Below are 72,089 nucleotides of genomic sequence, written 5' to 3'. Positions count from 1 at the left end.
TGCATGCGCGTACACACACACACAAACAGGATAAGACATATAGGAAGGGAATTATTGGAGAGCAGGAGAGGAATAAGAGACTGTAATGGGGGTGAATGTGATCTCCAAAATATATACATAAATGAAGTTGTCAGGGAATAACTAAATAGAAGAAAAACAAAAAGGAGGAAATTTCAGTTAAAACAAACAACAAAAATCGAATGAAGAATGTCCAGGAAAGAGATTTTCTTTTATCGGTGTGTCTGCATACTTCCTCTCTAACTACCTAGTGCTCTTTCTCCCCCACACCCCTTGCTTCACTTGCTACTCCCCCAACCCAGTAGAAAGGTTCTAGGTCCTGCTTCTCTTATGAAAAAGCCTTTCAGAGCAATCCGTTCCTCATCTAGCTCACAAGCTATTGGCTTCTCCTGATTCTGCAGGTCTGTAATGCACGACCATGGGTGGTCTCAGTCATAGGTCCAGTGCTTAGTTTATTGTCAGACTGTCTGATAGGAGGGGTGTAGTTGGCCAAGTCTCCCACAAGCCAGGAGGCCAACCAGTAACCGGTCTAGACCTTGAATACATACCCCATCACACCTGCAACACACAAGCTTCTATTTGCTTTGTTCAAACTATTGTTCCCACTCCAGGTAGCCAGCTCAGAAGCACTGTGAGAGGACAACTACTAACAAAGGCTATATTGAAAGTAAGGAAATCAAGGGCAGACATTTTTACTCATGTGTCTCATTGGCCATCTAAACAAACACCGTTGACCCTCATCATTCACAGAGCCCACACATTTTTATCCACTTGCTGATGTATTTGTAATTCTAAAACTGACACTCTAGAAGTCTGGTGGTCATGCACAGACAGGCACAAAACTGGGGAAACTGAGTTGTCCAACAGGCATGTCCCCCACTAAAGTGACACCAAGCAGCATCAGCCATCTGGTTCAGTTGCCAAGGATTAACTCTTCCTTGCAATTTACTTACTGCCAGAGCTGGTTTAAAATGCCCCAAGTGGACTGCTGAGTTGCTATCCTGAGTTCCTAAGCATGGAAAGTCATGATGCATGGAAGCTTTGTTCCAGTGTGAGTGATAGTGCTGTTGGCTACGAGTTCAGTGTTAATGAATCAACAATATTGTTCAAGAAGGAGGGAGGGCACTACAGCTACAGAGGGACAGGGAGGGAAGAGGAATAAATAACACCAAGGATGTTGGAAAAAGCCATAAAGAATCACATTACTTTACATTTACTTAAAATGACATATTATATATGTGTGTATACAAGTTACATAAATATATACAATATCTATGAATGTGTATACATATAAGTAATATGTATATTTAATTGAAGTTATAACAGGGTGACACTGTCTAACACAAACCATCAACTTTCTAACAAAATCACTAGTGCCAAGAATGGGAGCCTTTCCAAGTTGCTGGTCAAGGGAATCCAAGAGAGACCAAAATTTGTACAAGATACTTCAGTTGCCCTTGGTTGCCTACCACAAAAAGGATAAGACCCTGTCACTGAAGACATTACATATTTTGGACATAGGACTTGGAGGAATCCAGAGGAAACTGACTTAGAAGCCTCCTCCCTTAGTACTGGCTCTCACAGGAGCAGAAGGAGCTATCCAAGCTGCCAATGGAAAAAAGCAATCAATAGTCCTACCCAGACGTAATATCTATGAACCACAACAATAACCAGAATGACAATACATTACAAAAGATGTAATACTGGCACTTATATCCTGGATGTAACTAACAGCCACCTAATTAAACTTAAGGCCCGTCTCAATGGGAGGGCATTCATTTCTGATATTGTAAAACCAGCCAACTAGCCATGGCTGGTGAGGCTATGAAACCTGGAGGAAAAGCTACTACTGCCGTTTTTTTTTTTTCTAAATCAGTATAATCTGTGACTACACTCTAAGCACTTATCTGCATACTCACAGATAAACATAGCTCTCACCCTTTATCAAAGAAGCTTCTCTTAGTAACAGATAGAGACCATTTCAGAATGTATTATAAACTGGTCAAAATGCAGAGAGCAACTGACCATGGGGTACATGCCCAACTGATAACATACACCACCCAACCGCTCTGCCTAAGGCACAGTTAGCAACACGGAAGAGGGGGAAGGAGGATTGTGAGACCCAGTGAATGAGGAAGTCTGTGAATAGGACACAAAATGGAAGTGTGGAGGGAAGGGGATAAGAGATTGTATCTGGGAGGAGGTGGGAGGACAAATATGATCAAAATACAATGCATGAAATTCTCAAAACTTTAATACAAGTTTTATGTCTTTAAAAACAGTGTGGCTCACTTAGGGCATCCTTCATAAAAATAGGAAATGGGGTTTATGTGCTGATCTGCTGACAAATGTCTTAAGAACAGGGGCCCATGGGAGCAGAGCACCAAATCACTGTCCCCTCCCACCCCAAGAGGAATGGTTCCATGTTATCTGAGTCAGTGTTTGTGGTGATATTATGGGATGTGGCTGCCATGAGTAACCAGAGTGACTCTTTTCTATGTGTGTGCATGCATATGGGTGAATGTTCCTCTGGAAGCCAAAGGGCAAAGGTATCATTCTTCAGGGACCATTCATGCTGTTTTTGAGACAAGGTCTCATTTACTGAACTTTGAACTTGTCAGGTAGACTAGGGTAGCAGGCCAGTGAACTTCAGGGCTCCACCTGCCTCATCCTCAGTGCTGGGATGACGGGTGTGTGTGATCATGATTGACCTTTCACATGGCTGCCAAGGATCAAACTCCAGTCCTCAGATTGGAAAGGCAAGCGCCTTGCAAATGCCATTCCCCCAGTCCCAAGACTGGCTATGGTTTACAAGTACCTTCCTCATGCTAAGTGGACAGCCTGGAGTGGAGTAACTTCCTGCCCTTTAGGAGCCTAAGGTTTAAGCTGGTGTTTGGTGGGTAAGCTGGTGTGACTTTGATACACTCACAACTAACACAATGAGCTGCTGATTCAGGAAAGTCAGAGGAGGTTCCCTGGGAGTATGAAACTTGTCTACATGCCTCTGGCTCAGGTCCCAGAAAGAAACCCAAACAGGTAAATCTGAGAGCAAGGCTACCTTTGGATGAAGGTACTTCCACAGCAACACACAAGGAGAGAGAGAAAAGTGGTAACATGTGGCTCAAGGAGACCAAGAAGGCTCTTCAGAATAAGGCTTAGGCAAAGTATCACCAGTTGAGACAAGAACCTGGGACTTGCTAGCTCTACATTAAGCATCATAAGCCAGAGTGACACCTCCCTTCACTTGAAGACATCTACAGTGAAAGACAGCTGTAGGCAGGGGGCAGTCTCGGGTACTAAGGGAGTGAATGCTTTCATTGGAATAGAGTAAGAAGTCATCACAAGTATCAGAAAAGACAGAGCAAAGGGAAGGTGAGTGATGCTGAACAGGGGACAGCAGGTGCAAGTCCTAAAGGACAGGTGTGAGATACACGAGCAATATAAGGAAGGCCCTGCAGGATTCAGTGCAGTAAGTAGGATGGCAGTAAATGGGGTTGAAGCTAGAGAACAGGCCAGGATGAAGTCATCTGGGACCTCCTCCAGTGTCCACCCTAAGAGTCACAAAAAATCTTGATGGCTTTGGAGCCAAGAATGTGGTATGCTCCAGTGTTAAGAACAGAACTGGGGAGAATACAGGAAAGGAGAGTAAGTCAATAGGAGAATCCCAGCTGCATCTTTAGCTAATATGATGGCTAAGCAGAGAAGGGCTGGGAGGTCTTTAGGAGACAATACCAACAGGACCTGATGCTGGCACAGATTTAGAGTGCCCTGGGGGATTTTTCAGTTCATGTTGGCCTGGATGGGTGGATGCATGGGTGAATACATAGATGGATGTATAAAGGATGGATTGAAGGATGATGGATGAGTGGCTGGCTGGATTGGTGGATAGGTGGATGAGGACAGATGGATCTGCCCTGTGTTGAGATAGAGACAACCAGAGATGAGCAGGTTAAGAAGGAGGTTATGAAGATGGCCAGCACATTTGGATTTTTCAAATTGTACACAAAGCAGTAAAATGGCATCTGTGTGTCTGTCCCACAGAAGTTTGTGACAAAGACCTAAATTCTGGACGCAGTAGAAATGGTAGTGGGAGAGTGGAAGTTTCCGGTGGGGAGCCAAGAAGAAAAGAAGAGGTTGCAGCATCGAGAGCCAGGAGCACCTCCCACACAGCAACAAAAAGAAGAGACACACAACGTAAGACCTGGAAGAATGATCGAATAAGTGGGAGAGAAGAGGGGAGAGGAAGTCAGAGACCCCCAAACGATGGCACTGTATCCAGAGAAAGGGGTTCAAGGTCAGGTGCTGTGGGAGCCTCACCATGAAAAATATCGGGAATTTTCCACTGATAAATAGCAGACAGCAGAGCTGAGGTCCAGTGAGAAGAAAGGAATCATTAACATAATATTTTCTTTACCTGTTTAGCTTTGGGTTTTCCAGAGACAGACAGCATAGCTTTTTTGGATAGCAAATCCCTTTCTGGTTTGTGTTTGGCTCATGGGAGAAAAACCTACAGGAAAACTTAGCACTTACAGAAATGACTGTGCAAATGTCCAGGCCAGAGAGTCACTCCACCTTTGATTAGCTTGGGAACAGCCAGGTCTCTGTTGCTAGAAAGATGAAAAGCTTGGAGGGAAACCAAATACATAGAACTCAGACAAGAGTGAAATATTCTCTGAAACCTAAATCTTGCAACATGCTGAACTTTCAGTGAGTCCTTTGATCATCCAATCATTTGTCCACTCATAGTAAATAAATGCACTCACGTTGGAAACAATGACAAATGTTGTGTCAAGATCTGTGAAACACTCCCATATGATGAGGTCATTATTTTACTTTTATAAATGGTATCCATAGGTGTGATTCAGAAGAAACAGGACATTAAATTGTACATATTAAATGTGTATTCAAATCAGATCATCTCTAAAGCTAGCCTCTGGAAGCAATGTGGAGGTTCAATTAATGGGGATGCTTTTAATAGTCTCAAAGTGACAGGAAGCAGTACTGAGGAATCATTAAAATGACTCCAGTAGCACAGTGGGGGAGAATGGAAAAGTACAAGTCAAACTCAAAGGGAGCCCATTTGGTAATAGTTATCCATGTATGGTACTTTTAAATGTGGCCTAAGCAATAAGATCATTGAGCACGCAGCCATGTCCTAGATCTTCAATATGTGTGTGATCCAAACTCAGGTCCTCCTGCTTGCACATAAACCCTTTACCATCTGAGCCATCTCTACAACTCCGGTTTTCGATTTTTAAAGTCATTAATGCTTTCTGGCTTGTTTGTTCAGTTAAAGTATAAAGGGTTAATATCTGGTGAGAAGTGGTAAGGACCAAGCAGTGGTAAGGACTTTAAAATGAAGCTGAGTGGAAATCCACAACTGCTCTGAATGTGCTCATGTCTTGGCTGGACACCATAGCACTTGGGATAAATGACATGGTAATGACATTTTCCTTTGTTCTCTTGAGCACTTACTTACTGATGAACAACAGAGACGTCTCTCATTGGCCTCGGAGTTCTGAGTCTTAGAAATTTTGATCTTTCAAATTGCCTCTGCAGAAAACAGTCACTTGGTGCTAGCCAAGAATCCTACGTAATTAAGCAGGCAGAGGACACTTCTCATTTACTAGACCTGAAAGAATTTGAGCATCTACTTCAGCAGACCCTGAGCAAGACTACAACTTGTACACTGGTGAATGAACCAGGCAACAGAGCTGAAAGAATGTAGCATCTCCCGGAGCACTTGGTCATACTGGAGTATGGATAAGAGATGTATGTGTAGGGATGGACCTGCACTGGAGGGGCCTTCTGTCATTTCTGAAGCTACTTGATCTTTTCTGGGGAAGAAGGGGTGACTTTTCCACCTCCTGACAGGAGGGTCTGGTTCTCATGTGTATCAGAACTGGAGAAAAGAACCCATGCTTGTTTTACCAGTAGTGGTGAACTTGCATGTCAAAAAGGCACATACTTCCCTACAAAAATTGCAGTGTCTTTCCCTGCCTGCTATAGCCTCACTGAATCACACACCATCGTAGCCCTGGGTTTCTGTTTCCAAATATTAGATATGCAATGTCTTTTTTAAAAAGTTTCTAAAATTTTTCTGTGTATGTGTGTGTGCCTGCATGAATTCATGTATACCACAGGAATGCAGGAGTCTACAGAGACCAGAGAATTTGTCTTACCATATGAAATTGAAATTATATAGGCAGCTATGAGCAGCCATGTGGGCACTTGGAACTAAACTTGGTTCTCTGCAAAAGCAGTAAGCATTCTTAGCAGCTGAGTGATCTCCCCAACCCTTCAATTGTTCCTTTGTTTTTTCTGCTTAAGATTGAATGTAGGACACTATAGAAAACAGCTCTACCAATGACCTACTTCTCCAGTCCTGATCTAGAATGCCGGAAAGAAAAACATCCTATAGATTGAAAACAGCATTTTCTTTTCTTTCGTTTCTTGTTGTTATTGTCATTTCTTTTTTGTTGTTTATGTCTTTTTGTTTGTTTGTTTTTTGATGTATGGAGTTGTGAATAGAGACCCGCTTCTAAATGATGACCCTTGGTCCCAGGTACCTTGCTCCTGATGTACATACAGGCTGACAGGTCATGCTTGAAACAAACAATGTCTATGGAAGAAAACATGAGAACACTTGCAATTCCCAGAATGTGTCCTGCCCCTCCCAGAGTGTTGATCTGAGTTGACTGTGCAGATAGGGAGGCCATTGAACTATCAAGAAGATACTTCACTTGGTGGACCCAGTGCATCATTCAAGGCTCCTGCCATTGTACCATAGTTTTATTTCTGATGCTGGAATAAAATATCCTGGCAAAAGGTACCTTAGGGGAGGAAAGGGTTTATTTGGCTTAAACTTCATAGTTTATGGTACATCATTGAGGGGAAGCCTAGGTGGAAATTCAAGCAGCTAGTCATATCACATCCACAGAACAGAGAGAAGAAACCAATGCTTGCAAGCCGATCAGTGTCAACTTGCTCTCAGTTAGCTTTCTCCCTTCTTAAACTGTAAAGAAGCCCCATTTTAGGGAATGGTGCTGCCCACGATGGGCTGGGTCTTCCTACATCAGTTAACAAAGAAGGCAAATCTCCTACAGACATGTCCACAGGCCAATCTAACATCAGTAACTCCTCATTGAGACCCTCTTCCCAGATAACTCTAGGTTGTGTGAAGCTGACAGCTGAGCTGATATCATAGCTACCAGGAGCATTTAGGAAGATCAGAGTATAAGCCAAATACTTCTCAGAGCTTCTTAAAACTCTCTCTTCCCCTATCATTTAGGCCATGCACCCTCACCTGACCAAGAACCCAATTCCCAACCCTAGGTGGCAAATATCAGCATCTTAAATCATGACCACAGACTAGCCAAGAGAAGCAAAGGCTGTTGCCAAAGCCTAGGTCTTGATAAATAAATTCTTCCTTGACAGCAGAGAAAGCCTTGGCCCAGCCACTTGCTCCTTAAACATTTTAATTTAATTCAACTGGGATTTATTATGCACCTACAATCAGGAGCCAAATTCAAGGGCTGAAACTTGGAAGATGGGGGTAGCTGCATTTTTATGTGGTTTGCTAGGAAAGGGATGCCTCTTTCTGGAATGAGTGTACATTAGTATCATGCAGACAGTTTTCTGTTGCTCCTGAAACTCATCTCTTTTATTCTTTTGGTCACAGATTTCTGTCTCCTTCCTTATGTAAATCCCTCACTCTCCCTCTTCCTGACATGGGTCCCACCCATAATGAGGTATGGAAGTTACCTCCCAGAGTCTGATATGCTTCCAGTCCTCTATTCTTTTTCCACTATGAATGTCTGCCTCACCCCAGAAAGTTCACATCTGCCCACCTCCCAAAACCCATAAGACAGGCACATCCCATAGATGGAGAAAGACTCTGAATCTATGGAACTATCCCAAGCAGGGAAGACTTCACTCATCACATGCTTTACTATATACAGAAAAACATATCACAAATAAAAATAACAACAATAATCATAATAATATAAGCAGGAAGAGCCAAATGGAGGCGGTAGGACAGAGGGGTGGCTCAATGGTTAGCAGGAAGAAAAGGGAGGCTGCAGGAGCAGAAGGATGGGCTCAGTAATTAGCAGCTCTTCCACAGGACCAGAGTTTAGTTTTCAAAATCCAGACTGGGTGGTTCACAACTGCCTGTAAGTTCAGTTCCAAAAGAACCATCTTCTTCTTTTGGCCCATGAGCATACATAGACATACACATGCACATAAAATTTAAGCAATCTTTTAAATGGCCATACAGACAACACATGTAACTACTATAGCATAAAGGAAAGGAGGAAAGAAATAAATTCATACAATGTTAAGTTTCATATATTCAATTTGCAGCGGCTAATATTGACTCTAAGGCAAGTGTGTAGAGTTACGACTATATATCCAAGTACCTACAAACACCAAAAAAATGAATTTAGTTGAAAAGGCAGTTGATAAATTAGTACAGAATTCTCATGCATGTTCCAATTTAACACATAGTCTAATATCCCAAAATAAAGTAGACAAGAGGGAAAATAGAAAACCAAAAAATATAAGGAACTAATGAAATGCCATTAGTAAACCAAAATATTCAAATGCAATTGCATCAATAATTACATTTAAAAATGAGTAGAAAAATACTTAATGCAAAAGGAAAAGACTGCCAGAATGAACTTTTTTAAATCAAGAGATATGTCTTTTCTATTAAGTTAAAGATAACATGAAATTCAATAAAGGTTAAAATGCAAATCAAATAATGGCAGAATAAACCAAGAATATTTACAAAGATAGAAATGGGCATATCTTAGTGGAGTGAAAGGAACAAACTTTTCAAGAACACATTACATAGTGGTGTGTGTGTGTGTGTGTTTGTGTGTGTCTGACTGCCTCCCCCCCCTCTCTCTGTCTCTCTTTCTCTCTCCTCCACACACACACCTAATAACAAATTCAAAATACATGGAATGGGAAGGTACTGGTAGCTCTTTGCTTCCAAAAAGAAATATTGGTCACATTATGTGACATAATGTGCCAGTGATAAATCTACACTCTCTATGTAGTTGGGTCTGATCAGTGCTGGTCTCTGTAGACTCAGGCCTTGTCCACAACAGATTTGATGAGAATCAGACTATGTCTTTAAACTCTTTTTGAACCATAAAAAAAATAATGCAGTGTTCTTTGGCATAGCTGAGAAACTGAAATGATGCCAATGGCAGCTATCCTGCTTTGTGAGAAAGTGGCTAATATAAAGGAAAGAAAAGCCAAGAAAAGGGCCTATCATCATTGTTGGAGTCCCTGGATCCAGCCATGCCTGAAGTCATAACTCTGGGGCTGTCTGCCCCACTTACTAACAAACCTCCTCCATGGATTAAGTTGATCGAAATAGGGAATATTTGCTATATCCAGGCAGAGGGAGCCCATAAATACATTGTACTAACTCCGCTGCAGACACACAGGAGACAATAATCTTTGTCCTTAGGCATGGATCCACAGCTGAGGAATAAAGCAAATGTATTTGGTAGGTGAGAAGAGAGGCAATCCTCTTGGATGGGATAAGGCATGACCCCAAGAATCACTGTCCCCATGTGAAATATCTGTTTTGGACGTGTCCTAAGGTGTCCTTGCTTACTGCACCCATTCTTATCAGATGGCAATACAGTGAAGCAAATAGGGATAGGTCCTGAATGGGTCACCTGAGGCTACTTAGTTCCTGTTCTAGGAAGCTTGAGGACAGTCAACAAGGTGAGAGACTGGAATAGAGAAGAAGGGTGATAAAGGAGAGGGGATAAAGACAGTCACATTGTCACAGGACAGGATAGAGTAAGGCCAGTAGGTGACTCTGAGTCTGCAGCTGCCAGTAAAGCAATGAGGAGCATTTTCAGAAAGACAATTCGACACTTAGCCTTGCTGGAGCAGCCTGGCAGCATCCAGGTCAACAGAGTCCATGGGATGGTAGAGTTGCTATGTAAACACTGCTTGTGGGATCTAGTTCTCTCCTAGTATGGCAGGGCTGAGAAGAAAAATTACCTGGTCTGGATGGAGTGAATTGGAGTGGAAAACAGAAATAATCAGGACAGAGAACACACTCACAAACAGGCAGTGACCTCCTCTGTGTTTTGATAGCAAAGAAGCCTCTGTTGGTGGTGGAGAAACCACAATGTAGAAGATAAATGGGGAAACTATTATCCAATACCCTCCAGCAAGCACTTGTCTATGTTCTGAACTTTGAGTTCATTGTTTGCCTCCATTCAGCCTCAGAGAACATTGCCAGTGAGATTCCCTGGAACTAGGGTTACAGGCAGTGGTAAATGCCTGACATAGGCGCTGGGAACTGAACTGGGGTCCTCTGGAAGAACAAGTGACATGCTTAGCCATTGAGTCAGCTCTCCAAAACCTCCTTACATGTCTTTATGACTTACTTCAGCTCAAAAATATCTAAAAAACATACTGGTCCAAACTTAAAATCCTGTCCAAAGTCAAATGTCAACAGAAGGCAAAGCCTTCCTCACATCCTAAGCCTGGGTTTCAGGTGCTGTGGAGGTCTCTCTCAGCCTTGACCAGTTCTGCTGCAGCCTCTTGCCCTGCATGGCAGGCAGGTATCCAACTTGAGAATGGGCCAGAGAGAAAGTATCCTCACGATATGCCACCAAGATCTTTTTCCCCATTACAACATTTGTATCAGGGCATGTGCATATATGTATATGTGTACGCATGTGCATGTGCACATAGCTGTGTGCTTATATTTGTATGTGCATGCCAAAGGGGATATTTTAGAGTCTGAACATAAGTAAGTAAGTAAATTTCCCTGTGAGAACCTTCAGAGGTCACAAATGTCACAATGCAAAGTCAAAATCAAACCAACTACTTTATTGAAGATCTTATCTTTGCCTTTCACAGCTCAGTCCCAGAGCCTGTACATCTTTTTCCAATCTCTCCCTACCCCTGTGTATTTACTTCCTTCATTCCTTATATACTTACTTATTTGTGTATGTGCCTGGGTATTTGTCAGTGTGTGGCGGTCATAGGACAACTTGGAAATATCTGTTCTCTCCTTCCACCATGTGTGTCCTGGGATCAAACTCAGGCCATCAAGATTGGTGGCCTGGCCATCTCAGGGTTCCCTTTCCTGTCATTTTAAATAAACTAAGTCTTAAACTCCATGCACAACTACACAAGTGTCAAACACCACAGGTTCATCATCATTGGCCCTGTCAATGCTAGATGCTACCAGAAGGAACCACATACCGGTCTCCTCCGGACCATTTACCAGCATCCTGCAATACTTTGAATATTAACTGTCCCTGCACTGGGTCATGTGTTTGAACACTTGGGCGCCAGCAGGTGGCATTGTTTGGGGAGGCTGTGGAACCTGTAGGAAGTAGAACCCAGCTGAAGGAAGTAGGTTATTGGGGTGGGTCTTGATGTTTTATAGACTGACCATACTTCCTGTTTCTCCCTATCTGGTGAATGGCAACAGAAAGTAGACGCTTGCCATGTGCTTCAACTACTGTGGAGCCTCTTGTAGCCATGTCTTCCCCACCATGATAGATTGTAGTCCCTGACCTGTGTGCCAGAAAACGTCTCTCTTCCTGAAGTTGTTTTGTTAGGTATTTGATCACAGTGATGAGAAAAAAATACCTGATATATACCTCATGCCATTTCAGGACTTCAGGCAGACACCACATCACTCTTTTCACATATGAGTCAAATATTTTTCTTCTTTTGTGGACCAGGCAACAGTAGTTCATAGAGGCTAAATGTCTTGCCCCAAAATCACACAGCTCTTCAAGAGCCAAGGTCAAAACCCTTCTGGGTCCAGATGCTCAACTCAGGTTCTTAACCCTCTAAGAACAAGAGAGCTGAGCCTGTGTGGCTGTACTTCATCATCCAAAGACACAAAGAACCTCAGAGAATACACAGCACCTTCAGCCTTCCAGACAGGGACCCAACTGGTTAAAGAACTCTGATTTTCCTTTGGGAAGAAATAATTCTAATACCAGGGTTCCTCAATTACTCTGTGCAATTAAGTCCTGAGTGCTTGTTTGAACAATTAACCAAAATAATTATAAACGTATCTCTGTTACTACAATTGCATATTAACAAAGGCTCAGGGCCAATTAATCATTACTCCATCAATATCTAATTTGCATAAACCTATCGTCTTTAAAGACTCCATGTTTGGGGTGACAGGGCTCCTTCATCGATTATGGAAATGTCCCCATCAAACTTCCCTGAGGCCGTCAGAAGGAATAAAAGGGGTTGTCTGTTGTGGGCTGCTTAGCAACCTGCCCACCCTCCCCAGGACAGGCAGCGATTGAGAACAAAGGGGAGAGACAATTAATTTGCAGGGAGACGAGACAGAGGGGTTTCAGCTTGTGAGGGTAATGGACAGAGAGGAGACATCACTGCTGAGCTCTGGGAGATGAGACATAGTAGCTGAGATACATATGGGGTCATCCAAATTCATTCATTCATTCATTCATTCAATTGGTCTATCCACAAATTTCTCTCTGGTGTATGATTAGGGTTAAAAAGTAATAGTAAATGAGATTCTTCCGGGTCCATGAAGAGTACGGTAGACAAGATGTCATTAATAGAGGTGGGTTTTCCAAAATGAGTGCTGAGAGCTTGCTGTGTGAAATGGTTAGTGTTCAAGTCCTATGGAAGGGAGGACAGGAACAGCGCTTAGCAGGGAAATGTTGGACTTTGATCAGGACTGATAGAGCCTCAAGTCCACCTGATGTGCTGGTCTGAGGCAAGCCTGACATCAGAGCTGTTTTGAGCTGGATGTTCATAGCCTCACATGCCTGGTCACTGGAAGTAGGCTGCCCAGGCTGAGCTGACTCTGCTGCAATTAAGGGAGATGGAGAGAGAAGAAGCAGGCCCTGTACTGACTCATCTTCATGCAACTGGGATGGGAGTCCTTTCTGTATGTGTATGTGCATGTGCACACAAGCGTGTGTACATGTGTGTGTAGGTGTGGTTGCAACTGTGTGCATATATATGCAGGCCAGAGGTTGACTTTGGATGTCTTCCTTGATTGTTGATTGTCCTCCACTCTATGGCTTGAAACAAGATCCCTCACTGAACATGTGGCTTATCAATTTGGCTAGACTGGATGGTCAATAAGCTTCATGGGTCCATCTGCCCCCTCCTCTAAACTGGTTTTAAGTTCAACTTTTATGTCAATACTGGGGATTTGAACTTGGCTCTTCAAACTTGCTAGGCAGGCACCTTCCTGACTGAGCCACATCCCCAGCCCTCAAGTCTGTTTTTGAAGAGTGATTTGGATAGGTTTAGCACATCGAAATGTGTAAGGACACTGCAGAGAGAAACAGAGGAAGACACAGAAGCGCAGAGAAGGCACAACTATGCTGAGTCAAGAGCTGAGTATCAGGATAGACTTCTTGGGGGAGGTAGCATTGAAGTAAGATCTGAAATATGCACAGACTCCATCAGGAGAAGAGTGGGCGTGTCTCAGATGGGAGGAAGTGCTGAGGCTCAGTAGGGAGGGAAGAGGACCATTGGAACAGAACTCAGAGGGACAGTAGGCACAGAAATGGGAGACTACACTGTGTGGATCTTACCTGACTCTCTCCCCTGTGACCAGGCTGTTTTTCCAATGTGCTTCTCTATTTCGCAAGAGCAGAGCAGGTGAGATGGCATCACCATGGAGCTGGTAGCCAGCCATTCACTTCTGGGCTTCCAAGCATCCCACACCCTCTCCTCTGCATGTGGGAACAAGATGGCTGCTTCGATTATGCATCAACTGTGAGCAGGGCACAAGGAAGGATGGGGTGCATTTTGCTGTTGTTGTTTTGTCACAGTCCAAGTTTCTGTGATTAGAAGGGCATGCCACTACGCTCATGTGGCAGCCAGAGGACAGTTTTCAGAAGTCAGTTCTCTACCTTGCAGTCCTAGGGATCAAACTCAGCTCATTAGATTTGGTGGCAACTTATCCATTGAGCCATTTGATTAGAAAAATGCTAGTGTGCATTAAGTGATAAGTTTTAGAATGAAATTGTCATTGAGATATCTATATTGCATACATATATTGCACCTCCCATTATTCAGCCCCACAGCCTTCCTCTTTAATGCTTCCCATGATCTTTTTCCTCTTCACAAATAATCCGTCTGTCTGCCTTCATTCACTTGACTCTCTCTCTGTCTCTCTCTCTCTGTCTCTCTCTCTCCCTCTCCCTCCCTCTCTCTCTCTCACTCTCTCTCTCTCTCTCTCTCTCTCTCTCTCTCACACACACACACACACACACACACACACACACACACACACACACACTGTGTAGAGCAAGATAGGGACACAGAAAGATACAGAGAGAAAGTCAGACAGGAAAGAAACAGAGACAAACTTGGGGAAACAAGGCATTGCGCAAGTGCTGTTTTAGTTCATTTTCTAAGATGCTAAGTGCAGATAAACCCATCTTTAGACATCTGTGGATGACATTTCAATCATCAGCCACTGGGCCTTCCAGGAGCCAGGTATTCTGCATGGCTCGATGAGATCATGGCACAGACTCCTGGGCCTTGTTGCAGGGACAGAATATGACAGGAATCAAAGTCAAAGTTTAGGCAGAAAAGAGATACAGATGAGAAAGAGAAGCAGAAAAGCAGACAGACAGCTTCAGAAATCCAGAGACTGACTCTCTTCCTGGTGATCTGCCAGACAACAGTTTGGCATGGATTGCCATGTGTGACCTGAAGAGAGGGCAAAAGGAAAAGGAATTCACCTGTGTGTTTTCAGGCAAATGTTAAAATGCAACAAGATAGTCGCATCAGGACAGCAATTTCTGTCCCTACAATGATAGCTACCAACACAGCAAAGAGTTTATCTCAAACCACCTGGACAGCTCAAACACGGGGTATAGCTTCAGCAGGGTTTAGTGAAAGTAAAACTAAAGGTGAGAGCCCCTGAGGCAAGCAGAACTTGCTGGAGAGGCAAAGCCCAGCCTGGTCTGAAAGGCAGGGAGCTTTATTGGAGTTGAGAGCTTGGAAAGGGGCAGCTTGACCTGGCCCCAGGGAAGACAAAGGAATATGAGACCAGCTGATGGTAGTAATTATAGTCTGGGCTCACAGTTGCTTCCAGACATTGTTAATCTTGCAAAACCACTAAACATGCCCCACACAAGACAAGGGAAAACTTGCACCCAAGATGTTAACATAGATTTCCCCACCAAAAAGTACCTTCAGCATTGTGAAGGGGAGAGCAGGGAGACACTCTTGTCATCTCTGCAGTCGGATGCCTGAGGCAGGAGGCTAATGAATTTGAGACTAGCCTGGGCAATATAGTGACTTTCAAGGAAGCCTAGGCTATATGTACGGAGACACTGTCAAGAAGAAGAAGAGGAAGAGGAAGAGGAAAGGAAAGACAAGATCCTCTGAGATGACTTAGCAAGTAAAGGTGTTGGCTACCAAATTCGATTCCCACATCCCATATAGTTGAAAGAAAGAGCCAAATTCATGTAAATTATCCTCTCACCCACCCCATACATGCTGTGGCACATACACCACTTCCTCAATGCAGATACACAAATAAATGTAGTTTTTAAATAGAAAGAAGGAATAATTAAATAGCCCTTAGGTGGCTGGCCTGCAAGGTCAGTCTGGGTTTACAAACCCTTCCTCTCCATTACATAAGTAAACTTCCTACATGAAACATGGGTGAGCCAGCTGGAGGATTCCATAACCACGTAACCACACTGGGTTTGGTGGGAAAGGTGTTATTTTCCCCCTAGGAGAAACAGACTCCAGTTAGCATTTCTCTAACAGAATCCTATTGGTGTTTAATATGCAAACTCTACACACGTTCCTCCATATAGTATCCATCCATCATTGTTTACAAAAGAAAATACATTTCCATTCCCAATAGCAGTACACTGTATTACCAAGAAAATGTACAAAGGAAGATTTGAGCTACCTTGTAAATAGTCAATAGGCTACCAGACTGACAGGCAGATATTTTTAATTACATTTATTTATTGTGCTTTGGGATGGGGTGCAGGGTGTACTCTTTGTCACATGTGTGAGGAAGTCAGAGTCAGTTCTCTCCTTCCACATCTTCCACATAGGTGGGTTCAAGGGATTAAATTCAGGTCATCAGCATTGGCAGCAAGGATCTATACCTGCTGAACTATCTCACTGCCTTAACAGGAAGATGTAAATCTGAGCATTAGCATAAGGACCCAAGTCCCTGATATAGATGATGATAAGACTTAGTGAGCAGAAACAATGGGCTGATGGACAGCATCCCTGATAACTGCCTGGGCTTCTGTGAGCAAACACAGAAGCATTCTACATTCTAGCAAGGCAGCTCCCTACATTAATATGTCTTTTACTTCTTCTTAGTGATGAGAAATTGATTAAAGATATCAGGTCGAAAGGTAAGTTCACCCAGTTCCATTCTATTGGAAATAGCAGAATTGAGGAAACCAGTTAACCCTTGGAGTAGAGTGTCAGAGGCTTGGAAATGGATTGCTTATGAGCAGTGGGAAAGGCTGTCAGAAGAGATGAGACCAGACAGAGGTTAAGCTTTTAAGCACTCAATACATGCTCTTCCTTGAAGCCACCATAAGCCACTATGGCTCTGGGCTTTGGTGGGTAAGGAGGTGTTTTCAAGGCTGAGGAGTGAAGGGAGAAGGAGATGCAATTCCAGGAGTACACCTCATAAAAAGGCAAGGACTCCAGAAGGCACTATGTATGGTTCAGAGCAGTAGAACTCTCTGCTCTGGGGGGGGGGGGTTAGGAGGGACCTGGGGGCGGTGGGGGGAATGGGGGTGGGGACGGTCCTCTAAGCACACAGGCCAGTGCACATCTAATGAGCAGCTCCTGTGCTCAGGTCCTGGTGTAAGGCACTGAAAATACAGAGGGAAGAAAAAAGTGACCCAATAGTAATAGCCACAATAATAATTTCTTTCTGTAAACACTTTGTAGTCCAGTGAATGAGAAATAAAGTCAACAAATAAATACACAAGTACTTTAGAGGCACCTGATGAAGATAACTGAAAATGTTTGAGAGGTTCATCTATTATAATTTTTCCTGAGGCCCATGAATGGAATTTCTTGAAAATAACCCACCTACTGCCACTGATTGACTGGAACTTCAAAGGTGTAGAGAGGTAGGAATGTTGCAAGTCCAGAGCCAATTTATCATGGGGCACATTTACCCCTTCATGCCCTTTATGGCTGCCTGTGACCCTCCTCTGAGTGCAACCAAACATCTTTATGAACATCATGTGATTCCTGTGGGGTGTGCAGACACTCAACTTCCACCAACCACAGGAGTAAGACAGCATCTGAGGCCTATAGAGACCCCCACACTTTGCATTTCCTTCGGTATAGCCAAGGAGGCTTTGACTTGTGACTTCCTTTGTTCTGTTACTAGAAAACCCTCATCCAATTGCTTCCATATTGTAACTTGATTATTGGGGAAACCTGACAGGCCATAGCCACTCATCATTGACTCCAAAATAAATGTCCATCCCTTTATGGGACGAGCATTGATTTTGTACCAAGAGGCTGGTGGACTATCCCCATGAACCATGAGGGCTTCAGAGAACAGCGGTGATCAATTCAATGAGCTTTGCTTTCAAAGATGATCCTAGCTGAACATGAAAGTCCTCAAGAGTGAACTGAATGATAGGATGTAGCCAGAGCTAAGGCACTGAAGAAGTTTAAGTTGGCTGCTCACAACCCATAAATCAAAGCAGCAGCAGCAGCAGCAGACATGCCCTGCATGCCCCAGAGGTTTAGAAATATCCACTCTAGCCTGGCGCTGTAGTGGAGGCAGAGGTGGGCAGTAGAGTGCTCACCTATGGTACACAAAGTTCTGGCCTTGCTTTCCAGCTCAGCATAAGCCAGGTATGGTGACTCCTGCCAGGAATCCCAGTGCTCTGGGACTAAAGAAAGGGGGATCACAAATCCAAGGTCATCCTCAGCTACACAGTGAGTTCATTCAAGCAAACCCGGGATTCAGGAGACTCAAAAAAGAAAAGGAAAGGAAAGGAGAAGAGTTAGTTCCCAGGTTTGCATGAGGATTCCTGAGAGAAGAGTTCCAGGATATGAGTTGTAATGGGACCTCCCAGGATTCTTAGAACTATCAGGAGGAATGGGAGATGCTGGCCCTTGTAGTGACAGGAGAGACAGCAGGTTGCAGTGAGACAGGTTTTGAAAAAGCAGATGAGTGGATCAATAAAGAATGGTGGCTATGTTTTGATAAATCTATATTTCAGAGTCTTATGGAACTATTAAGAATTAGATAATGCACACAACACAACAGGCACTTCTGATGTACTATTCAATAAAAAGGCAAAATGCTGAGTACACATTAAAAACATGCAGATGTCTCTCTACATGGACGCACATTTGCATGCTTACATAAGAGCAAAAGAGCTATAGGATACAGTGTACCAAAATCATGAATGCTGGCTCCCTCACACAGAGAGAAGATGGGGTAAAGCAATTTACTTACATTTTAATATATTTTTATAATTTATTTGAACAATCACTTTTACAAATGCTACTTTCACTTAAGACTGAAACAGTTTTGCAATGCACAAGAATATATGGCAAGCAGGTTGCACTGTGAGCTCCACCCTGCTCTGGAGCACTGGGAAAGGCATCTGGAGAGACTCCTGTGCCCCTCCCTCAGGCTGTCCCATTAACACCTTTTTGTTGACATGTGAAAAATGAGTGTTTTAATTAACATGGGAGTGGGGGGGGCACAGGCAGGGTTAGAGAGGGGGGAGCTGGAGGGAAGAAAGGGAAACAAAAAGAAGAATTGGAGTGAGTGCTGGCCACCAAAGAGGAGACAGGAGTGCCTCACTCTCCACCTGTGAAGGAATGGACTTACAAACACATACCACCAGCCTGGGAAGAGCCGCCATCTTGACTTCCCGCAAAATCCAACTCCTTACTCATTCAAAGAATGGAAGATCTTTAGGACCTCATTTTCCCCACTCGGATCTGAATAGAAAACTATTTCTGAAGCAGAGCACAGAGACAATGACAACCTGTGCCCTGTGTCTCTTCCCACAGGCCCAGGTCGACTGGCTTACAGGTAAATTTACACCTACCATACAGGGCATCAGACTGTGGCTTCCTAGGAACCCCAAAATAGTCATGGATACTATGTGAAGGATGTTACCCTCTACTTTAGTCAAACTGTAAATAACTTCACTTTCTGTTGCTGGTCTCTATTTCCTGGTTTGCATGGAATATGGGGAAGCTGAGAACTCAGGTGGTTACTAAAACATAAGTGTACAAAGTACAGAGAAAGAACTCACCACTAGGCCTCATTCTCAAGGTCAGGGGCTCATAAGGCTTCTCTCCCATGCCCAACAGCTCACCAGGCCTCTTTCTCATGTCCCAGGGCTTACCAGGCCTCTCTCTCATGCCCAAGAGCTCACAAGGCCTCACCTCACTCTCACAGCCAAGAGCTCACCTTTCATGTGGCTAAGGAACCACCCAAGGAAGAAGCTTACACCCCATCTTCCACCCTGCTGTATTCAGATTCCTATGTGTTTTCCCTTTCTGGGCCTCTGGAGGAGACAGCTGAACCTCTCAACTGTCCCTTGTCACCTTCTGCTTTTGTTCTGTCCTTACGATGGGTCTCAATTTGAAGAGATGATGACAGAACACAGCTCCCATCTTGGCTTGGGCACTGCTCATGTCATTCAGCAAAAAAAAAAAAAACCCTACTAGACAAATTAAATTCACCCAAAACCTGCTTTGGGGAATCATGTAACAAGAGGCTATCTAGGTTCCTTTTCCATCAACCACATGGCCACTCTGGGTGCAGTGATTTTTCTTAAGATTCCCCCACCCTCCTCAAGGGGTCAGCCACTGGTCATGGGGAATCTGAGCCATTGCCAGGTTCAAGATTTGTGCTCAGGAGAAGATGACCAACACCACAAAGGTCCTTAGCATCCCCAAAGCATCAGTGCCAGGGCCTGTGATGGGGGAGGGAAGAAGGGGCCTTTGGGTAGAAGCGACCTCAGCTCAAAAGAACCAACTGTGCTGATTCAAAAAAATTTTTTCAAAAGCGCCTGTGGGTAAATTTGAGCTGCCCACAGCTCCCCAGGGGCATTGCGAACTTGCTGCCGAGCCATTTCTGTGGATTTCAGTCAAATCCTAATTTTAGTGTTCATTAAACATGGGTAATTCCCCAGACTGTCCCCGCCTCACCTTATACACAGGGAACATAGGCAATATAGGTCAGCGAGGCTCCAAAAACACTCCACATCAAAGGGAAACCTTTTCATTATGAGTATTAACTTTATAAATAATGATGAACTTTAAAAGTTTTTCAAAACTGTGGGGTCTCTGTGAGGAGAGTTGGTGCTGCCCCTGGTCTCTGTGAATATTTTCAAGAGTGTGGCTCCTTGGGGAGGAGGCAGTGAGAGGTCTGTGTTACAGGAGGTGACATGATGCAACCCCGTCTGCAGACACACTCCTATCTGGACTGATATTTGTTAGACTGATACAGTAGAACGCAGCTGATGTGTGCAATGTCGGAAGGCAGAAGCACACACAAACTCACGTGCAAATGCGCACGCGTGCACACACACAAATACATCCATATGTTCGTAATGACAACAAGTGAGTTAAACACTATCTGAGCTCATATCTTAAAGGAACAAGAGGAGACATGGATACTAAGGTTATTTACCACTTCACTGAACATCTAAAAGGCATCCATTATAATCCTTGTAGCTTCATGATCACAAGGTGGCTGCAGACGCGCCACACATCACTTTTCCCATCAGAATGCCTACTTGATTTGACAAGCCTTAATCTTACCATGATTAAGTGTCACATTGGACAATACTCAGCATGATTTTTCCTCTTATCCATGTCTTTGTGTAGTCTGTTCTCATTGCCTTGGACTCTATGTCCTTGTTCTACACAGAAAAAACCTGTGCATCTCTCACTGCATGGGCACCAGCTGCTGGAAATCCTCTCTGATGATTCTACTGTCACCTGAGTAAACCAATCTTGTCACTCAAAAAGGGACTTCATGTAGCCCAGGCTGGCCTCAAACTCATCATGTAGCTGAGGATTTCTGAACTTTCGAACCTGCTGTCTCCACACCAAAGTACCGGACCACTGCAATGTCTCACCATGCCCCACTTATGCAGTGCTAAGGATCAAAGCCAGGGCCTCCTGCATCCTAGGCAGTCACTCTACCCACTCCAACTTCCACTTCCTTTACTACTATGAAAGTAGTTCTAAATCATTTATGTAACTTCTTGTTTATCTGTTCCCCGCCCCCAGGATGAAATAGGGTGGGCGAGCAGAGACTTGGTGAATTGTCCCTAAAATCCCCAGGCTTCCAAGAGGCCTGGCTCATCTCTGTCATCATCACTGAAAAAAAAACAAGAAACAGGAGAGTGACCTAAGTGCCACCTTGAACTTAACAACTACCACTCTTTGTGGAACACAGACTTCACAGGCAAGATCTGCCATCACCAGGACACAGTCAGAGACCTTCCCAGGCTGTTATGGAGACCTCATAACTAGAGGTCCACCTCTCCCTGCAAAGCCCCATGGGACTCACACACTCCAGAGGCTCCAGAGGCTAGGAGAGCCTTCAAAGAGCTTGCTTTCAAATCGTGCATCTGCCTATAATCCCAGCACTGCTGATGAAGACTGATCCAGAGTTCAAGGCCAGCCTGAGCCACATGAAGCGTTCCAGATCAGTCTCAGCAACAGAAAGAGACCCTGGCCCACAACAACAAACCAGTCATCTTGGTGCAGGCTTATAATCCAAGTACCTGTGAGGTGGGAGCAATATGACAAACATTTTAATGTTATCCTTGACTACATTGCAAGTTTGAGATCAAGCTGTGTACTCCATGAGATTCCATCTCAACATGTCAAACACCAGGGGCTGGGAGAAGAGGCCACAGCAAGCAGGAGGACCCGAACTCAGATCTCTGGCATTCATGTGCAGCAGTAGCAAACTCAGCATCAGGGAAACCATGCAGGTAGAGTCCTGGAGTTTGTTAGTCTGTCAATCTAGCCAAAATGAAGCCAGGTTCGGTGATGGACCCTGTCTCAGAAAATAAGGTGGAGTGAGCTCAAGGGAAACAACCAAATTAGATCTCTGGCCTCAGTGGGCACACATGCAAGTACACACACACACATACACACACAGGAGGGAGGGAGGGAGAGAGGGAGGGAGGGAGGGAGGGAGGGAGGGAGGGAGGGAGGGAGGATGACAAAGTAAAACAGGAGGCTCTGTTTGGAGGTCATGGGTATCTATCTTAGTTATAAAACTACAGGATAATGGGTGTTAAGGGCACAAAAGTGGGCACAACCTGAGAAAGGGTCTGGCTCTACTACTGGGATTAGGGATATCTGTGGGTGACATCAGGCCCAGGGCTTCGGAGCTTTCTCCACCCTAGAGCTGGCAGAGGCCTTGTGGTTCTCGGCAAGTAAAGAGAAAGAAGCAGGGTTCCCTTTCTCCTCCGCATTCTCATCCTCACAAGGCTGTGAGAGCCAAGACCAAGGGATCAGAAACAAGTCAATCCCTGAGCAAGGAAGCAGGCTAACCTAGGTCTGTGGATAGTTTCAGCTCAGACAAAACATTCCGTGTCCACTGGATTTGAATAAAAATGGGGCGGGCACTGCAGAAGGACCAGATCTGCCCACAGCCCAGGAGGCAGTCGTGTGTGTTTGAATCCCAGCTCTGCAGCTTCCTGGCTCAGACATCATAGGGGTGCTGGTAAATCTCTGAGCCATGGTGTCCCATAACCGTACCTGGCACACTGGATTGTTGGGAAGATTAAATCAGCTAATATCTTTAAGTGCTTGAAAGAATGCCTGGAACCCAGGATGTGCTACATAAATATGATATAAATAATGCAGTCATTTCTTTTGCCAATGCCAGGGTAGAGACCAGTGTCTCCTGCCTGTGAACGGTAGACTGCCTGCACAATCCAGAAGTCGCTACTAGTTAGTCAGAAGTCACTAATAGTTAACCAGAAGCCGTTACTAGCTAACCTAGATAAGCTAGGCAAGGAACACAGATATGAAAATATGGAAGCCTGTGTCTGAATGTTGCTGACTTCTTGCTGTATTGACAGCAGTTGGATCTCATATTAGTTTGTCTCCTACAGGATTCTGGATCCTGTCAAGCAGACAGTTAACGTTAAACATCACTAGGGTGCAGTTCCAGATGAGCCAATCATCTTCCTAGTTGGGCTGTTTTTCTTATTGTCAAGGGCAGCCTGGAAAGCATCTGGATTCCCTCGTCAGTGAGTCACTGGAGTCAATACACAGAGGTTATGTGCACTGCAGAGTCAAGGCAGAGGTGGCCTCTAGTGCTTGCCTGGAAAATACTCCAGTCCTCTCTGGGGAGAAGATGTCACCTAAGTTCAATGCATCAATGGGGGAAGAACAGGACCTTCCCCGCAGAATAAAAGATCGAACGCCACTTCCCTCTTTCCGTATCAGTCACAGTTCTGGTTTCTTTTTTGTTGCTGTCATAAAACACCCTGGCACAAAACTCCTAGGGAGGAGAGATGTGTTAAACTTCAATTCTATGTTCCAGTCCAGGACTGTGGAGAAGTGAGGTAGGAGCTTGAAACAGCTAGTCACATCTATAGTCAAGAGCACAGGGAGAACAAATGCAAATCCAGCACTCAGCAGGATCTCTATACTCAGCCATGGTCCCAAACCATGGAATGGTACTGAGCATTCTAATTAATGTAATCAAGGCCACACACCCACAGACATGCCCAAAGGTCAACCTGATCTAGACGATCCCTCACTGAGACTCTCTGTCACCAAAACCAACCATCACAGCTACCCATCCAGAAAAGAGCACCCTGCACATCATGATATCAAGTACTCAATTGCATCCCTCAGGGGCCTCCAACCCAGCATCCTCCTACTTCAGTGTTTACGGTTCAGTGGAGAAAGACACTTGCTGTCAAGTCCCAAATGATCTCCTGTAGTATTTTTCACAAGGCAGACCCACACTGTAGCAAGACAGAACTAACTCCTCAGAGTTTTAACCCTAACCCCCACATGCATGTTATGTCCCCCTACTTCACACAAATTTGTGAGAGAGCACACATGTGCACACCAGCAAAAACAGTTATAATGCTGCTGCAATAGTGCTGAATAACTGATTGAGAAGGCAGGCAAACTGATACATCAGAAGTAACCCCTAAACATGAGAGACTTTACTGCTTTTGACCCTTTTGCTTTTTATTCATAAGCTAAAAGATGGAAGACTAGTGTTTTTTTTAAAGACGTTGAACGTGTGTTGACATTGTCACTTGAACAGACCAGTGATTACAAGTAACTCATTGGTTGAGGAAAGAGGAGGATCTGCACAGCTACCTGCTAAAAGTTAACTTTTGAGTCTTGCAACTATATGCAATTTGGCAAAGTTTTGTCTGTATTAGGGGTTCAACCCAGAACTTCAAGCACTTCTGCATAGCTGTTCTCACTCTGGTAAATATATATGTACATATATATATATATTTAAGAGACATTGTTGGTGTCTAGGGTTTTGAGGTCCCTGTACTGTGGTGTAAAAGTAATTATTTAGGATGTGTAAGTCCCAGATCCTTTCCCCAGAACCATATAAACCACTGGAAGATCACACTAGAGGTTCAAGACCAGACTGGGCTACAGAACTTGTTTCTATTCTATAAATGTGATATGCATGACAAAACTAATATTAACATTTTGTGAATTGAAGGAAAACTTTTGACTAAAAACTAGGATGGAAGACTAGTAAGTGTATTTGAGCAGAAAATTCTGACTACATGTGAAGGAAGAACAACGATGCTGACTTCACCTGGAAAATGTGCTAGGAAAAACTGAAGCATGTCCATATGAATAGTGTTTTGAAGGGGAAATGGGTAAACAGAAAATATTATACCCAGCTAAATAGACAGGGGCATGAAAAATTAAAATACAATTTAACATTACTTTATGATTTTTGGAAAGAAGAATTAGAATATGATAAAATGTACAGCTATAAACCTTGAATTTTCAATTATTAAAATCATTTAAGGCCCACTTTGTACAGAACCTCAAGGAACCATAAAGCTTTGATTATTGGTATGAAGCTGCAAAAACTCAATACCATGAGAAAGTACTACCTCCCTCAACATAAACAAGGCTGAGAACTCGAGAGAAATCAGATTCCTTAGCTGTAAGAAAAGAAATAATAGCCAATATGGGCTGGATCTGTGTCTCATTGCCTAACATGGACAAACCCTGAGTCTGATCTATAGCACTGATAAACCAAGCATGATAGTGTGTGTGCATAATCCCAGCACTCAAGAGGCAGAGGCAAGAGAATCAGGAGCTCAAGGTAATCCTCTCATAGCAAGTTCAAAGCCAACCTGTGATACAAGAGACCCTGTCTGAAAAAATGGAAGGAAAGAAAAAGAAAGCTAATGTGGAATAAAGCCCTTGGCTGTTGGAAATATGCTTGCTAGAAAGAGGCAGACTTTGGGTTAGTTTGTTTATTAAAGTTCTGGTGTGACATTTCACTTTAACCTTAGTTGTTGCTGTCGACTGAAAAGTTAGGTGATTATGACATGTTTATAATAGGAAATATTTATTTACCCATCGTGTTTTTGTTCCCAGGAACTGAAATTTATTTACCACATAACTACCATGAATGCACTGAAGTTAGTATAATTATATCTACAATGAAACAGCCAGCATTCTCCTGGGAGTTATGAAACAAATGCAAAGAACCAACAAAAAACATTTCTCTCCCACCTTGTACAAATTACAGTGCAAGTAAAAATAAATGGCAGCTATAAAAGTAACACTTGAGAAATAGCATTGCCTTGTTGCTTTTGCTCATTCATGCACCGAAAACAGTAAGAAATGGATTGAAAACAAACTCAGACATTGTGCCTTTTACACAGTGAGGGGTGGTGGGTGTGGAAACTTTCCATTTGGTTCTAAGTTACAAATACAGAGGCTGAGGATACAGCTTAGTGAGTAGAGTACTTGTCTAACATTCAGGAAGCCAGGGGTTTCATCCTCAGTACCTTATAAGGGGGACACAGTAGTAAACCCCAAACCTGGGATAGCTAGAAAGTTTGAAGCTGGCCTGTAATACATGAAACTCTGTTTCAAAAAAAAGTACAACATAAAAGTGTCCACTGAAAGATGTACTATACAGAAATCACAATCACCTACAAAGGAAGAGATAAAGCAGTTTGTATTAGTTCACTTCCCTAGGTACCCACTGTGACACCACAAACCACCCCTAGTTTAGTGGTTCAAAGTCATTGGCTATACATCCTGACAACTTCCTCAGGTGGTGAATAACATTCATCTGGGCAGAGCCTGATCTCAGCATGACAGATGACCTGGGAGATCACCTGAGCTTGTTTTTCAAGGACATCTTCACCATCTGCTAGCTGACTTGTCATCTGTGACCTCAACCGGGTGAGGACCTCAACCAAATGTCTTCATCAGGCAACAGACTAGACCAGGTAGGTTCATACAACAGTGACAACAACTTCTCTTCCAAGACAGAGAAGAGTTCATTAGATCCTCACATGGCACATCATCCCTTCCCCCTATTGGCAAAGCAACTCTAGGAGCCTGCAACTCTAGGACTCCATCTGCTAAGGAAGGGGCTGCAGAGCCATACTGCAAAGAGTGGGAGGGGAGGTGCAGAGCTGGGAGATCCTTGATTGATGCTTGCAGCCAATCACAGTTAAGGAAAGATAATGAGATGAAGTAAAGTAGAATCATCATCTTGTTGAGAATAGGAAGCTCTGTAACAGGAAGGAAATTCTATTAACCACATATCTCAACTGAGAAGTGCATATGACTAAAGAACATTGTCTTCCATAAGTAAAGTAAAAATAAAGAGGAAAAAATGTGACCAGTACTCTAAACTAGGCAGGAGGCCTGATGGTACAATTGATAGCAGAAGAAAGATAACTGCTGAACCTGTTGTTGATCAAATAATAACCACTTAATCTGTATACATGTATATCTGTACAAACATGCAAATAGATGACATGTACAGACATCCATATACATGAATATGTATCACTATACTCTATTAAAATATATAAATGTATTAAAAATTCTAAATAATTGGAAAGGTACAGTTTTGCCTCCCAGATGTGAAAACGATCTCTTAAAATGATAATCTGCTCTACTTTAGAGAAAAGTGTCTTTTACATGCTACCAGGGAGGATGGAAAATAGAAAAAGTGTCTTAGAGGTCAACTCATCTACCCATATCAAAAGCATCAGAAATAAATTTGCTCCCTGGAAAAGCACCCTGGGGAGAAATAAGACACCCATAATGACCTAAATACAGGTTTACTCTTCAGCATGTTACACACCATCATTACTACTACCATGACAGTCATCATCACCATTACAATCACCACCATCTCCATACCACCAGGACACCAGAACCATCATCACCGTGACGATCATCTCCACCATCACAGCCATCACTATCTTCAGCACCATACCACAATTGTCACCCATTCCTGCTCCCCTGGCAGCCAAGTTGACAGACATTTTGCCCACACTATGTAGGCTTGAAGACTCACACTTCTCTCCCACAATAAAGGGGTAAAATGACATTATCACTGAAAATGGCAATCCAGGAGGCAGAGAACTCAAACATGTCTACCTGTCTGAGGTTATGTCTTGTTCAGGGCAGTGCATTCCTCAGCCAAGATTGCACATATGCAGGGTGGAGGCTAGAGAAAACACACATAAGCGACAGCCATGCAGTCAAATACTCTTTAGCAATAAAAAGCAACAAAACCCTACGCCTGCTGCAACACCACATGCAAGTGAGAGAAGAAAGCAAGGACTGCAGTCAGCATGCCTCCATTTGATGGGAAATTTTCAGATAGTACAAACCTTCCGAAAGCAGATCCCTGGTGGCCTATGGCTTGGGATGGGCATGGGACTAAAGCACAGCAAGTGAAAGGAGCTTTTGGGATTGGTGGAGAAGTCTAAAACCAGCTTATGGTGCTATCAGGTTGCACAACTTTATGTTACTCCATAATCACTGCATATTTACAGGAGCAGAATTTCATGGTATGAGAATAACCAACACTTCAATATTTTGCAAAAAGCAAGATACAAATCTGGACATGTATCTGACTAAAAGATCAATTTACGGATACACCAGTCAGGGTCTTAAAAGCAGACTTCACTAAGCAGACAGGCAGCCCGTTCCCAACAGAGGAGTCAAATGCAGCCTACCACATACGTGATGGTCAAAGGGCACCTCATGCTCCCAGAAAGCAGTGAAATGCGAGTTATAGCAATGAGAGCCTGTGTTCTTATTTGCTCTTCTCAGTAGCCATATAAAAGAGCATGGCTGTTCCCATTTTGCTGAGAAGTTGCCAGTGGGTATTGGCAACCTGCCCAGGCTCACTCACTCAATTTCATGATAAAGAAGTACTTCCTCATGACCGAATCTCGTGCCACCACCTGGATCTTCAATGATGCTAGGATTCTAGTCTTTTTATTTTTTATTTTTTTGGTTTTTCAAGACAGGGTTTCTCTGTGGCTTTGGAGGCTGTCCTGGAACTAGCTCTTGTAGACCAGGCTGGTCTCTAACTCACCTCTGCCTCCCGAATGCTGGGACTAAAGGCATGCACCACCAACGTCTGGCCAATTCTAGTCTTAATCCAACATTTGCATGGAGTGCAGCAAGTAACTGAGGTGTTACAGACAGTGATGGGCCGCATTGGCTCACTTAGTTCACTGATGTGCTCCATGGGACATTTGTATTACTCTTATTAATACCTAACAGCACATCAGGGTCTGCAATGGATTTTTTGGTTCTTCTCTTCATGGGTAGATATTGAGATTTCATTAATGCCAATTTGTCACCAGAAACCTGTCTAGTGAGTACAGACATCATCATTAAAGAAGCTGAAGAGGAAGACTGTTCAGTATAGTTCTTAGAAGTTTGGTTCAAACGTTTCAGCTCTGCCTACCCAAACACCACCTGGGAATGAAAAGTCCTCAGCTGTTGCCCCAGTCACATGACACACATACGTTAAGGCCCTAGTTGGTCACTCCAGCTCTCTTGGGCTTCTGTTATCTTATGTAAGGTGACACTTTCTAATCTTGTTGAACTGAACAAATCATAGAAGTTAGGCATAGATGGATTGAGATAGAAAAGCACTATGACGGCGGACTTCTCTAGAAGCAATGACTCCCATGACCTGAACTCCCCAATCTCTAATCTTGCTGCCACAGACACAGAGATGTCTAATGTTGGGCTTTGATGGTGCACTCCAGACATTAAAAAGAAGCAACCAAACTTAAGTCAGTCAGAACAAAAGAACACTGCACTTGGTGTGAATAAAAGAGACCTTGGCTCTGTGAAAACCTCCAAACTAGGCTTCTTTCCCAGCAGTCCTCTAAGGCTTCCCACAGCCAATTGCAGGGCACAGGAGAGAAAGGACAGATGGGGTGTTCAGGGAAGTGTCCATCCTACTGTGGTCTGTGATTCTGTCAAGGCAGGTATTGAGAATGAAGTTCAACCTATCTCGATCTTCAACTCACAACCTCGTTAAGGTGACTTTTATGTGTTCATTAATGTGTGAGAACCCTGAGTACAGAGGGAAGGCAGTGAGGTGTCAAGAAGCAGCACCCAGGGAGTTATTAAAGTACAAAGACCCAGGGTCCTAGACACAGGACCCTTGAGAGGCTAGAGGTGTGACTCAGCATGTACGAGGCCCTCAGGGTTTCCATTCACAATGCTGCTATCCAGGTTTTCCAAATGGTCTTAGTGTGAGCAGAGCTTGAAGTATTTGATGCATGGAGCAGCCCACCCTTGTAGGAAAAGTATCCCCCTCACTCGTGTGTCACCCTGACATGTCTGGCACACAGTTCCTTAAATTTAACTGGAATCATGTGCATGTGTCCGTATAACAAAGAGTGAGGGACACCCTGAGACCTGATCAGACTGTCATTTGCATCTTAGAGGTCATCATCTCCAATCACAGTGGAGCCAGAGCCCAACCCTTAGTTTCTTCTTCTGTATGTTTTTCCTTCAAAGGTACCTGAAAGACAATGACTAACTGTGGGTGGTTGTTCCTTTGGCATCTCCCCTATGTAGCACTACCTCCAAGAGCAGGGACCTCACCTGCTTCTTCATCCCTGGGTCAACAGCACTTCCAAAAGTAAGACAAGAGTTGCATAGTGAACTAATTGTGCTGTCAAATGTCATTCAAGTGAATACTCCAAAAATTCATGTGTTGAAACATAGTCTGCAAATTCCTCTACTAAGGTATATGTGGAGGTGGGGCCTTTGGAAAATGGTTAGTACCAGATGAAGCCATGAGCATCCCTGGCTCATGAGAAGATGAAGAGAGATCTCGTTCACAAGGTTGTTCTGTGTCTATGTGTGGTAGGTATCCTGCTCCATGCTGTGATGCAGCAACAAGGTCCTTGCCAATGCCAAGCACATGTGGCATCACACTGACGCAGAATCAGTGCAATGGGGAAAGAAGGAGTCTAGGATACTTGGGCTTTTCAGCTTCTAGAAACAAGAGCAAAGGGAATTTCATTTTTTTAAAAAAAATCAATTACTTAGTCTCAAGGATTTTGTTATAGCAACAGGAAACAGAGGAAGACACTGTAAATCGTTGGGTGTGGTCAGTTCAAATACACTCAAGTATGTTTCACTAAAGTCACATTCTTCTGCTTTCAAGTAATTCATAAACCCAGACAGGTCTCATATGGTGTGGCTCCTTTTCAGCTTTCATTTCTGTTTTTGTGGCAAATGCCATGACCAAAAGCAACAAAATTTGGAAAAGGTTTGTCTGGCTTACACTTCCAGGTCACAGTCCATCACTGAGGGAACCCAAGCAGGAACTCAAGAAGGAGCTTGAACAGAAACCGCAGAGGAAGGCTGCTTGTTGACTTACTCACAGGTCTATGACTTGCTAGTGTTCCTATGCAGTTCAGAACCACTTGTCTAGGGAATGGTGCTGCCCAAAGTGGACTGTGCTCTCCTATACCAATTGACAATCAAGACTCTCTCCCATAGTCATATTCACAGAACAATCTGCCTAGGCAATCAATCAGTCTGAGACTCCTTCCTCAGATGATTCTAAGCTGTGTCAAGTTGATAATTAAAAACTAACCAGAACACCTCCTTAAATATTTTTAACATTCTTCATTCTCCTGATTCTAGCATTTCTTCCAAAAAAATTCCTGGTATGTCTGCTCATGACTCACCATAAACCATGCCACTGTTGAGAAATTTCTGAGATGGTATGTGACGTGGAGTTCAAATCTAAATTTAGTTGGTGGTTCCACCAGATACATTTAACACAATCTAGAAAAGAGGGGGTGTGCAGTCCTTTTATCAACTAATTTCATTTTCAGATCATCAGAAATATGGACTTTACATGAAGGAGGGAAATATTAAAACATGTATTGATTGATATAGGACCTCAGAATTTGAGGTCCTTCAAAAAACCCAAACAGTCAGTATTTCATTTAGGCCGTGAGCAATCCCAGGAATGCATTCAATAATGCCATGAACTACACGGCCTGGGAAGAGAATTGGGACATGAGAATGTGTACTTCATTCACTCCAGCAACTGTGAACCCACTTTTAGTGTGGCCTGTCTGAAATAGGAAGTGCTGGTTTAAAAAAACCAATAGACCAAGTGGTTAAGTCAGACACCAGCTCTCCCCTGCCCCCCCTCATGGAGCCACTCAACAAAAACATCAAAGAGTGGGGATGCTTCAAACTTATAAGAGTCCCCCATGTAGGAAACTTAGACTCTCATGGAGGAGATGGATAATAACCAAGTAACTGTGTAATGTGTTAGGTGTTGGAAAGTACTGTGGAAATAAAATAGGGCAGAGCTGGAACAGAGGGAATACCAGAGATGGGGAGTTATCTGAAATGGTGGGTAAGGAAGGCAGTGGGAAGTACAGATGAGAAGGTGAGGATCTCTGGAACCTCAGAGCTTTGCTGTCTCTGGAGAACACTCTACAACTCAAAGCAGGAAGCACGCGGTTTCCCAGGTGGGAGCACGTTTGCCTGTGCCGCTTATAAAGCACAAGGGCCACTGTATGTGGCAGAGAGAATGGAACAGAGAGGAGTAGAGAATGGTGGGTGTGGGGAGACAGAGACTAGGGCAGCACAAATGAACCCCCTGGATGAACAAGAGTGTGAGGGGCATTAGTGAAAGACATTTGACCAAAAGCTTAGTGTCCATGTGGTATAATCAGAAAGGTAGCAGACATGTAATGAATGGGCAAAGCAGCAGCCGATACTCTGCGTGTGTGTGGGGGGGGGGGACATGTGCATGCATGCGTATCTGTGTGTATAGGGACATGCCTGTTTTGGTTGCACTTGGGGTAACTTTAAGTATCATTCCACTACCACCCCTCTTTGAAACTGTACCAGAACTCAACAAGTAGGCTAAGCTGGCTGTTGTGAGTCCCACAGGTCTGCCTCTGTCTGCCGCCTCCACTACTGCACATACGACCAAGTCTGGCTGTTTTGCAAGGGTTCTTGGAACCCAAACTCAGGTCCTTGTATTTTTCAAACCTGGTACTTCATTGACTGAACTATTTCCCTAGCCCTTCTGTCACCTACAGTAATTGGCATGCCAGCCGGAGAACCTCACATGAACTTGGGGAATACAGTCTGATGTGCTAACTGCACCCCATGTTTTCTTCTGAAGTAGGGACAGAGACAGATCTACCCGAGAGTATCCTTCTCTTACCAGAAATGAGAGAAATATCCAACTCCAGGCAGCAAATAGGTTCCTTGGTATTTTTTAAGACTCTAGCAGTTGATCTCCCTGAACTTAAAAGTGCACTCTTGATCAAAGAGACCTAAAGGGATTCTTCAGTCCAGAGAGCTGTGTCTCTAATAGGATTAGAGGGGGTAGGGGGAAGTGGAGAACAGAGATATTTCTAACTCCAGATGTTCTGAGTTTGAAGTTAGCCTCAACAATCTGTTTTTATGCACGCAGCATGTGCATGCAGCGCGTGTGTGTGTGTGTGTGTGTGTGTGTGTGTGTGTGTATAAGCACACACACATTTCATTGTTCAATACAAACTCCCATATGATATCTAAACAGCATGTCAGGGTTGGGTGGATACAAATGAATGTAACATAATTTTGCCTTCAAACCATTCACAGAGAGAACAGGAGAAAGAAGAGAAACTAGAATGGAGGCTGAAGAGGAAGAAGGAGGAAGAGGAGCCACAGGGAGGTGGGGATAAACGTTGGGAGAGTCTGCTCATCCCCTCCCCTCCCATGGACAATGAAACAATGAAAAGGTCCACAGTGATTGAATCGCTGACTGGACGTTTCTGCTCTTTCCCTCCTTGCTCCTTGTCAAGCCACAACCCAGTCATCTCTTTATATTTGCCCAACAATCCCTCCCTCAGGAGAGCCTGCCCCTCTGTAACAAAGCATCATTTTCTCTCTGCACCTCAGCACCCCACTCTATGGGTCCCCATTGCTGAGATAACTAGTCACCTCAGGTTTGCTGTCTAGTAGACAACACAAAGGGATTCTCCTATCAATATGGATTTCAAATATTTGAACTGAGCCTTAGACAATCAGTCAAGCTACTGTCTGGGCTTGTTTCTTCTAGAAACTTCCATTGAGGAATCCTTTCCTTGCCCCTTCCCGTTTTCAGGGATCACCCGCATTCCTGGACTTGTGGCCACCACTCCAGGCTCTTCCATCACTTCCCGTCTTCTTCTGGTCCTGTCTTCTCTCTGTAGAAACATTTATGACCATTTTCAGTGCCCATCCACATGCTCCCCTTCATCAAGATTCATAGTTTAATCACATCAGCAAAGGTGCTTTGCTCTACAAGGAAGGTTCTAGATGTTACCACAGATGTATTTTGGAGTACAATTATATAACCCACTCTATTCACAATCTCTTTTTGCTATGAATGTCTTTACATATAAGTGACAAAAATTAAATAACCCTGGTCATTTCCCACATCTAAGATAAATATGGAGGTAGCAAACTGATGTTCAAGAACAAAGTCAACACAAGCAGCACTGAAATCGGTCTGGCCAATCTTTCCTAGACACAAGATGGTACCTGTAGCTTGGGGCTGCATTTCCAGAAAATATCCATGCCAGCATCACCCACATCTTTCACAAATACACTGGGGAAAGCAACACTCTCCAGAAACCTTCATGCTGTCTTAACCAGGCCCACATCTTAGATACACAGAGCAGTCTCCAGTGTTACACACAGTCACTTTCATTTTTTCCCTATCAGCTCCTACAGTGAGCCATTAAATTCAACACTCAGTCCAAAGGAAGAAAATTTGACACCGCTCCTTGAGTGGAAAAGAATAAAAAACCTGCCACACACTATAACTGTTCTTACACTTTGGCCAGAGCCTCTCCACTAGAAGTCATTAATAAGGGCCTTAAATGGGAGGAGATATGTGCCTGGATACAGTTGTTAATGACAGATGGAGTTAACAGCTGCATGGTTTGGGCATTTAGAAGATTCTAGGACCTATGAGAATATTTTATGTACCAGGATATGCTATTTTATTTTTTGATTATGTGTATAAGGATGGTGAATTTGTACACATGAGTACAAATAGTCCTGGAGCCCAGAAGAGATCCCTGGATTCCCCTGGAGTTATAGGTCATTGGGAGATGCATGGTGTCAGTTCTGGGAACAGAACTCAGGTCCTCTACATAAGCATTGCATCCTCTTGTCTCTAGCCTCTATTTCACTGCATCTCAACGACATCCCATGAACCAGGCCTTACAGTAGAACAGATTGGTCATTGTTCAGAAGTATTCTGCCAGACCACCGGCACCCAAAAGAGAAACATTCCTGCTTGCCTCACATTGAGCTGGGTCATGTGAATCGATTTGGCCAATGAGATGTTAATAGAAGTGTCAAAGGTTTAACTGTCAATGTATGTATGATTAGACCTGCACTCTGACCCTTCTACCATCATCAAGACAAAAGCATGTTTCGGCCAGGCTTCTGCCACATAGAAGATGTGTGGATCAGAGCCTCCCCAGTGTGAAACCCAGCCAACCTGGAAGTCACATGAGTGAGTCCAACCCAGATGGGAAGAGCTGATAATCACAGAGGACTCCATTCCTCTGTTCCCCCACTGGGACACTTAAGGAATACAAAGAGATATATGCTTCTAGCAGTGCATTTTGGGGCATTTTGTGTAAATTTTAAAGTTTAAGTTAGAAGTATCACCTCTACTTTATGAAAGTGGAAACAGACCCAAAGTTACACAGCTGTAAAAAACACATCAGGGCCAGGCTGAGCACCCAAACCTGCCTGCAGTTCAAACTTAATTCTCTTAACTATTATGAAAGTCTGTCAGTTGTTGAATCAATTCTTTTTTTATGTCATCATCATTTTATTTCCCCATACTGTCATGTTTCTCTACCTTTGACTATGTTTCAGAAGTCATAAGACTCTTTAAATAACTCAAAGGTGAAGCAACCTTAGGCTTAATAGACAACTAAATAAGGTGTCCTTTTTTGAATCCTAAGCTATTGTTGCCTGTGTATCAATTTTTTATGATTTTTGTTACTTTAATTTTAAATAGTTTGCTTCACATGTCAATCCCAGTTCCTTCTTCCTCCCCTCCTCCCGCACCCCCTCACCATCCCCCCCAGCCTCCCACACTATCGCCACTTCCCTCCACATAGGGGATATCCAGAGTCTGTCATTTCACTCAGGGCAAGGTCCAGGCACTCCCCTAAGAGTCCAGGCACTCCCCTAAGAGTCCAGGCTGAGAGAGCATCCCTCTTTGTGTTATGAACACATGAAGTCCGTTTGTATGCCAGGGGTAAACACTGATCTACTGCCCAGAGTCCCATAGGTTGCCCAGGCCTCCTCATGGATTCTCACACTCAGGGGGTCTGGATCAGTCCCCTGCTGGCCTCCCAGCTGTCAGTCTGGGGTCCAAGAGCTCACTCTTGTTCAGATCAGCTGTCTCTACTGGTTTTGCCAGCCCATTCTTTGCCAATTTGCTCACCGCTCCTCTCTCTACTGGGTTCCATGGGTTCAGTTCAGTGTTTAACTGTGGGTGTTTGCCTCTGTAACTGTGGGTGTTTGCCTCTGGAATCAATTCTTAAATGTTAAATCATAAAATTCCGGATGTGGTTGCACATGCTTGTAATTCCAGCACTGGGGAAGTGGAGGCAGAAGGATTCCCCAGGTTCAATGCTGATCACCCTAGCAGGATCAATGATGTCCACGTCCCATGGAGACACCTGCGTGCGCGCACACACACACACAAAGGCACACACAGGCACACATGGACATACTTATGCACTGGCACACATAAGGAATAAAAATGACAAGAAACAAAAGCATTCTGGTACCACAAGTCACTGAAAACCAGTATGCATCTTTGTGACAGAAGAATTAAGCAGAGTCACTTCTGACAGAGTCATATCTATGGGTCAGACAGCAAACAGAATGGATCTGCATTTTAATTTAACTATAAGGGTTTCTTTGGCTCAATAACAACTCACTTCCCTTTAATTTATCAGAAGATCCAGTAATAAAATCAGACAAAACATCTTCCAAGGTGTAAAACACATCTATTCTCAGAATGTCTCCAAATTGTCTATTAGTTCATATTGAATTTATTCTCCTGATGAGATTGCTTGCACTACAGCAGAGCTCATAGGTGCCAGGGCAGCTGGAAAGACAGCCATCAGTCCAAAAGAAAGGGCTGCCCCACTTGTTCAGGCTTCTAGAACTCTCTGAGGAGGTTCTAGACAGACACAAAACAGATTCAGCTTGGACGTCCTCAGTGGGGTCAGAGAAGCAGAAAATCTGATGCATTGTGGGGGCTGTATCTCTTGAGCGTCTCCCATGAGCCCCTATGTTCAGTGTTAAATTCATGAATTACTTAGTCCATCCTCACTAGAATTCTGCAAGACATATATGGTCCCAGTTTACAATTCAAGGACAAGTTTTAGGAAACTTTAAGAAAAGTTAGGCCAGGCCCAATAGTAGAAGCCTATATTAAAACTTGCTTGGAAAATGTAGTGAAATAATGTCTCAAAATGTTTTAAGAAAAAAAAGAGGACTGGAGATGTGACTCTGGGATAGAGCATGACCTAACATGCAGGAGGCCTTGAGTTCAACTCTGTGTATGAAGAGGAAGCCCACACCTGACACAGCCTACAGGGCCAGGACCCAGAGACTGGACAGCCCAGGGAACTAGGATAGAACCAAACATGACTGCCCCCACCACAAAAAATATCAGTGTGAAATGATTCCTAATGAAATCATAGATGGGGTTGCCTCCAATTGTCATCAGAAAGCCTTCACCTAGAAACTGATGGTAACAGATGCAGAGACCCACAACCAAACATTAGGTGGACCTTGGGGAATCCTGTCAAAGAGAAGATGGAAGGCTTATGGGTGTCAGAGGGCCAAAAGCACCATAAGAAAACTCACAGAATCAAAAAAACTGGGCTCATAGGAGTTCTTAGAGACTGAACTGCCATCAAGAGAGCTTGCATGGGACTGACCTTGGCCCTCTGCATATATCTGACAGTTGTGTAGCTTGGTCTTCTTGTAGGACTCCTAACAGTGGGAGCAGAAACCATCTCTAACTGTTACTTGCTTTGAAGAACCTTTCCTACTCCTGGTTTGCCTCATCCAGCTGTAATATGAAAGGAGGTGCCTAGTCTCACTGCAACGTTTTGTATGCCATGGCTGTCAGATATACATAGAAGGACTGTACTTTGTTTTCATGCTATTGGATACAATAGTTTATTTCGATAATTTTCTTTTTTCCATCTTTTATTTCATTTTACATTGCAACCACAGTTCTCCCTCCCATCCCCTTGCCTCCTCCTACCCCCTTCACCTTCTCCCACCCCTGAAGGACTGTGCTTTCTAAAGAGAAAGAAGGAATAGATGAGAGAGGGGCAGGGAGGAGAGGACAGAGGGAGAGGAAACTGATTGGGCTGGGTTTAAATTGCTTAATTACTTGATTAAATATTTTTAAGAAATAAGAAGATTCCAGGTATGGTGGCACATGCATTTAATCCTAGTTCTTGGAAAGCAGAAGTAGACAGATCTCTGTGAGTTTGAGGACAGCATGGTCTACAAAGTAAGTTTTGGGACAGAAAAACTCTGTCTTCCCCCCCCCCCAAAAAAAACAGGAGGAGGAGGAGAGGAAGAGGAAAAGGAGGAGAAGGAGGAAGAGGAAGAAGAGGAGGAAGAGGAAGAGGAGGAGGAAGAGAAGAAGAAGAAGAAGAAGAAGAAGAAGAAGAAGAAGAAGAAGAAGAAGAAGAAGAAGAAGAAGAAGAAGAAGAAGAAGAAGAAGAAGAAGAAGAAGAAGAAGAAGAAGAAGAAGAAGAAGAAGAAGAAGAAATTGGTGAAATGTGTTAAAGTTAGGTCAACTAGAAAATAGAACAATGGGAGTAGAGAGGTGGTTTAGCGGTTAATAACTTAATAACACTTGCTGCTCTTCCAGAGGATCTGAATTCAGTTCCCAGCACCCACATCAGGTGCCTTAAAACCACCCATAACTCTACTCTAGCTCAAGAGCCTTCAGCACCCTCTTCTGGCCTCCAGAGCCAACCATACACATGTGGTATCACACACACACACACACACACACACACACACATCTTTTCTTAAAGAATGAGCAAAGAATATTTGAGGATTTGTATACCATATATGGTTCTTATTCAAACATATGACTTATTAATTGGCAAAAGTCATAATTTCTAAACCAAAAACTTCTCTTGCAAGTTTGTGATTTGTGAATAAAATTGTATAGTGAAGTAACTTTCAGCTTCATGTAAATAAAAGAAGAAAACATACATATTGAGCTGAGCATATGACTCAGTTGGTAGAGTGATTACCTACCACACTGGCAAGTCTGGGCTGGATCCCAGCACACAGAAAGTGGCCATGGTGGTTCACACCTGTGATCTCATCACTCGGGAAGGAGAAGCAGGAAGAATAGAAGATCTAGGTCAGCCTCACCTACATTAGTGAACTCAAGGCCATCCTGGGCTACTTGAGACCCTCAAGGAAGAAAAGTGACCTACTAACTTATGTGTTGTCTCAAGCAACAGTGTTGAGTGTAATAGAGGCTTCAGGGTCCAAACATAATATTGATCCCACAAATCTTTGAGCTCTTGGCACATGATATTCTTGCATTGAGCCCGAACTCATTCTGAGAGTCTTTCCTAACTCAAAATTTTAAGGAGCCCTTGTTCCTAAGCTGGGGATGGGAAGGCATTGTAAGGCTGATATTTTGTGATTGTCTTTCTTCCTTACCCAGTGAGCAAACATTGTGAGCCATCTCCCATGGCCCCAGCTCTCCTGACAACCAGAATGATGGAAAACACCAGAGAAGTGGTTCCTGGTTCTTAGTTGGAAATCTTGCTGGAAGAGACAAAGTACAGACACATGAAACCAAGAGGGCTGTTATTTTAAAACTGTATCGGGGCAGATAATAAAAAGCCAGTTGTCTTCCTAATTGATTTTGTTTTGTTTTTTTAAGATTCATAGTAAACAGACAGTTTGAAGGATTCCCTATTTCTGATTTTAGGATTTTTTTTTGGTGTGGTGAGTGTACATTTTGATGTCTTTAGTCTCAAAACCTTCCTATGAGCTGCCTCTTTCTTCCAATCAAAACATAGCTCAGACTGCCTTCACTTTAGATTTCTGCTTATAAAATCTGTTCTTAATGCTAGAGAACACTGACAAAACACAGGCTTTTAAAATTAGAGAGAAAATGGTTTGTAGAATGAATATTTTGTTCAGCTGTAATAGACTAATCCTGGTGCATATTATGTGGTTCCTGGTTTGTTTTTTCAGAATTTCTTCTGACCACGATAACAAAAATAATTTTAATTGTCTTGTGTGCGCTGTTGTTTTTCATATTCAGCCCCAAAGGCAATTATGTTAAGATATTTAACTTTGCTTAACTAGCATTAAAAATTCCCCTGCTCCTACCTTCCAGTACTTTGCTTTATAAGTTAATAAAGAAAATTTTATACATAATCTTCATTTTGGTTTCTGGTTTTGCACATTTTTATATCAAATTTCTTTCAATCAATTACTTCTTTTGTTAAATTTTAAAAACAGAACCAGCTGGAATTCTAACCAGGTTATAGGGTTTTCAAATAAGGTTTGTCTGGGATGGCATTTAGCAGGGAAAAAGACCTTGTTTCCAGGGACTTGGGAATAATACTGAGCACTTTCTTGAGTATCTGTTATGATCAGTTCTCAGGCAAGGAGTCAAACACTGAGACTCAGGATGAAAGGTTATTAGGAGACAATGTGACTGAGTCCAGAATAAGGCATGAATTCCAGAGAAAAGTTAAAATTAAAGAGAAACCGAAATGTCCAGTCACGTCCCAAATTCTCAGTTCTGTTAGGTGGAGAGAGAGACCTCTGTGGTCACACAGAGCCTTGTACATCACCAGCCCACAGTCACTGCTAGCACTGACTGTCACTTGGCTACTGCCACCCAACCCTGAATGGGGTCCTCCACACCCCATTTCTTTCTGTGACACTGCCCAATTCACATTCGGCTTTTGGTTGGTACAGGATCCTTAGGAGACTGCAAGCTTTATGTTTCCTGTTTCTGACTGCATCTTTAAATTCTTTGCCAAGTGGATTATTTTATGAATTTAAATTGTTTGCCTTTTTAGTCTTGCCCTGACTTCTTTCAGCAAATAAAGAAAAATATTGTCAAGAACTTTAGTAAATCCTCATAGGATATCATTTTATCACTGTGAATAAACTGGGACAAGTTTTATTTAAACATAAAAAATACTTTAAAATCTTTATCATCTTCTTACTCCTCCTCCCTCCTCCCTCCTCCTCCTCCTCCTCCTCCTTTTCCTCTTCCTGTTCCTCTTCCTCTTCTCCTTCTCCTCCTTCTTCGTTGCTGTTGTTTTATTGTAAGACATGGTCTCATGTAACCCAGGCTTTAGGTTAGGCTAGCCTTGAACACCTGATCCTCCTGCCTCCAGCTGCTGAGTGATATGGCCACAAGTGTGTACTGACATACCAGCTAAAAGGAAGAAATGTGTCTTTGCTCACTCAGAGTGGCACTGGTGAATATACTAAGGCATGCCACCTTATGTATGCAAGCACCTACAAGCATGCTATTTCTATAAATGGAATCATGTGCATTTTTACACTCAACAACATACCAAGCTTGCATTCTCTGTGTCAGTGAGCACAGACTGAAATAATTACAAGAAACTTTGTGTAGATTCCACCTTAGTGGCCACAATGTATGCTGCTAATCTCCTGCTGTTGATAAGGTAAGCAGATCCTATATCCCAGTGCTGTAAACCAGTCAGCAGGCCCCACCCCTCCACTCTAACCCCTATTTATCCTGACCTAGTTTACAAAAGCAGAATGGAATAATGGACAAGATGTGTTCTGCTTTAGACTCTTTGATGGCCACTACTTTTTCTGGATATTATGAGTCCTGCATAGACCTAGTGTCCCTGAGTCCCTGGCCTCTGCCTGGCACCCAGAGTCTCTGAAGACTCTTCAAGGCTTTACACAAAGTAAGCCAAAGGGCTCCGGGAATCATGGGACATTGGTCAGCAGTGGGCTGGTTTGCTTCCCTTAACTTAATTGACTTTTGACTTGCAGGAAGAAATTAGCATTATGAGAAAAAAAACAAAACAAAAACAAAAGATAGCCTGACAGAGGTGAGGGGTGCAAATCCCAATTCTTGGGAGGATAAAGGAGGGTCCTGAGTTCCAGAACAGCCTGAGCTATGCAGCTGTAAAACACTGTCTCAATGAGAAAAAAGTTAAAAACATGAGAATGAAGGAATGAAGATGTTTGTATGCTATAAAATAAGGGAACTTTATGTCCAGTTTTCTCCAAAGGAGAAAGGAAGAGGCAGTCTCAGAATCACGAGGAGACAGCCCAGAGGACATCAGAGCACATTGCTGACCCATGGAAGTTTCGTCCACTGCAGCCTGGAAGCCACCAGAACCAGGTGCAGCCACTGCCCAGAGAGTGACTCCATCCATTAGCCAATGCTGCCTCCTTCAGCTGGCTGCTGGCAGGTGAATCCCTTTTATTTTTCCTTTCCCCAGGAGTTCAGCTGTTGACTTGGGGTTTGCAGCTGGAGTTTAAAGAGAGCCACTGCAGGAGATTGGGGTATTCTGCTGCCCATGACAGCTCCTCAACAGAGGAAAACAGTTTAGTCCCAACACAGGCTTCCTCCCTCGTGAGAAATGGTCAGACAAACACAGCAGCATGTTTGTTAGGCCACCGGCATCATAAACGGCTCATAATCACCATGATCTCTCTGAAATCGGTTGCTTCTGCAATTAATGTCTGATTTCACAGTGCATTAAGCATCACCAGCAACAACTCATTAGCTGTCAGCAAGTGGGAATGGGCTGTGGTTCGAAGGTCCTTCTGTTGCCTTCAGGAGACTTCCCTGTGGGAAACAGGCTCAAGTAAAGCAATACAGTGGATGGCTCTTTGGGGCTCTGGGGACACTGGGAATCCCAGTGCAGGTTGACCTCAGGAAGATACTTTCAGTGCCTCAGCTCTAGATCAAAGTGATAGAACTGAACTCCTTCCCCTCTGGTCAGGGCCATGAAGGCCCACTCCTGTAGACACAGGAGTACTGTGGGACACTGGGGTGGCTTTGAAGGCAACAGAGCCAGTGGCTTTCAGGTTCTTGTCCTGTGGATTCAAATGATGAAATTCACCAGGAAGGATGAGCTTTAGAGGGTTTATTGTCCATTCGTGGGTGGATGCTTCAGAGGGAGACAGAGAGTGCAGTGCTCTGTGCAGCAGGAAAGTGATCCCTGGAAATAGGGTTCCAAAAAACCTCTGGTCTGGTGACTTTTGAAGTAACTTCTGGCAGAAATTGGAGGCTTTCCCAGAACTGCTGCTTCGGGGCCCCTTCCCTAGCTGATTAGTTCTCGTCACTGTTACCTGCTGCAGAAGGTCTAGAGTCTGGCCTACTGCCAAGCTTCTGAGATAAAGAAAGGGAGGGGAGAAGCCCAGGGAGGATGGTTGGGACGGCCTGGGTAGCTTGCCAAAGGGTATCTGACTGTGGCATCCAGGCAGGTACCTCTCCTCACACTATATGTTTTATCATACGGCAAGTGGCAAGCCATACCCAGGGTCTGTCCCATGATCCCTGCTCAAGAATTGTTTGCTGATGGTGATAGAGTTGGGGCTCAAGACCAGAGGAAGGCATGCTGGTTCTGAAAAGAGTCCCAGTGCTGCAAAGACATGGAGCCAAACCTTAAGTGGGGGCCTAGAGCAAAGGGGACTTTAAAGAGGTGCCCAGCTTGGCGAACCCGCCTTTCAGGTTCTCTGTCCTCTTGTGTTACCCCACGATGTGCCCAGCATCATTTCCCTAGGGTCTGACATGACTGCAACGTGCTGGGTTTTCAATACATATATTTTAAGTGAATGGATCAAGGTGAATGAGCCCCTTTATTTTGCAGTGGGTAAGCATGTCCACATAAACACCTGGAGGAAGCTGTAAGCTTCTCCAACTGTGGGCTGTCATCACAATCACACCTTTGGACATCTTGGTGACATAGGTCTTTAGAGATAGCTCATTTGATAAAGTGCTTGCCGCACAAGAATGAGGACACAAGTTTGATTCTTGGCTCATGGAAAGTAAAGTGTAGGAGTACCACTCTGTAATCCTGGTTCTCATCACTGCAGAGACACAGATCTCTGAAATTCACTGCTTGGCAAGCTGAACCCTGGGGTCAAGAGCTGAGGAGATGGCTCAGTAAGTAAAGAGATTTCTGTGCAAGCATGAGGACCTGAGTTCTCCACGTAAAATCCAAGCATGGTGGCACACAGCTGTAAGCCAGCACTAAGTGGGGGGAGAAAGGCAGATGAATCCTGAAGGCTGTCTGGCGAACCAGTCTTTTCCTTGTATTTCTACCAGATTCAGTGAGATGCATGGGTCTCTCCCTCCCCTCAAACAAAAAGGTAGATGGGGTTGGAGAGATGGCTCAGTGTTTTAAAACACTTACTTAGTTGGTGCTCTTATAGAGAATCTGAGTTCAGTTCCTAACAATCACATCAGGGAGCTCACAACCAAATGTAACTTCACCTCCAGGGAATTCAACACCCCCTTGTGGCCTCTGGGGACACCTGAATTCACACACACACACACACACACACACACACACACACACACACACAAATGTATACATAAATAAAATTAAAACTCAAAAAATTAAGGTGGAGAGTAATAGTAGAAGATACTTAACTTCAACCTCTAACTTCCACATGCAACCCAATGAGTAAGCATATGTACACATGCATACAATTGATACAATAAAAATAATAATAAGTAGCAATAATAATAATATAGATAGTGCCCAAGGAACAACCCAGAAGATGAGACAAAAATCCCCAAAGCAATGCATGAATACATACAAGACATTACCACCTATCCATCCACCCATCAAAATAAATAAGTAGAATAGCAAGAAGAAAATGCCAGAAGTCAGAGCAACTCAACCTATTAGCATCCCCTGCTTCTTCCTGAGTGCCTTTCTGATCCTGCTCAGGCTGGACAAGCAGGTTTCCTGGGAGGCTGGGTATCTTCGCAGATGAATTCACCCCTTGCAAGCATCTAAGGTGACACTGCATCTCTGGCATAACAGATACTCATCAAAAGCATGTGGCACTTTCACTGAAGTTAAGCCATGATCATCTTCTACCTAATCTCTTGGAGACATTACTATTAAACACTGTTTCGGTGTTTTTGGTTTGTTTGTTTACTTGTTATTTGTGCCTTTTAAAAATGGGCACAAAAAGAAATATGTCCCAGGGGAGGCTCAGAGAATGCTAGGACCATTGGAGCTTTGTCATGTGGGGTTCCAGGCAGGGCTGAAGGGGCAGGGATTTGGGGGTGGGGACCAGCAAATGAGCTCAGAAAGGCAAGAACAAAAGCCCAGAGAGATGACCTCACCTCAATAACAAAGCTGCAGGCTGGTCCTCTCTGAGGCTGCCTTGGTTTGGTGCTGGCCTTTGTGATCACAGCTTAACAGTTTACACAGGCAGTGTGCAAAAGCACTTTCATGTTCATTAACTCATTTGATCCCCTAACTCTGGGCAGTCAGGCAGGGCAGGACTTGCTCAATCCCTTTGGCCAAAGGAGAAGACAGAAACTCAGCTTGCAAATCACAATGACCCAGCCAGGTCACCCACTCATGCCCCTGGTCATTTCTGTTGTCATCTGGCAGGCAACATTTCCCCCAGCTTCAAAATAAAATGATACTACTTGCTAATACTTACTGGGAACTTATTAGATAGCTCTGCAAAATGCCATACATTGATTAATTCTGTTAATGACATCATGGAGGCATGTATTTGTTTCCAGTAGCTGTGGCAAATTACCACAAAGATGGTAACTTCAAAAAGAAAAGTGTGACATTCCTAGAAGCCAGAGACCCATCCTTACTTAATGCTTCTGGGTCTTTCTGGAGGCTCTAGAGAAAAACAGTTCCTTCTCTCTTTGTGATTGGGGGCTTCTGGCTCATTACAACATCATTCCAATCTCTAACATCACTCCAATCTCTAAAGAATGCCTTGTACGTCTTCACACTCCCTTCTCCTTGATGTGCCTATGGAATCTCCCTCGCTCTTCTTTTATAAGGACCCTTTAAACACCAACAGACCAAAATAGTTAATTAACTGCCTAATAGAACATTGGAGAACAAGCTCCATTCTGGGGAAAATGGCCTGGGAGTGGGTGAGCATTCCAGATTCCAATAGAAAGAGTAGAGAATTCGCTTGGTAAACCTTCAGAATGCCAGAAAAACTATAGCCACCTTATATTGCCAAACAGGTCATAATCCAAGGGGAGATGTTTGCACCCAACAACAAGTAGATATGAGGGGCCTGAGGTGTGTGGGGGTGGGGTTGCAGGAGATCCAGCAGGGATCAGCTGTGCCTGGAGACATTTCATCACATTGGATTTCCATATACAGCTAAGGCATCAGCAGCCTATGGGTGCATCATAGGCAGCCCATGGGTGGGGAAGGTCAGAAGGGAGCAGACACGGTTGCCAATGATCACCAAGGCCAAAGCTGAGGAGCACTGGGAACAAATCAAGGGCACTTGTGGTTAAGAAGAGAAATAATTACTCCTCAGGGTGCCTCTGTCCTTGGGTGAATGACAAGGTGTAATGCTGAGAACTGATACGTCACAGGAACCAAAAAAAATGCTGCTTCCAAAGTGTTAAGAACCTTCCTTCAGGCTGCTACTGAGTAACCCAAGTGACACCAAAGAATCAGACTAACACCAAGAGGGCACTCCTGGACTCATACATCTGATCCAAAGACACTTGGTCACTTTTTAGGATTGAAGACATCAGAGTCCTTGCTGGCCTCCAGGGTCGGATGGGGCATTGTTGAGCCAGGAGACTAAGCCCACAAGCCTTAGCATTTGTTTCTGGTTCTTAAGGCAGAAGGCAGGGACAATCACAAACTTCACTGTTTCTCATGGACACAAGTCCCTCTCCAGGTTATAAAAATGTGCCCCAAAGCTACAGCATCTAGGCAATAGAATGGAGTACTTTTAGCCCAAGAGCCCTAAGCATGCATCCAGAGCAGTTTTCTGTATGGTGTGTGCGTGCATGTGTGTGTCCCAGAGTACAACCAACCTCTGGTATCATTCCTCAGGAACCAACCACTTTGTCTTTTGAGACAAGTTCCCTCACTGACTAGGTTATCTGACTATCAATTCCTAGGGATCTGCCTGTCTCCAATGTTTCCAGGGCTTAGATTGCTGCATTCTGGAAGTGAAACATGGTTTCTTGTGTTGTGTGGCAAACACTTCACTGACTAAGACTTCTTTCTCCAAGGCTCCCAGTGTGATTTTGAGCTGGGCTTTCCAATGAAGGCTGGAGTCCTTAGTGTCCCACTATAGGCCCTAGGAAATCAGTCCATACCTTTTATGAATCCAGAATGCCCAAGCTGAAGAGGGACCCCCCCAGAATGAATTATTTGATAGTTTCTTCCTAACTTTGCATTTCTCCCCAACTTGAGAACATCTGTCCCTGATTTTTAAGATGTTCACTCTTCAAAGAATATATGTGTATGAGAATACTTTATAAACTATAATATGCTCAGATTTTTTTCATCAAGAGCAAAGAGTACCAGAAAAGCAAATTCTTTCTAAAACCAATTTTGTGCATCACAAGAACATTTCTGTGTTATTAAAGCATATTTTCATTGGAGTTGAATAAAGGAGCCTTTCAAATCAAAGCTTGGGAGACATCCCTATACTAAGAGGAAGGCTTTACTACAAAGTGAGGGGGAGCCATGCATATGGGTTAGAAGCTGACCTTCTGAGTCCTGGCTTACACCATACTCCACAATTTCTCTCTCTCCCATTTTTGCCACACCAGAAAGTTCCTGCAACTTGTGAACATATGACATCTATTTTTGGTATCCCAGGGGCAGGAGCTGTGTGATTGTAATTCTTGGGCCTTGGCTTTTATAGGAGATAAGCATATCCATTTTTCTGGGTGATCTAGGCCAACATGGACTTATGTGAGACACTCTCTCAAAATCAAAAGCAAAAAAAAAAAAAAAGAAAGAAAGAAAGAAAGATCCAACTGCATTAGGTCCTTGGTGGTTTTCTCCCTAAATATGCCCATCCTACTACAAGCCCTATGACTGTAGAAACCTCCCTCTTCCCTCCTCCTTGACTCCACAGAAGCTAGCGTAACAACACTTAGTAGGTGTTTTATTTGTTGCCTTGATGAATCCTCTGTACATCTTTGACACCTCCATAGCACTGCACATACTTCTGATTGGCCTCCAATGCACTTTGTTGGAGACTGTACCATCCAGTCCCATATGAGACAAGGGGAAGTGAGGATGTCAGTGTCTATCACATTCTATACCCTCCAAAATCCAACACAGAGCCCAGAACACACTTGCTGACCTAAAGTTCCCTAAGGAATGGTACTACTCCTGATCTTTCCATCAGTCATCCCAAGTCCTCACACAGACAGCAAAATCAAAAGAAAGGTAGTTGGTGCCTCTCCCTGCGCAGCTGGTTCTCCTTAGGCAGGACATCTCTACAGAAGGGACCCAGCCCTGTCTTCTGACTCACCCTGAAGGATAAGCCAGGCAGACTCCGAGGCACAGAAGCCGTGGCAGGCAGGGTTAAGTGTCCTATTTCCCCATCTATAAACTCTGTTGATTGTAGCTTTGAATACGTGTGAGCTGTGCAGGAAGCTCAGCTGGAACTGAGCAGGGTGGTGGGGGAGGGTCTGCTTCCTCCAACTGGGGGTACCATCAGCCAATGTTCTCAGCACTTGGATCCTTCTCAAGCCAGGGCACCCAAATGTCACCTCATCCATGGTGGGTGGGACGGCTGCAGGGATTTTAAATGATGGTTTTGTTCTCTTCCCTAAGCTATTTTTTCTTATTCCAGGGGATGGACTGTTGACCCAATCACAGAACACAAGCACAATGCATAAAATTGTCTCTCCACCCATTCCTCCTCAGAGGGGCCCAGCCATTATGTAAAAAGGCACAAAAGGTTTAATTGGGTCCTAAAATTCCAGGGCAAGGCAGAGTGGGCTGAGAAGTTAAAAGTGGGATGGTGGGAAAATGTGCTATGAGTTTTCTGTCCTTTTTTCATCTTAGTATTTCTTCTTCTAGGAGAGAAAGGGAATCTTTCAGATATATCCTGTTGGAGGGTTCCCAGAAGGAATAACTGAAAGGAAGATAAATCCCTACAACACCCACCGTTCCCAAAGAATCTCTGGGAAAAGGGGAGTTTTCAAAGATGCACCCCCAAATACTGCATCCTAACCCCTAAATCATGACCCCTTCCCAGAATCAGATGTGTTGATGTTCGGTGATGCCAGGGCCAGCTCCAAAGAAAAACACATCAGAGTTCTATCCAGAGAGCCTGTGGTGACAATCAGACTCACCACAAGAAAACTTAATGGAAATGTAAACGGGGAGGGTCACATTGTGAACTCCATAGCAGAGAGGAGGCATCAGCAGAAGGGTTTGTCACTGAGCAGAGGGTTTGGGAAGTTCCAGCCAGTGCTGGTCCACTGCATTAATCAATGTATGTTTCAAACACTAGCATCAGGGACTCCAAACATCAGGATGAAGGGTGTCCAAGGAAGGGGGTTCAACAGCAAGAGTGGGTTGTGTTACCAATAACTGCTCAGAGGGATGGAATGGAAATTCAGCCCCTCTGCGTTTCAGACAGTGCTATGGAAGAAAAAACATGCCACACTAATATGCAGAAATGCAATGTGCTACAGCCACCCCACTGGGGTGTCTGGTACTGCTGGCTCAGGTTTGAGGAACCCTGGAGGTTACAATATGACTCAGAATGTAAGTTCAGGTGCACCCTGAGATGCAGAAAGGGATGGGAGAAACAGGAGCCCTGCCACTTAGGAGGCATGTGCCAAGTAGAGAGAGCAAGCCAAGACTGGTCAGAGCCATTCTGCTGAATCATGGCAACCACAAGATGCAGAATTAGAGATTAGAAGTAGAGGGAGCCTATTTGGGAAGAGGAAAGAGACCATTGGGGTTTGGGGGGCTGTGGGGGCAGAAGAACCACTGTGTAGGGGGAGAAGGGCAACTAGAGCAGGTTAGGGGAAGATGTGATCGAAAGTATATTATATGCATGTATCAAAGATGTCATAATAAAATCTAATGATTTTGGAATTGACATATGATTAAAAGAAGGGGGAAAAAGAAGAAAGACTTAAAATTTGAAAACAAGGGCTGGGGAGAAGGTCCCATGGTTGAGAGTGCTTACTGCTCCTGCACAAGACCTGAGTTCAATCCCCACTTACACAAAATGACTTCCAACCACCTATAACTACTGTGCCTGGGAATCTGATGCCCTCTCCTGGTCATCTTGGGCACTATACCCCCCAGTGCACAACACCAACCCCCTCACACACCTAAATGAATAACAAAGTGAAAATTTTCAATCTGAAAGCAAAAATTAAAAAACTCTTTGGGATCCTTCAGTTAAGACTCATTCTCAAAGGTAAAAATTAATTTAAAGATCAATCCAGCCTCAGACATCATTGGATAAAAATATAACTATCATCAAATTTTCCTTATTTTTCAGTGATCTTGATGTCTCTTTCCATTTTAGGACTTTCCATTTTTTAAAGCCCAGTTGTGATTAAAATGTTTCGTGAGGCTAGGTGTAGGGCCATGTGCCTGTGGAGGCAGGATGATAGATACAACGTCCAGTGTGGTATACATATTTCATATCAGCCCAGCCAGAACTATAACGAGAGACCCCATTACAAAAAGCCAAGATCAGGCTAGGGAGATGGCTCAGTCAATAAGCGCTTTTTGCACAAGTGTGAGGATCCAAGTTCAAATCTTCCACATACAAGTAAAAAGCAGAGCATGGCAGACGCATCTGTAACCCTAGCGCTGGATGCAGGGGGGCAGATTGCATCTATGACTCCAATGCTGGAGTGGGGCAGAGACAGGCAAGTCCCTAGAACATATGTATCAGCTAGTGTAGTCTAAACAGGCTCAATGAGAGATCCTGTCTCAAAAAATAAGGTGTCTATCAATAGAGAAAAACACTCAAATTTAACTTCTAGCTTCTGCATGCACACAAATAAATGTATTAATTTTATGTGTATCTTAGACACACACACACACACACACACACACACACACACATACACACACAAAGTAAAATCCCAACACTTGGGAAGTAAAGGCATGCTGACCAGGAGTTCAAGGTCATCACTGGCTATATGGGAATGTGAAGGCTAGCCTGAGTTTCAGGAGATCCTGTCTCAAAATAAAATAAGATAAAACAAAATACCATGAAGTCAACTTACCCTGCCCTATCCTTCCCCTGGCTATTTTGATATCCATCCCCAAGTCTTTACACATGCTCTCATTAGGATACATGTGTAGACAGAATGCACATTATGGCCACGTACACCCACTGGAGATCATTAGCACTTGGAGAACAAGGAGCTTGAGTTATAAAGATGGAGCAACTAAGAATCCATTTCAAAGGGGGATATTGAAAGCATGTATCCTGTGTTACCAACTGAGTGCCATACGCTGGATCCTATGCAGCCGGTCTCTGGTCTTTTAAAACATAAATAGGAAGTGTCTAGACTGAAAATCTCAGTTCACAAATGACTCTGCTACACCCCATAACCACCATTAATCAGTGATAGACTTTACTGTCACCCACACCCCTAGTCAACTATCCAGCAATAATGGCAGGGCCTGTGTTATGCAACTGCCTCATTCCCCAGGCCTGGCTAAGTCTCTACAAAAAGTAGAAAGAGTATGCAAGAAGGATGTTTCCCCCATTATATAGAATGGCTCAGTTTCAAGGTGACCATCTGAAACTCTCAGGGGTAGTAGAACAAAGGAGCCCTACTGTGTTGAATTGTCTACAGGAGGACACTAGTGGTACCCAGGTGGGTATGACAGGCCTGGCCTGAACCACATTGCCTTGAACAGTAAAGAGCATCCTTTCCAGGCTGGAGTCCATCCTGTCCTGCGCTGGAAGAATGGCTCTGTGACCCCTCACCCACCAGGGAAATCAGAAGCTGCCCTGCAGAGGGAAAGCTCCAGCCACTGTCCCACCCTGGGAAACTGCTGATTCATTTCACAGATGCCCTTTCCTCATCACCCCGACCCACCTTGGCAACTCCCCAGCTGCTCCGCTTCTGTCACTGCTTACAAAGCACAGAAAAGCTTCCTCCAACCACTCCTGCTAGAGGCTGTCAGCAGAGTCTTGGATGTGTCCTGCTGTGCAGGATGGACTAGGAGGATGCCTGCTGATCCTATAGAGATGCATCCTATAGAGATGTAACCCAGAGGCACTAGCCATGGGTTTATACCAGTGTGAGCTAGCAACTACCTCAGGAACTGCTGAGAACCAAATTATGTCTTGTCCCTCAGCCAGATTCATCCACTGACACCCAACCCTCCATGATATGGCATTTAGAAAAGGGGCCAATTGAAGGTGACCAGGCTTAGTTAAGCCCCAAGGGTAGACATGGTCCCATGTGGGAAGAGTAGAACACGCCTCATTTCTGTGCCCCTCTCCCCCCAATGACAACCCTCCCCAAATCTAGCTGTGGAATTCTGATCTGGGCCTTCTGGCCTCTCCGACTGTAAGAAATTGGTGCCTGTTGTTTACTTGGTCTCTGGTAATTTTTTAGAAGATCCAAGCTATAATGAAAAACACCACTCCATATAAAAATTTAGTTAAGAAAGACAAACACAAGAAGGTCCCAATATCCTCTGGGACTGTGTGTGAAGGTAGCCAGTGGATGCCTAAAAACAAGATGCACACACACACACACAGAGAGAGAGAGAGAGATACAGTCTTTCTATAAATAATATCTAAGAAAAAGTCTCATCTACAAATAAAGCACAGAGATGAGCCATAATGACTAATACTGAAATAGGTCATCACTATTCCCTTTTTAAGTTACATCACTGTGGCCTTTCTTTTCTTCTATGTATAAGATCTATATATCACGGCCATGCTGGACAAAGAACTAATTCAGTCCTGGGTGGGATGACGTGGGATGGTGTGAGATTTCATCACAGCACTCAGAACAGCACACAGTTTGAAAGTTATGAATTGTTTATTTCTGGAATTTTCCATTTAACATTTTCAGACTGTGGTTGCCCACGGGTAATTGAAGCCACAGAGAGTGAAACCACAGATAAGGCAGTGGATGGGGAGAGGGTGGGGGTGGAAGTGTGACCACTATGTTCTGTCCACAGAGACAAACACTTCAGGACACAGCAAGCAAGAGCCAACTGGCCCAGTCTCAAACCCAGCTCCACCCTCACTCAAGTCATCTGGGCAAGTGACTGAGCTCTTCCAATCCTGTGTCCCTGCCTAGAAAACACAAATGACCCCCAGCCAGGTGGCCTTCCCAGGGGCTTGTAATAAGAAGCATTGAGAAACAGGTGCAGGCATTTAGCTTAACCCAGGGTGCTGGACTTAGAATAAATTCAGTAGACTCCAAAGCAAGGCCTGATGGTATAGGTCTGTCATCATAGAAACTCAGTAAGCTGTAACAAGAAGATCTTGAGTTCAAAGAGTTCCTGGGCAATAGAGTGAGCTGAAGGCAAGCCTGGGTTACAGTGTGAATTCAAAGTCAGCTTTGGAGATAGTATTCAAAGCCAGACTGGGCAACTTAGTGAACCTCTGTCTCACAGTAAAAAGTAGAGAGAGATGTAGACCTAGCTTAGTGATAGAGCACATGCCTAGCATGAGGCCCGGATGGATGGATGGATGGATGGATGGATGGATGGATGGATGGATGGATAATAAATAACAAAATCCTGCTTTCCATGGAAAGCGGAGAAAATGGTGCCCTGAGAAAGAATACAGGGAGCAGCACCTTCAAGTAAAATAGTGTCACCCTCGGGATACCAGACCCTGGGAAGAGTAAGAACAGTACAAACCCGTGGCTGCTGGCAGAGTGTAAGGTCTTTCCCAACCACACAGTCATCTCAGACAAATGGTCACATGCCTTGCCAAGCATGTGACAAAGCTGAAGATGTGATTCTCCGGAGCCCAAACCTGAGCTCATCTACTTCTTCACCCTGCACCCAAACATTGCTATCTACCAGCCACGCCGTCTGTACTCACTTATCAACATCTGGTGTCTCTAATTTTACCAATCTCTGAACATACGGAAAGAACCGCAAGACCCAGCAGTGTGAACCATTGTTTTTTTAAAAACAGAGCAGGCCCTAAATACCAGCTGATTGCTAAAAGGGCACTTCACTTACGAGGTTTATTAAGTATACAGAACATAAATCTGCTTGGCATGTAATTAATTCAAAATTACATGAACAGTAAATGTGGGATGAAATCTATATAGAATGTGGAGGCCCTCACTGGCATTTATCATGGAGGCTACGGGAGCTTTATTGACTAGCAATTTATTGCTCACAGTACAGACAAATCAGGAGTCTGTGGACTGAAGTCTGCCTTGCTGTCAGTTTGTTGCTATGGGCCAATTAAAGGTCCATCACCTTCTACGCCAGTGACTAGGTGAGACTGGGTGGCAAAGAATAAAGTTTAACAGCGATAACATAAGTTTTCCCTTTCTGATCCATTTCAGCAGGTGGTTACGCACGTGGGCTTGCTCGTTGGAGTCAGAGAACAGCACGATCTGTCCAGTTTTTTTTGTAAATATCATTTTTATTAATGTGTTTGCCTGCATGTATGTATGCATACCTTGCTTATGCAGTTTTTGCTAAGGCCAGAAGAGGGCAAATGATCCCCTGGAACTGGAGTGAGAGATGGTCATGAGCTATCATGTGGGTGTTGGGAATCAAAGCCTGGTCCTCCGCAAGAGCATCCAGTGCTCTTAATCACTGAGCAGCCATCAATCCCTCCACCTTGTTTTTTGAGAGAGGGCCTCTGAATTGGACTTAGAATATAAGAAAGGATAGCCACTCAATTAGTAGCAGCCAGGAAATAGAACCAGTCTAGATGTCTATCAACAGATGAAAGGATAAATAAAACGTGATACATGAATGCAATGAAGTTGTATACAGCCAGGAAAAAGAAACAAACTGGTGGCATTCCTGGGGAAATGGCTGAAAGTGGGAATCATTATGTTAAGTGCAATGAGCCTGGTTCAGAAAGACTATTACTGCAGATTTTCTTTTATAGAGAGAAATTAGGTTTAAAAGTGTGTGCTTGTGTGTTCATGAAAGCAGAAATGGAATCATAAGAGAAAAAGAAAAGAGATCTCAAGGAAGGTAGGAAGTGGCAAGGGGAATGGAGTACACATAACTGGGGAGCATAAGGAGGGACTACCTGGAGAAAGAATGGAGCCCAATGGAAGGGGCAAGAGAGAGGGACTAGGAAAGAGAAAGGAGTTAGAACAAAATAGGATGACACAGATATATGCCAATGCTGTGGTGAAAACTACCATGCTTTAAGCTTACCTAGAAAAAAAGCAATTAAAAAAAAGAAAGAAGCTGAAAGTATATGAAAAGCATACATCCAACGGACCATTTCCACTGTCCAGGCCTGTCCCCCAGGGAAGCTCCCAAGACTCCCATAGACCCATGTTGCCTCACTCTCCTCTACCCAAGTCTTTGGAGATACCCACATCCTCCCCTGGAAGGCCAGTTTCAAGAGCAATCTTTCCACTGAGGTATGGCTCAGTGGGTGGAGCGCTTACCTAGAGGCCATGAAGGCTGGGTTCCATTGCCAGCACCACATATCCTGGACATTCTGGTGCACACCTGTAATCCCAGCACTTGGGAGGTGGAGACAGGAGGATCAGAGGCTCAAGGTCATCCTCAGACAATAGGAAGTTGACCTTCCTAGCTGCTCCCTCATACAATCACCCTTTGTACTGGATAACAATACACCAACAACCTAGGAAAGAACTCATGATTTTAACTTGCATATGTCATGCTGAGTAAAAGACTTTATGCAAATGCAGCAAAACCAGAGCCCCCCAAAAGTCATCTTCATTAGGCTCATTTCAACAGATCTAATATTAATTCCCAGGCAACAACACTCATTGCAATGAAAAGACTTGATTACTCTATAGGGGCTCCAGTGAATAGAGCCTCCACAGGGCTGAGAAAGGCTTTCTCACTTCCCTCCCTCCCTTTCCTCCTCTCACTATCCTGTCCTTCCTCCCTTCCTTGCTTCCCTCCCACTGTTCCTCCTTCTCCTCCACCCCTTCCTCCCCTCCTTCCTTCTTTCTTCCCTCAACTCCCTCCCCTTCCTCTCTTTCTTTCCACTTTTAAGAAATACTGTTTTCTGAATTGTATCTTCAGAGTTGAGCTCCCCAACCTTGACCTTGACAACAGAGTCACAGAGCACCAGACTTGATATTTGCTCAAAGACTCTCCTAAGCCCAAGTGGTGTGCTGAAAAGGCCCGATGGTTTCACCAAGATTGCCGTGGGTTAACCTCTAAACACCAACCACTGCAACACACCGGCCTCTCCACTTGGGCTGTGAACAGAGAGGGTACCTTCAGATTGCATTGTAGTCTTCAGGTTGACCTTGCAGAGGCAAAGAACAGACCCAAGGGCCAGGGAGAAGTTTCACTGGGTGAAGGTGCTTGCCATAAGTCTGATGATCTCTCCAGGACCTACATGGTAGAAAGAACTGATTGCTATGAGGTGTCCTCTGACCTCCACTCACATAACTACAAGCATGGCATGCACGTCCAAATATGTGAGCACGCACATGCATTCTCACAATAGATTAATGTAACATTTCAAAGCATTGTAAAAAAAAAAAAAAAAAGAACAGACCTGAACCTGAATCCCGACTGATAAGGAACTGTGTGCAAGTGTGTGTTTGTGTTTGTGTGTATCCCTAGCATAGAGCAGATCACTGCAGACACAAAAAAGCAGCCTGATGATGACCTTCTGGAGAGACCCATTGCCCCCCACCCTGCATCCCTCACACCTCCCCTAACTCCTGAGCTGAGGCTATCAGCAAGCAGACTGCCTGGAGCCCTTTTGTTTGACTGAATGGTGCTATGAAGAGCACAGGGCATCACCCAGCAGCATGCCTGTGTAAGCCAGGCAATCAGGGAACTCCGCCTAGTGAAGGCATCCAGGCCTTCCTCTCACACAGAGAGAGCTTCCAGAGATCAGAAGCACAGCAGAGACAGCCACACTACGAGTTTCCAGGGTGACTGGGTCCAGCAGGTCATGTCCCATAGCACAGGACTATCATGAGAAGCATCAGTGGCCCGGGGAACTGAAGAGAGAGCTTAAAACTTGGTTTGTTTTAATTTGATTACTTCTTGTTCCTTGTAGAAAGCAATGAATTTGCTGTAATGCTTTCTCTCAGATACAGCACATACTTTGTGTTCATTCTCCACGACCCTCTCCTGATCCCCTACCGCCCCTTCTTTTTCCACAACGATCCCCTTCTATATCCGAGACATCAGTGTGTAATGTATGTACATTGTGTTGGTTAATGTCAATTTGACAGAGTCTAGATTCACCTGAGAGATGGGTCTCTGGTCAAGCCTGTGTAATTACTGTGAGACTGAGAAGACTCTGCCACTACAGGTAACACCATTTCCTGGACTTCATAAACAGAGAAAGGGAGGAGAAACACTACATGTCCATTGCTCTCCACTTCCTGGCTGTGAGTGCGATCTGACACGCTGCCCAAGCACCTGCTGCCTCAGCTGATGTACAAGTACATTTGGGGAGATAAAAAAAGTACATGAGAGATAATCCCTTTCCCCTTAGGTTGGTTTCTCAGGATGTTTTTATCACATGCAGCAACAGTTAAAGAAACTCATGGCTGCACAAGACAAGAACTGTGTATGATGTAGATTCCACATATGAAAGAAATGTGATGTTTGTATTTGCAAGTCTGGCTTATTTTTAACAGGATGCTCTCTGATCCTGCCCATTTTCATCTGTTCACCTGCTGACAGGCATCTAGGCAGTTTCCTTACTTGCCTGTTGTAAATGGGACAGCAGTGAGTGTGGATGCGAAGACATCTCAGCAGTGACCCCACGTGGAGTCCCGCAGATGGATTCCCAGGGCTGGTGTGTATTAGAGAGGGAGCATGCCTGTGGACACAGCCTCCATTTTCTTTTCTTTCTTTTTTTTTTTTTTTTTTTTTTTTTTTGGTTTTACGAGACAGGGTTTCTCTGTATTGTTTTGGAGGCTGTCGGTCCAGCCCGGCCTCGAACTCACAGAGATCTGCCTGCCTCTGCCTCCCGAGTGCTGGGATCAAAGGCGTGCGCCACCACCGCCAGGCTTCAGCCTCCATTTTCACATCAAGCTGGGAGTCACTTTCCACGGTACATGCTAAACAGCTACACTTCATGAGAGCAACCTGATCCCATGGTGAGTGGAGCCAGGATTTGGAAAGCACCTGTGCAGAAGAAGCTGCTGGGGAGGGAAGGTAGGTGGGAGCCCCAGGCTTCAAACCCACCCCTGCTAGGAACCACAGTTCCTGCCTACCTCTGACCTGCCCCCGGAAAGCACAGGGGCCCTACACAAATGCTGCAAGGAGCACCTGACTCCTGTCCTTGGGACCCACACGAAGACCGGGCACCCTCAAGAGCTTGAAAAAACATTTGACTTATAGCCACCCCAATGTTTAAGAGGACAGTGACACAACCAGGTGGGGATTCCAAGCATGGTAAACTTAGAAATGGAATAGAAGTCATGAACTGTTAAAAGCTGTTGACTGCAGTCATCCCATGAATGCTCACTATGTAATATTGTCCTAGGCATTTGCCTGCTTGCCACATTCCAAAGTAGCCCTGTCCAAGACACAGAGAACTTTAGCAAGCTACCCAGAGTCACACAGTGTGTAGAGATAAGACCCCCGGATTCAAGACCCAGCTGGCTGTCTCCAGAGCACAAAAGAAGCATCAAACAGAAGCCCTGTCAAATTTAAATTTCAGAGACTTTTTTAAAAAAAATCGTTGGTTTAATACAAGAACACAGTGTGGTCAGCCTCTTTCTGGATCAACACACATTCCAAGTGGAAGAGGTAAGAGCAGGTCAGGCCCCAACTTCTCCCACCCTGCCAAGGCTGTGAAACCTGCTTGTACACCCTTCTTCCCTATGCACAACTGCAAAAACATCAAACTCCTCACTGCCCACCTCCACCCCCACCCCCTGCAAAAGCCTCAGCGGCGGCCCTGGCAGCTGTTATGGAGGGAGAGGTTTGTAGTTCCTTCTGCCAAGGGGGAGCTGTTGGTGGGGCTCCTATGGGGCCAGACACACAGCTGTGGCCTTTCTTGCTCTGATCATCCCAATAGATGCTCCCTAGAGCCTGGGAGTGGATGGAAAGAGCCAAAGGACACTCCTGCCCCTAAAGGGACCCCAGACACCATCCCTGGCTTTAGTCTAAGTGTAGATTCGGACGATCTGATTCGACTATGTGGGGGAGTGGGCCTGCAGAGGAAGAGGAGGGCCCATGAACGAACCCCCAGAAGGCTCTGATAGCAAGTAAGTCAGTGCACACCGCAGCAGATACCCTCATTGTGACTCGGGCTGGGAGGGAGGGAGGGATCCAGATGTAGATTTCCAGATTGCCATTTGGGGTGTGTCTTGGGGCTAAGAGCCATGAAGACACGTGGCACCCCTGCGGTTTTATGGCCATGCTTAGCAATGAGTGATTGGTCTGTTTGGTTCTGAGGAAGAGGCCCCGGGCCTCCAGGCCTGCCAGTGCCGCCCCCTCCCCCACCCTGGGCCCAGCTGGGCTGAGTGGAGGCACAGACTTCCTCTAACCCTCCAAAGCCTTCTGTTTTCACAGAAGGGCTCCTCAGACAGCGGCCTCTGCTGCAGGTAACCACGGGCCTCTTTCTCTTTAAAGCGCTTCTTTGCAACCACAAACATGTATGTTTTTGATAAAGCTGTGAAAATTGTACTAGACCCTGGGGGATCCCAGTGGAAAGGTGGGTGTTGAGAGACTAGAACTCGGCTACTCCAGAGGTAGCCTGTGCTGTTTGTAACAATTACAGTAATACACCTGTACCCCCATTGTCGACATGGTCCGCCACTCGGGGGCTCATTAGTATTGTATTAGGGCTGCGTGGGGAAACAGATAATGGCCCATAATGAAAAATGCCAAATTTTCTATATAATAAAAATGAACTTGATTAATGGAAATCACTTTCGGGGAAAGAGTTACAGCGTGGTTAGAAATAAAAAATGATGTATTAATCCGACATTCTTACAGATGGTCCCAACCTCCTGACAACTGCTATTCATTTGAGATGCCATTAGCATGCATAATTATGCTAATTAAGTTGTAATTAAGCACCAATTCTTCGGAGGGCTTTTTTTGTCTATCATTCGCTACAACTCTATTGCTTAGAGTGCTTAAAGGCTTTGTGCTGGGTTCCATTCAAAAGGGGCTCCCAAATTTCTTAGGCTAGAGTGAGCAGCTGAGGCAGGAATGGGAGCTAAGATCGTTGTTTTGGTTAAAGAAAAGTCAGTAAATACCAGCGGGGTCTGCCAGTTGTTGATAAAATAATGAACGCTTTCCACCAAAATAAGCTTAGTTCAACCCGGGGCAATTACAACGAGAATTGAATGTATCGTTATGGGTCGCCATAAAACCATTGTCAAAATACGTGGTGGCTTTTAGTTCTTTCACTTAAATAAAAGGGGGACTTAAGAGGAGCATTCAATAAGAAATAATTCAGAAAGAGTGGCTTTCAATATTTTATTTAAAGGAGCATAAATCAGAAGCTAAAGTTATCTCCCGAGGAGGGGGCAGGACTTGGGCAGGAGGAGGCAAACTCTCTGGTTCCAAGTGCTATTGGTATGAGCCTTGTAAGCTCATCCGTAAAATACAGCACTCAAGCAAACTGGGATCTCTGTTTTGAAACTCTGTAGAGGGAAAGGTAGACTTTTCCCAAAGGAAGCTGTAAACCCGGCCATTTGACAATTTAACAATCAACATCTGTCCGCCAACTTGACCGATTTCTACTTTGGTCCCCAAGTATTTACAGCATGTTGAGAACACAGGCTGGGGTTTTGTGTTCAGTTTTCTGCATCTTTCAGTGGCAAGGGTAACAGCCCCGGTACTTAGAACAAAGCTGGCAAGGTGGACAGCAGGGCCTGGGTATATCCGCCTGGCAACAAAAGGCTGGCAGGGTGCTTGGCTTGGGTGCTGTCCTCACTTCCTCTCAAAGGAGACTTCTCCCAGAATCCAGCCGCTAACTTAGAGATGCTCTGACTCTGAATAACCTTGACTTTAACAGCCTTTAAAAGAAAACATAATGAACCTGAACCACTGCTCATCACAGCCACATCTCCAGTGACCATACAGCATGTGCCTCAGGGGAGAACTGCTTTGAGGAAGCTTTGGACCAGCTAACTTGTGTCTCTGGGGTGCCTGTCTGCCCCCCTCTTCTAACAATGACATCTCATATTTTTAAAAATCCATAAGGGGCTGGGAGATACCTCAGTTGATACATGGTTCCTGTGCAAGCATGAGGACCTGAGTTCAATCTCTAACACTGGAGTAAAAAACCAGGTGTGGTGGTGCTCCCTTGTAATCCCAGCCTGGATAGATAGAGACAAAAGTACCAGTGGGGCTTGTTGGCCAGTTCTGGCACAATGAGCCAATGGGGGACCCTGTAGCCTCCACAAACATGGGTGTACACACATGCATTCACCTCTCTCTCTCTCTCTCTCTCTCTCTCTCTCTCTCTCTCTCACACACACACACACACACACACACAAACACACGAATGCACATAAATTTCCTTGAAATGAGTGGTTTTGGTTTTTGGCTTTTTTGTTGTATTGTTTTTCTGTTCCAACCTTGTCTTGAACCTGGTCTTTGCATCTGGTTTAATGAGACAACCATTCCTTTCATTTAACCTCACTTCTCTGCCTACATCACAGAGTGGAGAGAAGCAACTCTAGGCAAGCTGGAAGTCCACAGCAGCCAGCCCAAAGCCACCCAGGTAAGTAGCCCAGAAGAACATCCAGTTGTTTGGACCACGAGTCCTCATCTGTGCATAGGACACTCACTAGCTGCTCAAGACAGCTCAGGAGTGACAGACAAGACCCTGCAAGGGAAGGAGACATGAGGAAGGGACCACTGTGCACATGTGTGAGGCTTCTGCTGAGGGAAGATGCCTGGAGCTACAGGATCTCCACTGGTGACCAGTGTTCAAACGTAGGCACTCCATGGATGCAAGTATACTTCAAGTTCACTCTCACTCAACAACTGCTCTAACACCACAGAGTCGGGATATAACCATCAACAAGCAGTCACATTTAAATAGCATTTCAAATGTAAGTGCTGTGAAGGAGGAGGAGGAGAAGAGAAGAGGAAGAGGCAGAGATAGGGCAGAGGGTAGCTGGAGTCCAGGGTTGCTTCAGATGGGATAGTTGAGAAGCCATCTCTAAAATGGTGTCATGTGAACAGACCTGAGAAAGTGGGTAGAGACTTCACAGATGTAGTGGACTGCTTGTGTCTAGGCCCTGAAGCAGGAATGAGAGGAGGCTTGTTGTAAAGAAGAAATGGGTAGATGTGGGGGTACATGGAGGTCTTTGTGTTCTAGAGGGACCTTGGATATTAACTACACAGGGTTTTTTTTTCCAAGGGATGGAATAAAAACCTGTTTTCCACCTAGGGGGCTGGAGAGGACAGGCTTTCTAGCCTGGTGGCCTTTGCACAGTCTGTGTGGCCAGAGCCTTCCCAGCACCAGACCCTCCTCCGATCCTTACTTTTCTTAGTCACTCTATAGAATCTATTGCTGTGGAATATTTGTTTAGTGATGCAGAGATGTGTTGAATTCTTTATGTTGCACTTGTTTAACTCTGAAGCTGTGTTACTTTGCCTGTCTAAAACACCTGATTGGTCTAATAAAGAGCTGAATGGCCAATAGCTAAGCAGGAGAAAGGATAGGTGGGTCTGGCAGGCAGAGAGAATAAATAGGAGGAGAGATCAGGGAAGAGGAGATCAAGGAACAAGAAAAGGAGGAAAGGGGGATTCAAGGAGCTAGTCACCCAGCTACACAGCAAGCCACAGAGTAAGAAGTAAAGAAATCAAATAGAGAAAAGTTAAAGCCCAGGGGCGAAAAGTTGATGAGATGGCTAGAAACAAGCCAAGGTAAGGCCAAGTACCCATAAGAAAGAGGAAGACTCCATGTGACTTATTTGGGAGCTGGGTGTTAGGCCCCCAAAAAAGTCAAAGAGTAAAAAACAACCTATCTTTATGGAAGGTATCACATGTACTTTACAAGGAATTTCTATAGAGTCTGATCTGTATTCAGTCAATTTATTCCTCAAAGAGATGTAGGTATGTTTTGTCGTGCATGTGTGGTTGAGTTAATAATCATCATGAGAACAGTTTTCACCAGCTTGTGCTGTGTTTAAATATGCATAAAATAAAACATCTGGCATCACAATCCCAGAGTTTGAACCAACCCTACCTACTAAGTCTTGTTGCACTGAACTTCCTTCTTGCATCTCACAGGTCATAGAACCATGCCGGCCGTCTATTAGGAAGCAGAGCCTGGTGGAGGATGAGCATTCCTGGGAGTGTGCCTCTGAATTTGACATGTTGTCCCCAGCTCTTTCCTTCTGTCTCTCTGCTTCCTGGCAGTTAAGACAGGAGCAGCATTCCTTAGCCATGCCCTTCCATCTGGCTCAACACAGAAATGGCAGCCTGCCACTATGAGTGGATCACTCTAAAACAATGAGCCAAAGTAAACGTTTTGTCATTTAAATCATTTTAAACCAGGATCTGAGGTCCACCCCTGGGACAAACATAGTGGAAGGCAAGAACTGACTCTGACTCCTGCAAGCTGTCCTCTGACCTCTACACACAAGCCCTGGCTGAAACACAAGCACAGACACACACACACACACACACACACACACACACACACACACACACACACACACGGGGGGGCTTATGGAAGAGCATCCAGCCCTCTTAACCACTAAACCATCTCTTCAGCACCCATGTTGCCCTTTTAATCTAAGAAACAGATAAGACTGGTGTATATCTGTTTGCAATTATAAAAACAGACAGACATACAGACACACACACACACACACACTTCAACTATAGCATGCATGTGATAGTCAGAGGACAACTTGCAGCAGTCAGCTCTCTCCATCCATTTAGGTCCCAGTGATGACAATCGGGTCCTCAGGTTTGTGGGAAACATCTGTGCTCACTGAACCATCTCACCGGCCCCCTATGTATTTATATTAAATAACTCTATTGTCAATATCATCTTATCTATATGTTTTCCCAGAGGTATCCACAAAACAGAGGTACTCAATGACAACACAATACAAGAAACTCCCACAATAGCTGGGCTCTGGCTTCTGACACCTCTCTCAGAGAAAGTACCTGGGAACTTAAGAAAGGTGTCTTCAGATTGCACCAGAAAACATGGCCAGTGGGACTTCAGATCAGTGGGAAGGTGAGAGCTGTCAAGGCCCCTGAAGCCACAGAAATACCCAAAAGCACACCTGAAGGAGGTGCTGTTGGCCAAAGATGGGACAACTGGACTCTTGGCCCTTGATTGGACATATCAATCACTTGTCTGTGAATTATTATGGTATTTAAAATATCAGCCACATATAGAGAATGCTGGGAAATTATTCAGTATTTTGAAAATGCACAAATAAAAAGAAAAAATATTTGCCTTCCTTTAGTAAATGATTGTTGCTTGTGGGAAATTTAAATTAATAGGAAGAGATATACAGAAAGTCATAAAATTATTTTTATAATTACTCCAACTGTATGTTTAAAGATATATTTTATTTTCATATATGTGCATTTGGATGTGTGTGTCTCTTTGTGTGTGTCCAAATGTATGTAGGCACTTGTGAAGGTCAGAAGAGGGCAACAGATTATCTGCAGCTGGAGTAACATACAGTTGTGGGTTGCCTGATGTGGGTGCTGGGAACAGAACATGACTCTCCGCAAAAGCAGCCAGTGCTCTTAACCAACAAGCAATCCCCCTAGTCAGCCAGATAGTTTTAAATAAAATAACAAATAATACTTAAGAGTATCCCCACTTTGAACCTTTTAGAAAAATGATGGATGGGTGGAAAGATTATTGATAGCCAATTAAGCCATGGTACTGGGTAGTTTTAGGTCAACTTGACAAAGGTCATCAGAGAAGAGGGAGTCTCAATTTAAAAAAATGCTTCTATAAGATTAGGCTGCAGGCAAGCCTGTAGGACATATTTTTAAACTGGTGATTGATTTGGGATGGACCAATCCACTTTGGGTGGTGCCATCCCTGGGATGGTGGTCCTGGATTCTATAAGAAAAAAGACTGAACAAGCCATGTGGATCAAGCCAGTAAGCAGCACCCCTCCATGGCCTCTGCATCAGCTCCTGCATCCAGGCCCCTGTCCTGTTTGAGTTCCTGTCCTGATTTCCTTTAACGAAGAACTGTGATGTGGAAGCATAAACTGAATAAACCCTTTCCTCTCCAAGTTTCTTTGGTTATGGCTTTTCATCACAGCAATAGTAACTCTGTATAGCTAACACAGCCATTAAGTGAAAATCTGGTGAGGGAACCTTATAAAAAGAAGGATTGGGTCAATCATGTCTTATCCACTGTTTGATTTTAACCTCATAACAATAGATACACAGAGGCCTTACATGCTGCCTGGTAAATGGTCTCAGTGTTCTCCATGAGGTTCAGATTTGAGGAGAATCAAGTACTAACAAGATGGCATACCAGGTAAAATGCTTATTGCTAAGGCTGACATCAGTTCAATCTTCAAAACTCATAGTGGAAGATGAAAGAAAACAGAGGCAAGAGAAAATAGAAAAAGAGAATCAAAAACCTTCAGCAGGCCACTGTTGATTAGGCATCGAATGTTACTACGGAGCCTTTGAGTAGATGTCTAGTCTTCCATAGTTTTCATGGATCCCTGGAGCAGAAACAGGGCGGTGACCAACAGGTTTTCATCCTAGATATGCAAGGATGGCTAAATAGCAGAAAGCATTCATTTCAGATGATACCAATGAAATACCTTCCAAGAGTCACTGTCAATTCACACCAGAGAACTGTAGGAGATTTAAAAAAAATGTAAGGATTTGCTTGAGAGGAAGGTGTTGAAATTTGAAATTCAGGGCCTTCTTGCCTTCTTTGTGATAAGCAAAACTCTACTACCTGGGCCACACTTGATACAAAGTGATTTCTAACATCTTGCTGTAAAATTCAAACCCAGATCTGAAATATTAGAAACATTGTTTTTTAAAATCAGGGGAAAGGATTACAGATATAGCTTGGTAGTAGAGCACTTGTCTAACATACAGGAAGCGGTTTCAAACCCTGGTACTACCAACAATAATGACAGTGAGGAGGAGGGAGAGGAGGAGGAGGAGACAAAGAAGATGAAGATGAAGAAGATGAAAAAGAAAACCATGATTAAGAAGCCAGGAGTCTTCCATAACACACTGTTCTTTTTCCCTGGAGGTCTGAATTTACAAAACAGGACAAGAAGTAGAAATCAAAGCTAGACATTAGAAATTGGTTTATTATATATGCGATTTATGAAATCCCAGAATTTACACAAGAAATCAAAGCTGGTGCTATTGAAAGGTCAGCTTAGCATGGTGTCAGATATGGGTGGGTTCAAAATGAAAATAGCAGTGCTACAAACCAGTGCTGGCCAATGAGACAATGTCATAGGAAACGTTCATAGCATTTCATCATTAGAAAGAACTGAGTTGTTTAAATGGGTAAGACTGAGGGAGGGATATAAGAGGAATCATCAAAGGATGTAAAAATTATCAATGGAAAATCATCTGCTCTCACAATCGGCAAAAATACCATTAGCACTTCGAGTCCTGACAGATTATTTGAGAAACTCAATACAATTACAATGAAACTCCCAACAGGGGTCCTTCCTTCACCACCTCCTATTTCCTGTGGGTTCACTTGGATTTGGGGTACTTGTGCTGATGGGTCTGGTTTTTATCTGCCCTGGAGATCTGAACTCAGGTTATCAGGGTTGTACCACAAGCGCCTATGCCCTCTGGGCCGTCTCTGCAATGCCAAGATTCCCACATCAGTCTCTCTGCTTCCCTAAAATGCACATTCTAATAAAACACTCCCCCGCTGGAAGAAATCAATAAACTTGCTAATCATCTGTGAGTATGAAATAAGCACAAAGACTTAAAAGCAAATAAAAGAATGAACTCAAGTATCCATTAGGAGAGAAACAAGAACAGTCATCTTCAGATGTTGAGAACTATGGCATGTAAAGTGGAAGAATTGGGACTATGTTAGTGTTAGTTTTTAAAAGCAGATTGCGGCGGGATAACAATAATGTGTCAACAGTGCATTTCAACCATCCATCACCTACTTATGTAGTAAATATAGGATCTTTGGAGTGAAGGACACACATACACGTACTAGTTTTGCCCTGGGAGGATGGAAAGGAAATGGTGCTGATGATCAAGGGGACTTCTTTGATATTTATCACAGTTTATGTAATAATAATTGTTAAAATTAAAATGTGAAGCAGAAATGTCAACATGTTAAACTTCATTACAGCTAATAGGGAATCTGCGTTATATTACTTTTATGATTGACTCATTTGTGCTAAATGTGCCGAGTGCTCAGTAAATACAGTTTTTGGACTCTGTGCCAAGTGCTCTGTAAATATGGTTATTGGACCCTTGATGTTGAGTTTAAAGCATGGCTCAGACACATCAGTCAAGAAGGGGTTTATGGCTTCACAGACTTCTTTGACAAAGGGTGGGAAGGTACGCTCTGTTAAGAACAGATCTACCAATCACAGCAGTGAGCTCGAACAGATGGCATCAGGGTTCTCTTACTGGTTGGTGTCTGACTTTCCACATAAAATAATACTACTGTAATTCCACAGTGTCTGCTACCACTGCTGTTGGCAGCAGTAAACATTTATATAGTGTCAACTGTGTACAAACCATCAGCCTATGCACTTCACATTTGTTGATGGAAAGAATCAAACAATATTATTTTCTGGATGAAGAAAGAGGCACAGAGTCACACTGTTGATGAAGACAAAACTAGGGACTGAACTCGGACAGACATGCTACCTCTCCATCTCTGGAAGATGTTTTTACCACTTTATAAATACTACAGTTTTTGAGTGGTTTGGTTTTGTGATTCTGGGCCTTGAAGTCATGGATTCACACATTCTAAGGAACCCTCCTACCACTAAGTTACCAACCCAGGACATTTCTCACTTCTCATTTCTAGTTAGGATGACACAAAATCATTCAAGTTGGCCTGGAACTCACTGTGTAGCTCAAGGTCTTGACCTTGTGGTCCTTCTGGCTCAGCTTCCCAAGGACTTGGGACTGCAGACCTGTGCTACTAGACCTACATCTTTGGTGCTTTTTAAATGACTTTCATGTAACACTTGGCCATCTCCATTTTTCTTTGGAGATACACAGCCTATTTGAAGGTGGAAACTCAAGGGATGGTTGATAATAGCATGCCCGGCCATCATCTGTGGCCAGAGATGGGGAAGGGACAAAGGACATGGGAAAAAAATGGAAGTTTCTATGGAAATCACAAATTTAGAGCAAACAAAGAGGTTGTCAAAGAAAATACTCAGTTCTCTAAAAAGTAATAGATAATAGGCACAAATTTAACTTGTGTTTAAATGTGGTGTTGCACTCTTTCCCAACTCATCTCAGATATGTCTGGGTCAGGTTTCATAACTTTAAAAAGCAGTGTCTTTCCAGGACTTCCCCTCCTCTGGATTCTTCCTTGTTACCTCTCCTCGCTTCTGGGAACTGAGCTTGTCTACTGCGTCAGCGGATGAATGGACTCAATGTCTCCTACACAGTCCTCAAATTAAACAGTCTATCATAGGAAACATGAGAAAATCATTGGAAGGTGACATCTGTATGTTGTCTTAAGTGGCTAATGAAATGTTTTCACGCTCTGCTCTTGGAGTTGACATGAGGGAACAGAAAGAAATGATGGGTTAGACCCTGGGAGCTGGGTGCCAATACTAGCTCTGATTGTGGTAGAAATAATTTTTATCTTATCTAAACATCATTTTAAAAATAATTTTATTTATTTTTATTTTAAGAGTATGCATGGTTTGATTGTGTGTGTATATATATGTATATATACATATGCATATATATATATAATATGCACCACATCCATGCCTATTACCCACAGAAGCCAGAAGATGGTGTCAGGCCCCCCTAAACTGGACTTACAGTTGCAAGCCACCCCATGGGTGCTGGGAACTGAACTTGTGGTCCTATCTGCTGAGCCATCTTTCCGGTTCCTCTAAAAGTCATTTTAAATGAGGTGAAAGTATTATCCATGAGGCAAGACCATCCACTGTGCAGGAAGCCTTCTGTCAGGTGTTCAGGAAAGAACGAAGTATTCCAGAAAGGTGCTGTACAGGTTCTTATGTGTGCATCTCTGGTGCTTTGAGTGAGAATGGCCCCATACCTGTATATCTGAATGCTCAGTCACCAGCAAGTGGAACTATTTGAGACGGATTAGAAGATGTGGCCTTGGAGAGTAGACAAGGCCCTGCTGGAGTAGGTGTGGCCTTGCTGAAAGAATTATGACACTGGGTGATGGGCTTTGGGATTTCAGCAAAGCTCATGCTAGACCCAGCATGGCTTTCTGTCTCTGCCTGAGGATCAGGATGTAGCTCTCAACTGCTTCTGCAGCTCCATGCCAGCCATGTCTGCCGCCATGCTTCCTGCCATGATGATAATGGATTCAGTCTCTGAACTATAAGCAAGCCCTCAATTAAATGTTTTTCCTTTATAAGAGTTTCCATGGTTATGGTGTCTCTTCTCAGCAATAGAACAGTGACTAAGACAACATCTATTTCTAAGCTGAGTTATTCTCTCTCTAGTCAACAAGAGACTACATTTCCTTCTCTTTCTACACTCAACAAGAAGCCATGTAAGGAAGAGGAGTGCTTATTTCGGCTCATGGTTTGAGGCATGGAGGTGATGCAGCTTGAAGCTATGATAGAAGGTGAGCATGGCAGCTTGTTCACAGCTCCCCTGACTAGAAAGCTGAGAGGGACATAAGTCAGAAGCAAGGCCAGGCTCCAATGCTCAAGGCCCATCCCTGGTGATCTGCTTCCTCCAGGTTGATGTCATTTTCTGAAGGTTGCACAACCACCCCCAGAACAGTGCCACCGACTGGAGACCAAGCACTCAAACACCATGAGTGCATCTCTGAGCTTGATCTGAATCTTAGAATGGGACCTGTCAATCAGAAGGGTTATACTTCTTCCTCGCCTTCGTCCACACCTGAAATTTCAGCTAGCAGTCTTAGCAGGTCTCAGGCCACAGTTTCAGTGATGATGACATTTGATGTATAGTAGGGTCTGAGCTTCCTTCTAGGCTCTTAACTAGAGAAGAAGGAATTAAGAGACCACCATGCGCTGGAATGAAAATATGAAGTTGCCCTTGAGCCAGGCAGATGGGTGCAGACCCAGCACAGGCAGAGAGGATGGGAGGACAAAAGGTACCACATCTAAGGGTTGCCAAGCTCCCTCCTAATACAGTCTCCCTATTAGAGTACCCATGATAAATTATCACTAGGTGAATAAGGGAATTGATACATAATCCCTTTAAAAAGAATAGCGAGCAGCTGGAGAGATGACTCAGTGGTTAAGAGTTCTTGCATGCTCCAACAGAAAACTCAAGTTTGGGTCCCAGAAAAACATCAGATGGCTCACAAATGTCTGTAACTCCAGGTCCTGAGAATGCAAGCCCTCTTCTGGCCTCCATGGGCGCTGCATGAATGCACACAATCATCAGATACACACAGAGACATTTAAGTACATAATAAAATAAATATTTTTAAAATTCGTGACATAGTGACTTTTAAGGAGCTTATCTTGTCGTTGTCATGACTCATCCATCATTTCCTCTTTTTAAAAATGATTTATTTTGTTTGTAATTACATGTCTATGTATATAGCTGTGGGTGAGTATGTACATGTGTATACAGGCATTTATAGAGTCTAGAAGATCAAATCAGATCTCCTGGAGCTAGAACTTGAGTCGCTGGTGGGTGTGAGCCATTCACCGGACATGGGTGCAGGGGACTGAGACTTGGTCTAATGGAAGAGCGGTATCTCTTGACTGCTGAGCCACCTCTCCAGCCCCTTCATTTTCCATGTTTCCTTCATGAGTGGTTATCACATGAGTAAGAGATGAAACCAGGACACAGACCCATCACAGCATAGATGCTTGTCTCATAGTTAAGTTGTCACTAAATCATGTTCATCCCAAATAGTCACTGAGCAATTTGATAGCACTCCCTCTGCTGATGTGTGGCTTGAGATGGAACACTGCAGCTGGCAAAGTGACTCAGTGGGTAGAGACCCTTCAACCAAACCTGACAGCCTGAGTTCAATCCTGGGGCCCAAACTGTAGAAGGAGAGGACTCTCTCTCTCTCTCTCTCTCTCTCTCTCTCTCTCTCTCTCTCTCTCTCTCTCTCTCTCTCTCTCTCTCTCTCTCTCTCGTCTCTCTCTCTCTCTCTCTCTCTGTCTCTGTCTCTCTCTCTCCCTCTCCCTCCCTCCCTGTCTCTCTCTCTCCCCCTTCTCTCTCTCCCTCTCCCTCCTTCCCTCCCTCTGTCTCTCTTTCCCTCTCTCTCCCCCCTCTCCTTCTCCCTCTCCCTCCCTCTCCCTCTCTCTCCCTCTCTCCCTCTCTCTCTCCCTCTCTCCCTCTCTCCCTCTCTCCCTCCCTCCCTCCCTCCCTCCCTCTCTCTCTCTCTCCCTCTCTCCCTCTCTCCCTCTCTCTCCCTCTCCCTCTCTATCTTCCTCCCTCTCCCTCTCCCTCTCTCTCTTCCCCCTCTCTCTCTATCTCTCTCACACACAAATAATATAAATAAATAATTATTTAAAGAAAAATGACAAAACCAAACCACTGGTAGAAGGTTGGAGATGAGCAGGGAGAGGAAATATCCAAATGGGACAATCAAGAAAGACACCTCTAGAAAGAGGAAATTGATGCCAAGACCTCAAGAAAGAAGCTTGTGGTGAAAACCACCAGGAAGAAAAGTGGAATTTTTTTCCATCTTCACTGGAAGACTAATAAAATGATGAACATGTTCATGGTAGCTTTCAGGGTCCCACACATTTCCGCATGAATTGTTCCACATCACTCCGTACTGGCAAAGCTTTAGAAACAACCCCCACTTGAGGCCCTTTCTACAGCCTGTGTCTAGTTGCGTGTTCTCATCCCCCTCCACTGTCTGTGAGTGGGTTGGTTAATCATTGCAGGTCATCAGTAAATGCTGGCTTACAGGTCAACAAACTCCGAGAGAAAGAGAATCCTCCAATTAGTTAAAAATTAGTGCAGAGTGTTGCCCATGGCCAGGGTGAAGAGTATCAGATTCATCAAACGTTGTTCACAAAGCAACTCCTTGCTCCTTGGAGAAAGTCAAGTTTGGCCTATCTAATGAGCCTTGAAACCTTGAGCAAACACATTCTGAGTCCACAGTAGAGGCAAGCAGGGGGCAACAACAAAAAAAGAGATCATTAAACACATGAATTGGTTGCAGGCCCCTCTCTG

This window comes from Mesocricetus auratus, unplaced genomic scaffold (assembly GCF_017639785.1).
Source record: "Mesocricetus auratus isolate SY011 unplaced genomic scaffold, BCM_Maur_2.0 Super-Scaffold_6723, whole genome shotgun sequence".
NCBI classification, from domain to species: Eukaryota; Metazoa; Chordata; class Mammalia; order Rodentia; family Cricetidae; genus Mesocricetus; species Mesocricetus auratus.
Note: the sequence above shows the minus strand (reverse complement) of the source record.